Below are 72,089 nucleotides of genomic sequence, written 5' to 3'. Positions count from 1 at the left end.
CGAAGTGTATGAGTGTGTGATGTTTTACTAAGTAGGGAATGACTATTTATGAATTTTGGAAATGAGAGAGTTACAGATCCGCACTTTGACCCAGTTGGTCGTAAAATAGTATACGGCCCGTAAAGTAGTTTACGGACCGTAAACTGCCATCGTCCTTCAACATTCCAAAAACTTCAACTTTCTGCCAAATGACGAAATGGTTAAATACGACTCAGAATACGAACCGTAAAGTGTAATACGGCCCGTAAACTGTAACCGTAAACCACCATGACTCTAGCAAACCTTTCTGTTTCTGATATGCTTAAATACGGTCATGAAGGACAGACCGTAAACCAGAATATGGCCCGTAAATTGGGTTTACGACCACTGTGCATACTGTTCGTAAAAATCAGATTTTGTGATTAATATAAGGGACCCTTTTCATTCATTTTCATTTCATTTCTCATCTACACAACTCAAGAGAACTCTAGAACATTCCAAAAATTTCATCCACAAGAATTTAAGGGAAATTAGTGGTCAACTACATGAAATCCATGGAACCAAGGGTGTGAAGCTCATCAAAGTTCATCTACACCAAGAAATTGCAAAGGAAGTGAAATAGGGTTTTTTGGCATAAAAGAGTGTTGTTGCTCAAGGCTTGTTCCAACACTACCCAAGGTAGGTTTGATGACCTTCTCATGATGATTGAAGCATTAATACATTGAAACACTTGGATTATAGAAGAGTGTAGTAAATGGGTCATAAAATGTGAATAGAGCCATATTTGAATGATAGTTGGATTGCATTATGAATGTTGATGAGTTGGGAGTATAAATATGTTATAAATGACGTGTAGACCATGAAATAGGTGTGATGTATGAGAAAATGTGATGGTGAGCTAAAGCCCATAAATGTGGAGAAATTGGAGAAAATGGTGGAATGTGGTAAATGTAGATAAATGATGATTGTTGAATACAATATTGTGAACGTTGTTGTGAGCGTTTGGGAGTTAATATAGAATATGGGAAAAGTAGTATAACCAAAGGAAGTGCCGCCCAATTTTCCCTAGAAATAGTAGCGCGTTCTTATAGTCGATTAACTAACGTAAATGCGAATTCTCTTTTGAAGGTAGAAACGCGATATCGAAGGAGAACAAGCGAACGATAGCTTAGTTAAACGTCAAAGGTATGTGAGGCTAGTCCCTTCTTTCTAATGGCATGAATCTCATAGCATAATTTTCCTCCTATTCATGAGTCCTTATATTCCGGAAAGCTAAAAGCCTATATCCATGAATGGTAATATAAGATAAGAGATATGATATGATGATCTTAAAATGGCATGATGTTATTTATTGCTCACACTCACCTTATATGTTAGTTCCTTCAAGGTGAGGCAGGATGTCGATAATTGCTCCATAATGAAATCGGGGGATCACGACCTTACGTCACCCCGATAGAGCAAAGTTGGTTATAAACCCCATGCATGTATTATGATAAGTATGTTACGATAAGCTTATTATGATGAGTATGTATGATGATGATATAACACCGCGCCTAGTTGGCCGGGCAGTCACCACTAAGGCGGGCAGCTATACGATACACCATGGCCAAATGGCATGGGCAGACACCACTAGTGGGCGGCATGAGATGATACCCCGGACGCGGGAGGCCTGGACGCAGGCTAATGTTATGATTATCACACCGATCTGATATGGACGGGCAGCTTATACATTACTACACCGCACCTATATGAGCGGGCAGCTTATACATTATGCATACATGATATGATGACGAGTATGAGTGAGACAACATGGCTTAATTCCTTTATACATAACAGTTAGATATGAATGTTCCATATTGATGTTTCCTTTGTGTCATTGTTCTATTTCATTGTTTATGCCTCCCATACTCAGTACAATATTCGTACTGACGTCCGTTTTCTTTGGACGTTGTGATCATACCCACAGGTAGACAGGGAGGAGAGCTCGACCCAGAGCAGCAGTAGCCGTCAGCTGATTGAGAGTAGCACTCCTTTGTTCGGAGGTGCTTATGATGATTCTTTTGTGTATATTCATGTATATGTATTTTTGGGCATGACGGGGTCCTGTCCCGTCCTTATGCTTAGCAGCTCGTAGATGCGCAGTGTGGGTTAGATGGTCTCACGAGATGCTATTATATGTATATATTATTTTGATGGCCGAGAGGCATATGTATTCAAAAAGTATTTATGTTTCCACATAAAATATGATTTTCCTACAATTGAGTATAAAGTTGATAAAAGACCATGAAATGAGCAAGATAAGTAGTAGCATGAGTGGTGCTCGGTGGCTACCCCCGGGTACCCATCATGGCCCCTAACTGGGTCGTGACAGCAGGTCTTTCACAAACTTAGAAAATTCGGGCATCTCTTTGACAGCATCTAGGAATGGGTAATTCATTATTAACTGCTTCAACTGATCATAGAACTTCTGGCACTTAGCATCATCAGTCTTTTTTGCCAACCTTTGAGGAAAGGGAGGATTTGCTTTGTTCATAGGCCTGATAGCGGAACTCATCTATCTCATTGAGTTGAAACATCCTGAGTTTAGTCATTTCTTCGTAATTCATGTTCAATTTCTTCAAGGCTCGCATGGCTTTATGTTCGAGTTCAACTGGCAGATGACATGCTTTGCCAAAAACAAGCTTGAAAGGCGAAGTCCCAATTGGAGTCTTGAAGGCAATCCGGTAAGCCTATAGAGCATCATCGAGCTTGCGGGCCCAATCAGTTCTATTTACATTCACCGTTTTTGCTAAAATACACTTTATCTCCCGATTAGGGACTTCAACTTTCCCGCTTGTGTGAGGATGATACGGGGTTGCAACCCCATGCTTGACTCTATACTTCTCCATCAATTCCGCAAAGGCTTTATTGCAAAAGTGAGAACCACCATCACTGATTATTACCCTTGGTGTACCAAAATGAATAAATATGTTCTTTTTCAAGAATCCCATGACAGTCTTGGCTTCGTTATTAGCTAAAGCCACCGCTTCTACCTATTTAAAGACATAATCAACAGCCACCAAGATGTATTTCATTCCACAAGAGCTTACAAAGGGACCCATAAAATCAATTCCCTAAACATCGAACACTTCAACTTCCATTATAAAGTTCGTAGGCATCTCTTGCCTCCTACCAATATTCCCCTGCCGTTGGCACTGATCACAAGAACGCACAATCAAGTTAGCATAACGAAAGAGAGTAGGCCAATAATAACCACATTTGAGAACCTTGGCTGCCGTCCTAGTACTACTATGATGTCCCCCAACTGGAGAGTAATGGCAAGCCTTCAGAATCTCCAATACCTCACTTTATGGAACACAATGTCAAATAATATTATCAGCGCAAGTTCTGAATAAGTACGGTTCATCCCAATATTACTGACAAACATCCCGCAAAAACTTCTTTTACTGATAAGATTTGATCTCGTCGGGATGATACCAGTTACCAAGTAGTTAGCAAAATAGGCAAACCAAGGTGCCACCTGCATAGAAACCGCCAAAATTTGCTTATCCGGAAATGCATCTTCAATGTCAAGTTCTTCTGCTGGTACCCCAGCTCCTTCAAGCCTAGATAGATGGTCAGCAACCTGATTTTCGGATCCCTTTTGATCTTTTACCTCAAAATCAAACACTTGTAACAAAAGGACTCAACGAATCAGTCGCGGCTTAGCTTCCTTTTTTGCCATCAAATACCTCAATGCAGCATGGTCAGTGTAAACCGCAACCTTAGACCCCAGCAAATAGGACCGAAACTTCTCAAAAGCATATACTATTGCAAGCAGTTCTTGCTCAGTCACCGTGTAGTTCATCTGCAATGCATTAAGTGTCCTACTATCATAGTAGATCGGGTGCATAATTTTATTGTGCCTCTGGCCAAGCACAGCACCTATCGTACAACCACTAGCATCACATATAAACTAAAATGGCAAGGGCCAATCAGGAGTAACAATAGCATGAGTCATAGTGAGGCGCTCCTTTAATTCATCAAACGCCTTTCAGCACTTGTCATCAAACACAAACATAGCCTCTTTTTCTAGAAGCTTGCATATCAAGTTATCAATCTTGGAGAAATCTTTGATGAAGCACCTGTAGAACACAGCATGTCCCAAGAAACTTTGGACACCTTTGACTGAGATGGGGGAGGAAGTTTTGCAATCACATCTATCTTCGCTTGATCGACCTCAATTCCCTTTTCAGATATTTTGCAATCCTTCACTATAAAGTGGAACTTCTCCCAATTTAGCACTAGATTTGTCTCCTCACATCGTTTCAGCACTTGACCAAGATGGCCAAGACAATCATCAAACGAAACGCCTACAATGGAGAAATCATCCATAAATACCTCCAAGAAGTCATCTACCATGTCATAAAAGATCGACATCATTCACCTCTGAAAAGTAACTGGTGCATTACACAGCCCAGAAGACATTCGGCTGAACGCAAACGTCCCATAGGGACAAGTAAAAGTCGTCTTCTCTTGATCTTCTGAGGCAATGTTGATCAGATTATAGCCCAAGTAACCATCTAGGAAGAAATAGTAAGACCTCCTAGCCAATATATCCAGCATCTGATCAATGAACGGCATGCGAAAATGGTCCTTACACGTGGCAGTATTCAGCTTCCCATAGTTCACGCAAACACGCCATCCAGTAACTGTACGAGTGGGAATCAGCTCATTCTTTGCATTAGGCACTACAGTGATACCTCATTTCTTTGGTACACATTAAACAGGACTCACCCATTTGCTGTCTGCAATCGGTTACACTACCCCAGCATCTAACCACTTTGTGATCTCCTTCTTCACGACCTCTTGCATGTTCTGGTTCAATCTCCGCTGATGTTCAACACTCGGCTTGCTATCCTCCTCTAGCTGAATTTTATGCTCACAAATACCAGAAGGAATACCCCGAATGTCTGCCAAGGTCCAACCAATAGCACGTCTGTACTCGCGCATAAGCTCCACTAAACGCTCAATTTGTTCCTCAGTTAGTAATGCTGAAACGAACACTGGCAATGTCTTGTTCGGACCAAGGAACTCATACCTCAAGTGTGATGGGAGCTGCTTAAGCTCAAGCTTTGGTGGCTCAACAATAGAAGTCTTAGTTGGTGGAGTAGTTCTATTTTCATGATCAAGATCAAGCTTTCTTAGGTGGTAAGTGTAGGAACCTAGACCCACACGCGCATTTATTGTTTCCATGTAGCCCTCCATATCACAAGCATCAAAGTTCATCAAAACCGCAGCAAGAGCTTCTCCCACACGTTCTTCTTCCATTTTATGTTCGACAGCATCATCAATCCCATCAAACGAATCAATAACCGAGATACTCTCATATGCACTTGGTAACTTCATCCGCTTGCTTGCTTGGAAAGTCATTTCTTCATCATTCACTCGGAACTTAATTTCATTCCTTTCAGAGTCCATGAGCCTTCTACCCGTAGCAAGTAATGTTCTTCCCAAGATGATTGGAATATCTCTATCCACCGCACAATCCAGAATTACAAAATCAGCAGACAACATGAACTTACCCACTTGTACTAACACATCATCTATAACGCCAACGGGCTTCTTAATAGATCTGTCTACCGTCTGTAATCGCATAGAAGTTGGTCTAGGAATCCCCAATCCAGATTGGTTGAAAATAGTAAGGGGCATCAAGTTGATTCTCGCCCTATTATCACACAGAGCACGAGCGAATGCATGAAGCCCAATATTACACGGAATGGTAAACGCCTCTGGATCTCCCTTCTTCTAAACTGTGGTGGAAGCAATAATTGAACTCACACGATGAGTCAAATTCACTGTCTCATGTTGAACTGACCTTTTCTTCGTACGCAGGTCTTTCACAAACTTAGCAAATCCGGGCATCTCTTTGACAGCATCTAGGAATGGGTAATTCACTGTTAACTGCTTCAACTGATCATAGAACTTCTGGCACTTAGCATCATCAGTCTTTTTTGCCAACCTTTGAGGAAATGGAGGATTTGCTTTGTACATATGAGTCAAAGGACGAAGAGGCCCTTTTATCGTGTGTTTGCTTGTATCAGCAGCAACTTCTGGAATCTCAGCAACTTTTTCTTTAGCACGGACCTTATCATCAATGATAGGCACATCAGAATGCATCTCTTCTTCCTCAATAATTGGATCTAGATCAACTACCTTCTTGTCAGCACCTTGAAGTATTTTACCACTCCTCGTGCTAATAGAAAAAGTACGTTCCACGCCCCCACCATTCTTTGGGTTTGGGATAGTATCAATAGGAAGCCCACCTTTTCTAGTAGGATGTTGTTTTCTAGAAAGATCACGCATCTGCTGTTCAAGATTCTGAATAGCTGCTAAATGAGAAACCACCGTGTCTGATTGCCCAGATAATGTCTTTTCAGTGTTTGTCTGACTCCAACACTTTTTCAAGTATTGACTCCAACCTCGAACTACCTTGATCATTAGACTGCCCTTTTGGTGGAATGTAATGGTTGGAACTTCAGTTCCCGAAGCTACCATTGTTGTTGTTGTATCTACCTTGGATCGGTCCACCATAGTCGTTATTGTAGTTCCCTTGGTTGTTGTTGTAGTTCCCTTGGTTGTATGCACCCTGCCCTTGTTAAGGCCTCCAGTATCTCAGAATTGGCCAAGGAATATGCCCTTTCGCTAAGTAATCTTCATATTGGACGTTCTCAATTGGCGGAGGGAGGCCCTTTTGATATGGACCTTCTTGGCATTGGTCATTCCAGGCGGCATGCCTGAGATATCTTCACACACATTCACCTTCTTCGATTCCCTCTCATCAAGCCTCTTTGTCAGTAAAGATTGACTAGTGGCTAATTATGCCAACGTCTGTTGCGTTTCCTTACTGTCTTTCAAAATGTTTTGAATCAACGGTGTTCCAAGTGATAGCCCATCAATTACTTGAGTGCCAAGCTTCGCTATGTGTAGTCAGTCGATCAAGTATATCAGTAATATTAGCATATGAATTATTCATGAAACACCCGCTGGCAGCATTATTGGCTATCGCTTGGGTTATAGGATCCAAACCTCTGTAAAACTTCTCCTTCAAAATCTGTTCTGGAAAACCATGGTTTGGACTCCTATCCAAATTTTCTTTGTACCTCTCCCAAGCTTCAAAAAGTTGTTCCCCATTACGTTGTTTGAACTCGTAAATCTGATCACGAATTTCAGCTCTTTTACTCGGGAGATACCACTTCCTGAGAAACACTTTAACCATCTCTTCCCATGTAGAAATAGAGTTTCGGGGCATCTTTATGAACCATTTTCTCTCTTCATCGGCTAACGAATATTTGAAGAGTTTTAGCCAGACTGCTTCTTGAGTCACACCCCGTTGGATATGCTGAGAGCACACATCCAGAAAGTTTGTTATATATTGGTGAGGGTCATCAGCGACTGCATTCCGAAAGTATCCCTCTTGCTTGAGCATATGATAGAGGGAATCATCAAACTTAATAGTAGTGGCAGTCGCCTTCGGATGGAGAATTGCATATGCAAAGTCTTCCTCAGCTTTTGACTCATCAGCAAAAACATTGTCGACTGGAAGATCATTGCTAGCCATGATCACCTGGTTTACAAGATAGCAAACTAGGTGTGTTGGAATATGACAAAGACTTTAAGACGAGTAAGCACTATTTAGTAATTTCAAAACTGTATTCCTCGGTAGCGGCGCCAAAATTTGATACGCTCAAATTTACACTTTTAATAGTGTAAAGCGGACGATGTCAAATATAGTAACCCAACGAGGTTGGGGTCGAACCCCACCGAGAGTATGGTGTGAAAAGTTTACTAAACAAGTATTATACTAATCTTGTGGTCCTGGTGTATTCCAGAAAAAGGGTTTTATAGTTTTGTTAATTTGTGCACTAATTTAAAGTGACTGGAAATTTAAAGTTTTAAACATATGGGTAAAAAGAACCAAGGTTGTATCCCCATCAGATAAAGTATCTGATCATGGGTATCGATCTTCATATACTTCTAATGGATCATTTGTATTGATGCACTTAACCTCTATATGAATCTGAACTATTTCCCACTAAGAAAAGATTATTTCTTTCTATGCTTTTTCCAAAGATAGGAAAGTATGTATGAAGAACGGTTAATTATGCCATGTAAATTCCTCTTATTCCTAGGTGAATTTATTAAACAAGGTTTAAAGCCTTGAGTTCTTGTTATTTGTTCTTACCTAACTCTAGCTATTTTCCCAAATAAACTAAAGTTTGCGGCGTTAGCTAATGTTTTCAACTACTAACTATATGAAGAAAACGAAGAACAAATAAACCCTAACAATCCATTATGCGTATGTCATTCACGATCCCCAATCACAACACACCCATCCTTGGGTTCATAACCTTAGCAAAGGTTTGTAGCTACTCATGGCAACAAGAAAACGATAAAAGATTGAAAATTGTACAATTGAAATTGTGCTAAATCTTACGAATAAAACTAGAAATTAACTGAGTGTAATTATCATGAAATCCTTGAAGAGTGGCTAAGAAAAAATTGTCTCCACACAAGTCTCAAAATTCAGAATTTCAAAAGTATGAAAGTGATTAAAAAAAAAATCAAAACCCTATTGGCTATTTATAAGAGTCAAATCCTTCTTCAACATGGAACAAATCATGTCACCATTGTGGAAAGAATACGGGACGTACATTGAAGTACGTCCCATCCTTGTAAAATGTGGCCTCTGACTAGCTTAAGACTTCGGAAGAAATACGGGCGAATGTTCACCCGGTCCTTTGAAGTACGAGACGTACTCTTACGACGTCCTTTTCCTCAATTGCTTTAATGACTTTCTGTTGCTTTAAGACAAGGGACGGGCACCAAGTACGGCCCGTCTGTCTATATACGGGACGTGCTTTCCAAGCCATACTTCCTTTTGTTTTTCCAGAAACTTCAGTGGCTTTCCTCCCAAGTGCGGGGAACAGGTACGTCCTGTCCTTTCAAGTACGGGACATTCTTCTTCATGTTTTGCTCCATTTTGCTAAAACTTCCGTCTTTGGACTCCTATAACGCCAAATACCTGAAACATAATAAAAACACATCAAATTGACCAAGACTTGCTCAAAAACAAGTAAAACTTATAGCCAAAAAGTGTCGAATGTGCCAAAAGCCCCGGCACATCAACGCCCCAAACTTAAAGTCTTTGCTTGTCCTCAAACAAGTCATACAACATAAAGACTCAATTTAACACCTAGATATCCCAGAGTAAGAATGTCTACATTGATTTTGACTCTCAACTACCGGTACGCATGTTTTTCTTCCAAGAACCACCCCATTTTTCGATTTTCAAACCATATACACAACCCAAGAACGCTATGACTAACAATGAAGCTTCAATGCAAGACATCACATTATCGAACATATTATGATGCACACAAATGCTACTTTAGGCGGTCACTTTATTTTGCTCAATTCTCATCCTTATGCCCTCACACAGACCAAAGAATGTCCCAACACACATACATACACAAAAAATGGAACGAAGACGAAAGAGAAGAGAAAAACGCTCACAATCACAAATAAATTCATATCTACACATGCAAATACCATAGGCTTGCCCTCATTTTCTATGTTTTCCTCCTAGGCTCGTTCGGTTGTGATCACATTAGGACTTGTTTTGGCTTGTAATGTAGGCTTAGGGATGGGTAGGATACTTTTTGGAGATTAGTGACTCACCCTCCTTGAACACTACAACATCTCTTCACCTTAATTCACCTCTTTTCTTTCCAACCCCTTTATTTTTTTTCAAGTTTTCGACCTCGATGTGGTTTTATTCCTAATCATTTTGAAAATCTTTTTGTGTTACAATTTTCTGATTTTTCTATTCTTGTATTATATATCTATATATGCAACTACCACATTGAATTTCCACTAGAAAACACCACCACCCCCAACTTATGTTTTTAACATCTACTCCACATTTCATTCACTCCCAACTTAGGCATTTTGCCTCATTTACCTAGTAGCATCAAGGAGGAAACGAGTGCGAAGATGGATTGATTTTACAAAGGGTAAGGTTTCATAATCGGCTAGCCAAGAAAAGGGTCAAAAGGCTCAAAACAAGGAAACTAGGGATATTTGAAATTTTTGGTAAGGCTTATTTAGGCACAGTGACTATTTGCACAAAGCAAGCCTAAGATCATCTAACAACCAAACTAACTTTCAGATTTCAAACAAGACCAACCAGGCAAGTTCTAGATTATACATGCATAAACAGCACCAAACTAACAACTCACACACACATTGGCATAAGGACAATTATTTTTTACTTGTGACCTCTTAAGTAATGATTTATCACACACAATACCCCAATAAGCATAATGTCATATGAAGAATCAATCATGTCAACCAATAACTGTTCTAAGTATGTATATTTCAAATTTTCGAGGGGTCCAAAATTTCCAACAAACCATAACCACATGCCATCAGTTAAAGAGTAACACCAAATAAGTCACAAATACTCTATTCCACCTAAGCAACATCCTAAACATACCAGTTTCAACAAAATAAAACCCCTAAGGAAAAGAACTCTGGCAAAAAAAAGTCAAGGAGGTTCCTAAATAAATATTTACACGACAAAAACGCCAGAAATCCCCACCCCCAACTGAAAATCATGCAATGTCCCCAATGCATCAACTGTAAATACTCTAAGGGTAAGGGATACCTAGCAGCACTAGGTGCTAGTATCAGTCAGAGGCACTGGTTCCCCGGATGTCTAGACTGGGGCTGACGCTGACTCATCCCTCGTGGTGCTACTAGAGGATGCACCAGTACTACTGCTCATCGGTGCTGGAGGGCGATTGGCAAACATAGACCTCATCCTAGCAATCTGAATATGCTCTTTCGCTGTTCGGGCCAACATCTCCAACTCTGGTACCCGAGGAACTTCATCTCCTGCTACCTGTTTCCCTCAATCATCTCGGGATGCGGTATCCTCCACAGGCATCAAATTCATAATGCTTATCAATGATGAGAGGTCCACCTTGCTCGGCTGAGAGGGCTCCTCTACAACACTTTTCTCACGAGTCCGTAAGGACATAACATCGGACTTTAGATGGTCTAACTCAACTCTCATACCCATCAAATCACTACCTAGACCCGCATGCTCCAAAGAAACCAACCGTTCCTCAAATCTATTAAGTCTTGCTTGATATAACTCCTGGGCCTGGTTGGAAGTGGCTGTGCTAGGGAAATGTCGATCTGCCTCTTCACATACCTCTTCATTTGCCGAGCTAAAATTTTTAACTGTTCGTCAGCCTGCAGCCTGAATCACCACTCGTTTAAAATTTTCTTTGTTGAATGCAAATGGTTCTTGGGAGGACTGCTGGGTGGCTGGAGGAATAGTGTGGGCTGCTTGTTCCCCAGCCGGATGCACGGGTGCAGTGCTAGCCTGAGGACCTGCAGAAGTAGTGGTCTCAGTGGCGGTCGGAGGCTGGGACGTTGCTGTGGGAGATGCCTCAGTGGTGGGCACCTCAGTAGTATTAGTACCCATAGCCCCAAAATCTACCTGGTCACCCTCAACTTGCTCCTCAGGCGCTGCTACGGCTGGGCCCTTAAGTAATGATTCAGGTTTCTTCTCTTTGTTATCCTCCTCTTTCGTTTTGTGGATATCATACATGCGAGTAGCGGTGACACAATGACCTATAAAAGGTAGTGGTACCACCGTCGCTTGCCGACATAGAGCAGTGATAAGGCCAGGATATGCCACTGAGGTGGGGTCATGCTATGCTCTATCCTGAATCTCATGTGCAATCATCAGCCCAATGTCTAGTGAGTAGCGGGTCATGAGTGCTGCCACTGCCATAGCTCGGTTGAGGGGGAGTTATCGCTTACTGTAGGAATTATTTGAAACAGCACTACACCCCACCAAAACCTTTCCTCTAGTGACAGAGTGTTCTTGAATATCTTCGACTTTTTTCTGAACCACCGTGGGCTACCCTTGGCTATAACGGAGGCTTACCCCTCTGTTACCGACTGTGTCATCCTCCTCTGAATCTTATCATCGTACTCAACCGTGTGAAGAGGTGGAGCAATGTCAGCCCCAAAATAATACCTATTTATGGCGGCAGGTGATATATTAACTTTCACTTTTCGAACATCAACCTCGTCCGCCAATGGGACATCCTGATTCAGCATTCCTGGCTTCACAACTGTGCTCAATTGTGCACCATAATTTGCATAGAATTCCCGCACGAGCATTGGGTAATAGTCACCCGGTTCGCTGTAGAAAACCTCTAGCTTGTAGTGGGTCAGCAGTGCCCTAATTTGTAGGTAATCCTCCAAGTCCCGAAATCCTATTTGCCTTTCTTTCCAAATAAGTTTCCTAGGAGCACCCCCTTTCTTTATACTTTCAATGCCCTTGACAAACCGCTCTCGTGAACCTTTTACTGAGAATCGAAGGGCATCTTCTACTTCAGCCCTGATCAGGCTTTCCTCTTATCTTCGATAATCTACCACTTCCTGGGGGGAGGGGGGGTGACAGGGGTTACCACTAGATTCTAAGTTATTTCTGATGCTCAGGCTTGTTTCGGCTCGGACCCTATGGTATCTAAGCTAGAGGAATCCTCCTCTTCAGACTGGAGGGAACCTGTACTGGGTTAGCTCCGCCTCGAGTTGAGATCATCAATTGTTTCAATGGTTTGTTGACCTCATTAGACAAATCTTGGTCTGAGGGAACATCTTTAAGACTTGTAGTAACTCTTCCCCTCTTGCCTTGTGTAGAAGTTCCACCTTTGTGTTTGGGCGGCATGCCTATTGAGGAAAACATTTACAATGTTAGAAAGTTGTTACAGGACCCATGAAAGAAGCGTCAAATATTTTCTTCCAAATGCAGTGTTTCAGCAGTGTAGGTCGCACAATCCAAGTACAAGGTGTATTTTGAACTACGGACACAAGGTACGCGACGTACACTGATGTACGGGATATACTTTGTGCACGTACTTAGGAGTTTACAACTTAGAAGTTTCTGCTGCCTTTCACTGATGTACGTGATCAAGGTACGTGATGTACAATAAAGTACGTCCTCAAGTACTTTCTGGTATACAATTAGGCCGGTTCTGTAATCTTCTACCGAGGTACGTGACCGATCTACGCGATGTACAATAAAGTACGATCCGTGCATTCATTACGTACTCTCAAGTACTGCCATTAGACTTTGTGAAATTTTAACGACGGCTTACACAACATCACCAACACGTAAATTATTTCTTTCATGCTTCAATTAAGGGGTTTAGGGGTGTGGGTTACTCAGACTTCACCCGTTGCATAATATTTTTCTTTAAGACAATTTACCGAGCAGTTGGCAAGCATAACAACTTTAGTCTTCAAAACTGAAACCAATCGTTGGAATGCCCTCCAAACCAGTTGGGATATGAAATATTTGTCCCCACGAGTTCTATACATGACAGCATACCAATCCCCGCCCCGAATTACATCCACAAATAATCCCACAACAAGATTTTACTATATGTACTATGTTACAATCTACAAAGCGAATATACAATGAAACAACTAATCAACATAACTGTGAGGAAGATCACAATGAGAATAATATACGCAATTCAAAAGATCCCTACAAGTTCCTTTCCCTCACTATTTGTTCGGGTACAAAAGATGGAATTGGGAGTTTTAGTGATTGGGAGGACTATGGTGAGATTATATGGTGGATTGTAAGTAATGGGTTCCAGTAATGGTGGGTATTTATGGGGTGGTAATGGGGTGAAATTGTGGGTGAAGATGGGGAAGGTGGAAAGAATGTGAAGTGGGGATGGAAAAAATCGTTCATTTCCTTTCTTTTCAACTTCCCCTTTTTATTGTTTTTTTTTTTAGTGTTTGTTATACACGGAAAAGGTACATCCCGTACAACTAAGTACGGGACATACATATAGCACGTACTTTTCTTCCTTGTTCCAGTGAGTGTATTCGACATACCTGATAAAGCACGCGGACAAGGTACAGGACGCACAACGAAGTACGACCCGTTCTTTCCTTACGTACTTCCCAAAAATTTCCAGTGGGTTTGCAATCTTCTCTCTACAAGTACGGTCATGAAGTGCACCCCGTATAATAAAGTACAGGATGTTCTTCTCAGCCCGTACTTCGACCGTTGAAATTCCTTCAAAAACAAAAAAAAAAAAAACGTTACACTATTCTAAGAAAGCTGTAAAACATGGGTTGCCTCCCATGAAGCGTTTGATTTAACATCGCAGCACGACGGTGTTACAAATTTACTCTTGGTCTGGACTTGCCGAGTCGTCATTCGTTCCCAGGTGCTTCAACCGATAACGGTCAACAATCCTATCTCCCGAAATCATACCATGGTAGTGCTTCACCCTCTGCTCATTCACCTTAAATGTCCGAGTTCTATCTTCAGGCTTAAATTAAATAGCTCCATGGGGTGCGACACTTACCACTTCAAAGGGACCTGACCATCGTGATTTCAATTTGCCCGGTAGCTGCTTCAATCTAGAATTAAATAGTAGGACAGGATCACCCTTGTGGAACTCCCGCTTCAGGATATTCTTGTCCTGATATTGCTTCATCCTCTCTTTGTATAACGCTGCACTTTCATAGGCCTGATAGCGGAACTCATGCATCTCACTGAGGTAAAACAGCCTGAGTTTAATCGCTTCTTCCCAATTCATGTTCAATTTCTTCAAGGCCCGCATGGCTTTATGTTCGAGTTCAACTGGCAGATGACATGCTTTGCCAAAAGCTAGCTTGAAAGGCGAAGTCCCAATCGGAGTCTTGAAGGCAGTTCGGTAAGCCCATAGAGCATCATCGAGCTTGTGGGCCCAATCAGTTCTATTTACATTCACCGTTTTTGCTAAAATACTCTTTATCTCCCGATTAAGGACTTCAACTTTCCCACTTGTATGAGGATGATATGGGGTTGCAACCCTATGCTTGACTCTATACTTCTTCATCAATCCTGCAAAGGATTTATTGCAAAAGTGAGAACCACCATCACTGATTATCGCCCTTGGGGTACCAAAACGAATAAATATGTTCTTTTTCAAGAATCCCATGACAGTTTTGGCTTCGTTATTAGGTAAATCCACCGCTTCTACCCATTAAAAGACATAATCAAAAGCCACCAAGGTGTATTTCATTCCACAAGAGCTTACAAAGGGACCCATAAAATCAATTCCCTAAACATCGAACACTTCTTTTACTGATAAGATTTGATCTCGTCGGGATGATACCAGTCACCAAGTAGTTAGCAAAATCGGCAAACCAATGTGCACCTGCATAGACACTGCCAAAATTTTCTTATCCGTAAATGCATCTTCAATGTCGAGTTCTTCTGCTGGTACCCCAGCTCCTTTAAGCCTAGAGAGATGGTCAGCAACCTGATTTTCGGATCCCTTTCGATCTTTTACCTCGAAATCAAACACTTGTAACAAATGGACTCAACGAATAAGTCGCGGCTTAGCTTCCTTTTTTTCCTGTCAAATACCTCAATGCAGCATGGTCAGTGTACACCACAACCTTGGACCCCAGCAAATAGGACCGAAACTTCTCAAAAGCATATACTATTGCAAGCAGTTCTTGCTCAGTCACCGTGTAGTTCATCTGCGCTGCGTTAAGTGTCCTACTATCATAGTAGATCTGGTGCATAATTTTATTGTGCCTCTGACCAAGCACAACACCTATCGTAAAACCACTAGCATCACATATCAACTCAAAAGGCAAGGGCCAATCAGGAGTAACAATAACAGGAGTCGTAGTGAGGCGCTCCTTTAATTCATCAAACGCCTTTCGGCACTTATCATCAAACACAAACTTAGCCTCTTTTTCAAGAAGCTTGCACATCGGGTTATCAATCTGTGAGAAATCGTTGATGAAGCGCCTGTAGAACACTTCATGTCCCAAGAAACTTTGGACACCTTTGACTGAGATGGGGGGAGGAAGTTCTGCAATCACATCTATCTTCGCTTGATCGACCTCAATTCCCTTTTCAGATATTTTGTGACCGAGGACGATCCCTTCCTTCACTATAAAGTGGAACTTCTCCCAATTTAGCACTAGATTTTTCTCCTCACATCGTTTCAGCACTTGACCAAGATGGCCAAGACAATCATTAATCGAATCACCTACAACAAATAAATCATCCATAAATACCTCCCAGAAGTCATCTACCATGTCATAAAAGATCGACATCATTCACCTCTGAAAAGTGGCTGGTGCATTACACAGCCCAAAAGGCATTCGGCTGAACGCAATTGTCCCATATTGACAAGTAAAAGTCGTCTTCTCTTGATCTTCTGAGGCAATGTTGATCTGATTATAGCCCGAGTAACCATCTAGGAAGCAATAGTAAAACCTCCCAGCCAATCTGTCCAGCATTTGATCAATGAACGGCATGGGAAAATGGTCTTTACACGTGGCAGTATTCAGCTTCCTATAGTCCACGCAAACACGCCATCCAGTAACTGTACGAGTGGGAATCAGCTCATTCTTTGGATTAGGCACCACAGTGATACCTCATTTCTTTGGTACACATTGAACAGGACTCACCCATTTGCTGTCTGCAATCGGATACACTGCCCCAGCATCTAACTTAATTTCATTCTTTTCAGAGTCCATGAGCCTTCTACCCGTAGTAAGTAACGGTCTTCCCAAGATGATTGGAATATCTCTATCCACCGCACAATCCAGAATTACAAAATCAGCAGGCAACATGAACTTACCCACTTGTACCAACACATCATCTATAACACCAACTCGCTTCTTCATAGATTTGTCTACTTTCAGTAATCGCATAGAAGTTGGTCTAGGAGTCCCCAATCCAGATTGTTTGAAAATAGCAAGGGGCATCAAGTTGATACTCGCCCTATTATCACACAGAGCACAGGCGAATGCATGCCCCATATTGCACGGAATGGTAAACGCCTCTGGATCTCCCTTCTTCTGAACTACGGTGGAAGCAATAATTGAACTCACACTATGAGTCAAATTCACTGTCTCATGTTGAACAGACCTTTTCTTCGTAAGTAGGTCTTTCAAAAACTTAGCAAATCCGGGCATCTCTTTCACAACATCTTGGAATGGGTAATTCACTGTTAACTGCTTCAACTGATCATAGAACTTCTGGCACTTAGCATCATCAATCTTTTTTGCCAACCTTTGAGGAAAGGGAGGATTTTCTTTGTACATATGAGTCAAAGGATTAAGAGGCCCTTTTATCGTGTGTTTACTTGTATCAGCAGCAACTTCTGGAATCTCAGCAACTTTTTCTTTAGCATGGACCTCATCATCAACGATAGGCACATCAGAATGCACCTCTTCTTCCTCAATAATTGGATCTAGATCAACCACTTTCTTGTCAGCACCTTGATGTATTTTACCACTCCTCGTGCTAATAGAAAAAGTACGTTCCACGCCCACACCATTCTTCGGGTTTAGGATAGTATCACTAGAAAGCCCACATTTTCTAGTAGGATGTTGTTTTCTAGAAAGATCACGCATCTGCTGTTCAAGATTCTAAATAGCTGCTAATTGAGAAACCACCGTGTCTGATAGCCCAGATAATGTCTTTTCAGTATTTGTCTGACTCCAACACTTTTTCAAGCATTGACTCGACCCTCGAACTACCTTGATCATTAGACTGCCCTTTTGGTGGAATGTAATGGTTGGAACTTCTGTTCCCGAAGTTACCATTGTTGTTGTTGTATCTACCTTGGATCGGTCCACCATAGTCGTTATTGTAGTTCCCTTGGTTGTTGTTGTAGTTCCCTTAGTTGTATGCACCCTGCCCTTGTTGAGGCCTCCAATATCTCTGAATTGGCCCAGGAATTTCCCCTTTCGCTAAGTAATCTTCATATTGGACGTTCTCAATTGGCGGAGGGAGGCCCTTTTGATATGGACCTTCTTGGAATTGGTCATTCTAGGCGGCATGCCTGAGATATCTTCACACACATATACCTTCTTCGATTCCCTCTCATCAAGCCTCTTTGTCAGTAAAGATAGACTAGTGGCTAATTATGCCAACGTCTGTTGCGTTTCCTGACTGTCTTTCAAAATGTTTTGAATCAACGGTGTTCCAAGTGATAGCCCATCAGAATTACTTGAGTGCCAAGCTTCGCTATGTGTAGTCAGTCGATCAAGTATATCAGTAATATTAGCATATGAATTATTCATGAAACACCCGCTGGCAGCATTATTGGCTATCGCTTGGGTCATAGGATCCAAACCTCTGTAAAACTTCTCCTTCAAAATCTGTTCTGGAAAACCATGGTTTGGACTCCTATCCAAATTTTCTTTGCACCTCTCCCAAGCTTCAAAAAGTTGTTCCCCATTACGTTGTTTGAACTCGTAAATCTGATCACGAATTTCAGCTTTTACTCGGGAGATACCACTTCCTGAGAAACACTTTAACCATCTCTTCCCATGTAGCAATAGAGTTTCTGGGCAACTTTATGAACCATTTTCTCGCTTCTTCGGCTAACGAATATTTGAAGAGTTTCAGCCGGACTGCTTCTTGAGTCACACCCCGTTGGATATGCTGAGAGCACACATCCAGAAAGTTTATTATATATTGGTGAGGGTCATCATCGACTGCATTCTGTAAGTATCCCGCTTGCTTGAGCATACGATAGAGGGAATTATCAAACTTAATAGTAGTGGCAGTCACCTTCGGATGGAGAATTGCAGATGCAAAGTCTTCCTCACCTTCTGACTCATCAGCAAAAACATTGTCGACTGGAAGATCGTTGCTAGCCAAGATAGCAACGAGGTGTGTTGGAATATGACAAAGACTTTAAGACGAGTAAGAACTATTTAGTAATTTCAAAATCGTATTCCCCGGCAGTGGCGCTAAAATTTGATACGCTCAAATTTACACTTTTAATAGTGTAAAGCGGACGATGTCAAATATAGTAACCCAACGAGGTTGGGGTCGAATCCCACAGAGAATATGGTGTGAAAATTTTGCTAAACAAGTATTATACTAATCTTGTGGTCCTGGTGTATTCTAGAAAAAGGGGTTTATAGTTGTTTTAATTTGTGCACTAATTTAAAGTGACTAGAAATGTAAAGTTGTAAATATATGGGTAAAAAGAACCAAGGTGTATCCCCGTCAGATAAAGTGTCTGATCATGGGTATCGATCTTCATATACTTCTAATGGATCGTTTGTATTGATGCACTTAACCTCTATGTGAATCTGAACTATTTCCCACTATGAAAAGATTATTTCTTTCTATGCTTTTTCCAAAGATAAGAAAGTATGCATGAAGAACGGTTAATTATGCCAAGTAAATTCTTCTTATTCCTAAGTGAATTTATTAAACAAGGTTTAAAGCCTTGAGTTCTTGTTATTTGTTCTTACCTAACCCTAGCTATTTTCCCAAATAAACTAAAGTTTACGGCGTTAGCTAATGTTTGCAACCACTAACTATATGATGAAAACGCAGAACAAATAAACCCTAACAATCCATTATGTGTATATCATTCACGATCCTCAATCATAACACACCTATCCTTGGGTTCAGCACCTTAATAAAGGTGTTTAGCTACTCATGGCAACAAGAAAACAATAAAAGATTGAAAATTGCATAATAGAAATTGTGCTAAATCTTACGAATAAAACTGGAAATTAACTGAGTGTAATTGTCTTGAAATCCTTGAAGAGTAGCTAAGAAAGAAATTGTCTCCACACAAGTTTCAAAATTCAGAATTTCAAAAGTATGAAAGTGATTAAAAAAAACATTCAAAACCCTATTGGCTATTTATAAGAGTCAAATCCTTCTTCAACATGGAACAAATCACGTCACCCTTGTGGAAAGAGTACGGGACGTACATTGAAGTACGTCCCATCCTTGTAAAATGCGGCCTCTAACTAACTTAAGACTTCGGAAGAAATACAGGCAAATGTCCATCTCGTCCTTTGAAGTACGAGACGTACTTTTACGACGTCCTTTTCCTCAATGCTTTAATGACTTTCTGTTGCTTTAAGCTAAGGGATGGGCACCAAGTACAGCCCGTCCTTCTATGTACGGGACGTGCTTTCCAAGCCGTACTTCCCTTTGTTTTTCCAAAAACTTCAGTGGCTTTCCTCTCAAGTGCGGGGAACAGGTACGTCCCATCCTTTGACGTACGAGACGTCCTTCTTCATGTTTTGCTCCATTTTGCTGAAACTTCTGTCTTTGGACTCCTATAACGCCAAATACCTGAAACATAATAAAAACACATCAAATTGACCAAGACTTGCTCAAAAACAAGTAAAACTTATAGCCAAAAAGTGTCGAATGTGCCAAAAACCCCGACACATCAGCGTCCACAAATAAAAGGACGTCAGTATGAATAATGTAATGAGTATGTAAGGCATGAATAACAACATAACAAGAAAAATGGAACATAACATGAGATAAGAATAACTTGTACATTTGATTGCCTCATAAGGCAGATACCATGCATGCTAACTATAACTTTTTAAATCAACATTATAAATAAATGAATATATATATATATATATATATATATATATATATATATATATATATAAATTACCAGACCATATAGGTACGGTGTTATGCTGCCCGGCCATATAGGCACGGTTTTGTCATTATTAGCCCGCGTCTGGGGTAATCATCTCACGCCGCCCACTAGTGGTGTCTGCCCGGCCATGTAGGCACGGTGTTATCTTACCCGGTCATATAGGCACAGTGTTATCTTGCCCGGCCATGTAGTCACGGTGTTATTTATTTATAGTATCTTGTCCGGCCATTAAGGCGCGGTGTGAAGGAAAATACTTACATATCTATAAAGCATGCATGAGAGCCTAATTAAAAGCCATAAATCTATCGGAGTGACGTAAGGTTGGTAGCCTCCGATTATATTATGGAACAATCATCATCGCTATATCTCACCTTGAAGGAACAACTATCATAAGGTGAGATCGACAACAATGAATAAAATTAATGAAATCGTGAAATAAGCTCAATAATCTCATAATAGCATAAAATCCATAAGCTTTGGAATCTCCAAAATGGAATCATCATCATCATCATTTTCATTATGGAAAATATCTATCTTATCATCGTAAGAACTTTGAGAATCATAGACTTCTAGCTTTTTGGGAATAAGGATATTATGGAAAACATGTATGGGTTCATAAGAAAAGAATCATGCCTTTATAAAGAAAGGGTTTAGCCTTAACATACCTTGTCGTTTCCTTAATTACTTAACGGTTATCTTTCCAAACTTGCATATCTACATTCAAGATAATTCATACCAAGGTCAAGCCATTGATACTCTCACAAGATCAAACTAGACTAATAAATGAGCCAACGAAAATCGGACAGCATTTCCCCTATATTATCTACTTCCTCCAAATTCCAAACCATATACAACAACCCACAATAAAAACAACAAACTTACAAAAGTCCTTAAATACTCCTTTTACTGCCCTTACAAGAAGTATACATCAAACAACCCAAAGTATATCAATATACAATAACAATATACACTTCCTTTCTTCCCAATCAAGGAGCATAATCTCATCAATACACCAACAACATTAGATACCATCCATATACATGGAAATTAGATCAACAACACAGCCACAACATGCTCAAAGCAGTCCATAAACTCAGCGACTACAACACAACACTTTATGACCTTTCTTCCATAAATGTCTTTAATTTTAAGACTTGCTAAACCTTCAAATCAACTCAACATAAAAGATAGGATGAAGAACATACCTTATACTTGAAGAAATCTAGCCACACCAACATTCTTCAAGACCAAACTCACCACAACATCAAGTAGAAACAATAACAATCACTTTTCATGAACTAGTTTGGTGTAATCTTGTTGAATTCTTGATTTAAGGGGTTATCAGTGTTTAAGAGAACTGTATCGATGTGTATAGAACTCAAAATAAGTGTAATTGATGAAAAAAGGAGAATACTAGGGTTTTTATACCCCTTGAGAGTCGGTTACACCAACTTTCCAAGTGGGGCCCGTGGGGAGCCATTTGGCAGCTTGGAGGCTTAACTTGAAATGCCCATAACTCCCTACTCCGATGTCGTTTTGACGAACGGTTTGTTGCATTGGAAACTAAACTTCTTGAACTTCAATTTAGCATTTGGTTTCACTTCAAAACTCCTGATATACTAGGAGATATACCTCTCTAAATTTGACCCAAAATTAATGTCCAAAATTCTGTCAATTTTTTTCAAAATTTTGACAAAATTATTTTCTTTGACTTGCCTGATCCTGGAACCTTTAGAGACTTGATTAACACTTGTTAAGAGTATTACTTAACCTTATAAGGGTTCCATGACCTCTTCGAGCTTACGTTAGTTTACTTACAACGCAAACGACGCGAAAATTTTTCGAGTTGTAATAATTCCCACTCAATCTTGATCAGTCTCTCACCATATTCATCCCCTTTTGATAGTAAATCATCTATCTAAAACCCTAAGTTCTTGAAATCTCAAGAAGACGTAGATAGGGCATTAGTCTAAAAGGTAAAGTTTCTAAATTTCTCTAAGTATTAATAAAGTTTGGGGTTAGAGTAGAAAGTTCTATAAGGTTGAAATCCGTTAGTGATTCATGAAAGGGTTCAAGAACCCATTTATAGGCTTAGAAAAGCCTTAGTTTTCGAATAATGGTAGAAATCCCTAGAATTCATTAAAGTACTAAACTTTTTCATTCAAAAATCATTGTAGTGTGATTGTTAAACTTGGAAGAATTTGGTTGTGATTTGTGTGCATGAGGGACCAGCCCCCCTTAAACCCTGTTTGTACTAAATTATATATATGTATTCATGATTGTTTTCCTCTCTAAAGGATGATTGAAAATTGAGATATAAAGATATGGTATTCAAACTTGATTACCCAATAAGGGATGTTTAAACTTGATAATTGAAAAGCTTGACTATCTCACGTGAATGCTCTATAACAGATTGTGTTGAACTTGAAACTTGTTTAAAGAAGTGAAATCGATTTTCTAAAACTGAAATGATTTGATGTGCTCCTATAATGGGATGATGAACATAATCCTTAATGAATAATGTGACTATCATATGACTTCTAATTTTGCTTCAATGCCATAATTTGAGTGATTCGGCTTCTATGCTAGGATTGTGATTCTGCTCTTTTGCCATGATTTATATTGTTTGTGTTTTGCGTAGCTACTCGGGAGAAAGGATAGTCACTATGGATCCTAGTGGGGTTAGCCTAGCCATTCGGGAGGAAGAGTGGTCATCAAGGGTTACATACTGCGATGTGGTATATGCCTAACTATTTGGGAGAAAGGATAGTCATCGTGGGTCAAATTTCCTCAGTGTGGTGGTGCTTCTATGCTATTTTTGGAAACTTGAATGGTCATCCCGTTGTCATTATTGATTTGGGCTTGTATTGGCATTGTGAGATAAGTTTGTTTCGCTGTGAGTGGCTTGTTAATGATATTAAACTTACTTGCCCGTGAGTGGTTGGTTGATAAATATTGAATTCAAAATGGAAAGACTGGAATGGTACACAATGACATAATAAACTGGAACTGGTTTAAATACGGGTTTATGGTTTCTCAATTGACGGATGTGAAGTTGTTGGTTTATCTTACCTATGGATCTGTCAATTGTTTTGCACTTAAACGGTATTATTGACTTTCATTCTTTTATTTTGTTGTATCATTCATTGTCCCCGCGATACTCACTGAGTACCCAATACTCAGGCATACCATTGTTGTTTTTTATGGTATGTTAGGTAACATTGAAAAGCAGGTTCGTAACGCGCAGACGACTTAGGGGAACTTGCTACTTCTCGAGATCTTTCGATGAGCCCACATATTTGTTCGTGGTGCACCTCTCTACATTATTTCATTTACTTATATTGTTGGGCTGCGTCCCGAGACTTCAGACACTCTTTATTTCGTAGAAGCTCCTTAGTTATGGTTGTTTTTCCCTAATTGTTGGGGCATGTTGCCATGTATTATTTAAATATGGATTTAGATTTCTATTGTTTTGTTTTAATGAGCATGACTTTATCTTGGATATTTTCTGAGGGTGTGTCTCTTACTTATGAGATAATTGTTGATTTGAAAGTATAAAATGTTTTCTATATATAATAAGGTTCTTTCGATATTGTTCATGACATCAGATGCCGGTCATGTCTAGGGTTGTTTTTGGGGCGTGACAAGCTTGAAATTAGAGCCTAGGTTTAGATGTGTCCTAGGATTTATCTGTAGAGTTGTGTCTAGTAAAGTCTTCCTTATGCAGTCTGACATGTTCGTTAATTCGTGCTTCGCAGAAATAGCTTTAACTCATACGGAGTTGTTAACCAAGGGAGTAATGGTGCTTTTAATTCATCATCTGGCGGACGAGCCGCTAGGATCACTAAACGCACCATTGCTGCTGGGGTTGAGAACAATAATGGAGACCAAGCACCACCACTAGCACCACCTGCTCCAACTGCCCTTACTGTGAGCTTGGCTGATATTGGATCAATGTAGAATGCGATCCAAATGCTTACTACCCTTGTTGCAGCCCAACAGTAGCATATGAGTGCGGATTTGACACTTAATGGTGGGGGAAGTCTTAAGCACTTTTTGGAGTTGAATCCGCACAAGCTCTTTGGTTCACGAGAAGAAGATAATCCCTAACACTTTATGGATGAGACATTCAAAGCTCTAAGGGCCATGGGTGCTCATGGTTCTGAACCTGTGGACTTTTTGTCCTATCTATTGAAAGGTATTTCTCATGCTTGGTTCGAATTGTGAGAGACTGAGCGGGTTAATAATGCTCCAGCTCCTACTTGGGCTGAATTTGAGGGGGCATTCATGGAGAGATTTATGTCTGATGAGTAACGATTTGCTCTGGTTGCTAAGTTTGAGAAGATTGAGCAGGGCACTATATCCGTTCGTTAGTACAGTATGAAGTTTACTCATCTGGAAAGGTATGCAACGTATATGATATCGACTGAAAAGCACAAGTTGAGCCAATTTGTGCGTGAGTGATTACCACGTATCAATTCTGCTTGTGCTACTGTTGCTATGTCTCCTACTTGTACATTTTCATCCTTGGTTGGGTTCGCTGAGCAACAAGAGAATTGAAAGGGTGAAGAGAGGATAGAAAAGGAACAAAGTAAGAAGGCCCGATCTGTGGTTGGGTTTAGTGGTTCGCAAAATGGTAGGAAAAATGAAGGGTATTCTGCACCTACTTAGACCGGTGCTTACTCTAATGCCAATGCTCTGTCCTGTAGACAAGGTCAGAGAAACAATAATCAGAATAGGTATTCGCAAGGTGGTAATAGACACTCATCTGGATGGGAAGATCGTATTTATCATCATTGTGGTATAAGGGGTCACATCAAGAGGGAGTGTAGGAAGTGGTTACGTGAAATGGCTATTGCTTCAAGCCAGAGAAACAATTTGTCTGCACCTATTGCTGCTAGAAATACGCCTACTGTTACTACTAATAACTCTCCTAATACTCGTGGTAATGGGACAGGTAAAGTGGTTGCTAACACCGGTAATGAAGGTTAAGCCTGACTTTATGGTTTGACTCGTAGGGAGCCAGCTGAAGCCTCAAATGCCATGGTCATAGGTATTCTCACTATTTGCTCTTTTGATGCGTATTCATTGATTGATCCGAGCTCAAATCTCTATGTGACACCATATCTACCTTCGGGTTCCAGAGGCTACATATTTTATTATGATGCTTCCCGAATTGGGTTAGGTTGTGTTTTGATGCAGAATGGTAAGGTGATCACTTATGCTTCCTGCCAGTTAAAGAATCACGAAATTAATTATCCCTCGTGACTTAGAATTGGTTGTTGTGGTGTTCGCATTAAAAATCTGGCGTCATTACTTGTATGGGGAAAATTGTGATGTTTTCACCTATCAGAAAAGCCTACAGTATATTTTCAAGCAGCGAGACTTGAATCTCAGACAGAAAGGATGGTTAGAGTTGTTGAAGGACTACTACTTGAATATCTTGCACCATCCTGGTAAGGAAAATGTTGTTGCTGATGCATTGAGCCAGAAATCTATGGGTACGTTAGCCTATTTGCACGCTCGACAGATGCCAATGGCTAGAGAAATCCAGAGACTCGCTAGCTTTGGAGTCAAATTTGATGAAACTGAATATGGGGAGTTAGTGGGAATCACACCCACGCGATCTGATATTATGGAGAGAATCATGTCCAAGAAATACGAAGATGGACTGCTGGTGAAACTGCGAGATGGAGTGGAAAGGGGCGAGTACACTTCATTCACAGTTGGGGTTGATGACGATGTCCTAAGACTACAGAGACGTCTATGTGTTCCCGATGTTGATGGTTTGTGACAAGAATTGTTGTGTTACACCCCGGAACTTTGGGTTGCTAAGCGATGAAGGGACCAACGTAAATTTTCAGAGAAATTAAAGGCAAGGGAGAAAAGTCCGTTAAATGAAACTTCACCGCAGTCCTGCGAAAAAGGGCGTTCGACGGTACCGTCGAACAAGTCAATGCCCCGTCGATGGCTCCGTAAAACTGAGCTGGAACGGAGACCACTCGATGAATGGGTCGACGCTCCGTCTTCAGTTCGACGGACCGTCCTTCTCACCGTCGAATAAGGAGAAATGACAGATTGTTCACTGGAAATTTAACGATATCGACGGTCAGATCGACGCCCCGTTGATCCAATCGACGCTCCGTCGATCGCACCGTACATCACGGTCGGGACTGATTTCATGAATTAATATAAGACCCCTCCTCCATTTTTATTTCATTTCATCTTCTACTCTCTTCTCTCTAAGAACTCTCTAGAACCTTCTCCACTATTCTTTCACAAGAAATCAAAGGAACTCCATGGTCAACTACACCAAATACATGAAATCAAGTTTATGAAACCCATTAAAAGTTCATCTAAGCCAAGAAAACTCAAGAAGAGTGAGTTAGGGTTTTGGTGCAAGAAGAGAAGTTCCACTCAAAAGCTGTTCATCCATCATTAGGTGAGTTTTATGACCCATTTTATATGGTTTGAGTGGTTGAAAGTTGAAACACTTGAATTGTGGAAAGACATAGAAATTGGGTCATAAATGTGTGAATAGTGATTGATGTGAATTATGGATGTTGGTATGCTGTGATTGTGAATATGTCATAAGTGACATTTAGACCATGAAATAAGTATTATATGTGAGAAAACGCGATAACGAGTTATAATCATAATTGTGGAGAAATTTAAGAGAAATGGTGAATTGCGGTAAAAGTAGATAAATGATGATTGTTAATGCTGTATTGTGGATGTTGTTATTAACGTTGGGAGTTGATATAGAATGTGGGAAAAGTAGTATAAACAAACGAAGTGCTGCCCAATTTTCCCTAGAAATAGTGAAATGTTCTTATAGCCGAGTAACTAATGTTAATGTGATTCCTTTCGAAGGTTAAAACACGAGCATCGAAGGAGGACGAGCAAGCGATAGCTTAGTTAAACGACAAAGGTATGTGAGGCTAGTCCTTTCCTTCTATGGCATGAATCCTATAACGTAACTTTATTTCTTCTCCATGAACCTTTTAAGTTCCTAAAGGATACGAGCTGATGTCCCTAATTTGCTACACAAGGTAATGAGTTAGAGTATAGGAGTTCTAAATGTTCATAATATGATGTCATTATTGCTTACACTCACCTCATATACTATTCCCTTCAAGGTGAGGCAGGATGTTAATGAGCACCAATAACGGAATCGGGGATCACGACCTTACGTCACCCCGATAAAATAAATTTGTTCTTAAACCTTATGCATGTATTATGATAAGTATGTTACGATAAGCATATTATGATGATGATATAACACCGCGCCTATTTGGCCGGGCAGTCACCGCTAAGGCGGGCAGCTATACTATACACCATGGCCAACTAGCATGGGCAGACACCACTAGTGGGCGGCAGGAGATGATACCCCGGACGCGGGAGGCCTTGACGCAGGCTAATGCTAATGATTATCACACCGATCCGATATGGACGGGCAGTTTGTATAATTATGCTTATATGATATGATGATGACTATGAGTAAGCTAGCATGAATCACTCCTTTTCCATTTGACAGTCAAATACGAATGTTCCTTATTTAATCTCCCTTTATTTCATTCATGTAATATTATTTCTTATGCCTCTCATACTCAGTACAATGTTCGTACTGATGTCCCTTTTCTTTGGACGCTGTGTTCATGCCCACAGGTAGACAGGGAGGTGATCTTGCCCCAGACTCGTAGGAGCTGTCAGCTGTTGAGAGCACTCCATTGTCCCGGAGGTGCTTATGGTTTTCCCTTTTGTACATGTATGTTTTGGGTACGACGGGGTCCTGTCCCGTCCATATGTCTAGTACTCTAGTAGAGGCTCGTAGATGCGTAGTGTGGGTTAGATGGTCTCACGATATGCTATTATATGTATATATTATTTTGAGGGCCGAGAGGCATATATATATAAAGGTATTTACGTTTCCATATAAAATATGATTTTCCTATAATTTGAGTATAATATTGATAAAATCATTAGATGAGAGTGATAAGCAGTAGAATAAGGGGTGCTGGGTGGTTAGCCCCGGGTACTCATCGCGGCCCCTGGTCGGGTCGTGACATGTTGGTGGAGGTGCATAGTTCTAAAAACTCTGTGCATCCGGGATCCACCAAGATGTATAAAGATTTAAAGCAACACTATTGGTGGAAGAGTATGAAGGTTGATATTTCTAACTACGTGGCTAAGTGCTTGAACTGTTAACAGGTTAAGGCTGAACATCAAAGGCTTGAAGGCCTGGCTCAGAATATCAAAATTCCGCAAAGGAAGCGAGAGGTGATCAATATGGATTTTGTTGTTGGTTTACCCCGCACTAAGACAAAGTTTGATTCAATTTGGGTGATTGTGGATAGACTCATAAAGTCTGCCCATTTTCTTCCCTCGAAGACGATAGATACCGCGACCCAGTACCGTCACGACCCAAACCGATGAGCCGTGACGGGAGTCTGACCTCTAGCGGCCAAACACCCCTAAACACATAGCTGAAACATACTGAACATCAAAACCCCATAAATGGCATAAACTGATCTCATAAGAAAGAAACATCAGAACTCTGTACAATCTGCATATATATACACGACATGCAGAAGAACAGTGCAAGCCAACTAGGCTGCTACATATACTGTACACAAAAGAATAGATGCCGACAAGGATACATCATCTGACTACTACAAACAACTATCTACAGACCTCTAATGGAATAAAAGTTGTAGAAAGGACGGGACAGGGCCCCGTTATACATATATGCATACACATCTCAAAAGGAGCATACCAAAACTGACTGTAGCTCCTGATCGAATGGAGCGTACTGACCACTCCTATTGAGCTGGACCACCTGTCTGTCTACCTGCGGGCATAAATGCAACCCCCCCTGTAAGTACGGATAATGTACCGAGTAAGTAAGGCATAAGAACAACATATATACATAAAATTCATGGATAAGTCCTGAACTCATAAACTAAAATGACTGACTGCATGTACTTGTATGAACTAGTATCTGCCTAAATCTGCATAAATCTGCGTAACTGACAATGCCTTTGTGGGCACATAATATGCATGTTCATACCTATCAATGATGGTCGTGCATCTATATGAGTGCGTATATAACGCCTGATATGTGTGCGTATATAATAACTGTAAGCCTCTATGGCATCTTACCATATCATATTGGCTCCTCTGTGGCCATAATCAATATCATCATCATAGTAGTAATGCGTATATAACGCCTATATCTGTCACGACCCAGCTAGGGGCCGCGACGGGTACCCGAGGCTGACCACCGAGCACCCCTTATTTCCTCACTTGTCATAGTCATTTACAATTCTTTATCATTCATGATTGTACGAAAATCATTTTTGGGTGGAAAACACAATTAGTCTATATATATATACAAATGCCTCATTAGGCCATCAAAATAATATATATATAATATATACATGTATGCTGTAATAAACTTGTGAGACCATCTAACCCATGCTACGCATCTACGAGCCTCTACTGACATACTATACATGTAGACGGAACAAGACTCCGTCATGCCCAAAATATACATATGTACCAAAAGGATAATCATAAGCACCTCCGGATAATGGAGTGCTTTCAATAAGCTGACAGCTCCTAAGAATCTGGATCGAGCTCGCCTCCCTGTCTACCTATAGGCATGAACAAAGCGTCCCAAGCAAACGGACGTCAGTACGAATGTTGTACTGAGTATGAGAGGCATGAACAAAACAACACATCAAGAAAGTGAAAGAGGCATCAAGTATGGAGCAACTGTACCTGACTGGGAATCATATGAAAAGTAATGCATGCTGACTTACTTTTATGCTTATCATCATCTAATGTATGCATATCATGTGTATATATATCTAAACTGCCCGGCCATATAGGTGCGGTGTGATAATCAGTAACATTAGCCCGCGTCCAGGCCTCCCGCGTCCGGGGTACCATCTCATGCCGCCTACTAGTGGTGTCTGCCCATGCCAACTAGCCATGGTGTATCGTATAACTGCCCGCTTTCGCGGTGACTGCCCGGCCAACTAGGCCCGGTGTGATGCAATCATGACATGCTCATCATAAAATACTTATAATAATTATGCTTATCAAAATATACTTGTCATCGTACATGCATAAAGACTCTAGAACAACTGCACTCTATCGAGGTGACGTAAGGTCGTGAACCCTCGATTTCATTATGAACATATATGAACATTTTGCCTCACCTTGAAGGGATTAGTATATAAGGTGAGTGTATACAAGGAACAACATCATTTACTTTATAAGAACGTCATACCATATCTCTTGACTCATAGAGCTATTCATGATCTTAGGCTCTTGGCTTTCCGGGTTATAGGAGAATCATGGAAAGGAAGAAGAATCATATCATGGGATTCATGCCATAGAAAGAAAAGGACTAGCCTCACATACCTTTGTCGCTTAGTTAAGCTATCGTTCACTTGTTCTCCTTCAATATCACGTTTTTACCTTCACGAGAGAATACACATTATAGTTAGTCAATCGACCATAAGAACGCATCGTTATTTCTAGAGGAAATTGGGCAGCGTTTCCTTTGTTTCTACTACTTTTCTCATGTTCTATTTCAACTCCCAAACATTTACAACAACACTCACAATATCGTATCAACATTCATCACTTATCTATATTTAGCAAAATCCACCATTTTTCTCCAATTTCTCCACATTTAATGGTTTTAGCTCATCATCATAATTTTTCTTACTTCACACCTATTCCATGGTCTATACTCCATTTATAACGTATTCATCATCACAACATATCAACGTTCATGATTCCATTCAACTATCATTCAATTGTGACACTATTCACTCAGTAATGGCCCATTTTCTATGTTCTTCTACATTTCAAGCATCTTAGCTTTACAATACCTTAAATAACATGATAAAGTCATGAAACATACCTTAGATGATGGCGGAACAAGCCTAGAGTGGAACAACTTCTTTAGCACCAAAACCCTTCTTCACCTCTTTTGGAATTTCTTGAAGGAGATGACTTCCAATTAGGTTTCATACCCTTTGTTTCATAGATTTGGTGTTGATGATCATTGATTTCCTTGGTATTCTCGTGGTTGAAGTGTTTGGAGTGTTCTAGAGATTTCTAGGGATGAATTTCATGAAGATGAAATGAGAAAATGAACTTGGGTCCCTCCTTTTTAATAGCTAAAATCCGATTTTTATGAACAGTGGCCGAAATGCACAGTGGTCATAAACCCCACTTTACAGGCCGCATATTGGTTTACGGTCCGTCCTTCGCGACCGTATTTAAGCGTATCAGAAACAGAAAGGTTGGTTGAAGATCATGGCAGTTTATGACTCAGTTTACGGGCCGTATTTCAATTTACGGTCCGTATTCCAAGTCGTTTTTAACCATTTGAAGCATTTGAAAGAAAGTTGAAATTTTTGAAATGTTGAAGGACGATTGCACTTTACGGTCCGTAAATCACTTTACGGGTCGTATTCCATTTTACGACCACTGGCTGAAATGAAATTCTACAACTTTCTTAATTCTAAAGTTCATGAATAGTCATCCCCTACTTAATAAAACATCGCACACTCATGCCCTTCGTTGGTCAATTCATTGTTGGCTCACGAAAAATTTCCGAGGCGTAACACTCTTCCCCCCTTTTTGGAACATTCGTCCTCGAATGTTAAACACTCGGGATTCTACGAAAATTCCGCCAGAGTTTCCCCTGTAATTTGACACTACCAACCTGTTACAACAACCCATAATATCATCGCCTCACAGGGCTACATCACAATATCAACATATATGTGGCCACACACTACCAAAAGCATAAAAATGAAGCGTACATACCTCATATCGTCGGCGTTTCGTCTTGGATCTCTCCCGGGGGTTGGAATAAGTGTGGGTACTTGGATTTCATGCTCTATTCTGCTTCCCAAGTCATTACTTCCCGATTGTTGGTTCGCCACAATACTTTGACTGACGCTACCTATTTATTTCGAAGTTTGCGCACTTGCCTATCTAGGATGGCAATAGGTACTTCTTCATGGGTTAGCTTTTCCGTTATTTGCACATCGGCTACCAGGACAATGTTTGTGGGGTTTCCAACACACTTGCGAAGCATCGAAACGTGGAAGACTGGATGGACTGATTCAAGCTCCGAAGGCAAATCCAATTCATAGGCTACCTGACCCACCTTGCGGATGATTTTGTAGGGTCCAATGTATCTGGGACTTAGCTTCCCTTTCTTACCAAATCTCATCACCCCTTTCATTGGCGACACTCTCAAGAACACCTAATCACCGGCTTGAAATTCCAAGTCTCGTCGGCGATTGTCCGCATAGGACTTTTGGCGACTTTGAGCTGTCAACAACCGATCTTGGATCACCTTGACTTTTTCTATTGCTTGTTGGATCAATTCAGGGCCCACTAGTTGTGCTTCTCCTATTTCGAACCATCCGATTGGAGATCTACATATCCTTCCATATAAAGCTTCATATGGAGCCATATGCAAATTCAATTAGCGGCAAATGATCGTCCCAACTTCCACCAAAATCCAGCACACATGCTCGTAACATATCCTCCAAGGTCTGAATAGTACGCTCGGCTTGTCCGTCAGTCTGTGGATGAAATGCCGTGCTAAGCTTCACTTGAGTGCCTAGACCTTCTTGAAAGGATTTCCAGAATTTGGCTGTAAATTGTGCCCCTCTGTCTATGATGATAGATAATGGGATTCCATGGAGTCGCACAATTTCTTTGAGATACAACCTTGCATAGTCTTCTACTGAGTACGTGGTCTTGACTGGAAGGAAATGGGCTGCATTCGTCAGCCTATCCACGATCACCCATATAGAGTCATACCTGCCACGGGAACGGGGTAATCCCACGATGAAATCCATGTTTATCACTTCCCATTTCCAAGTAGGGATTTCTATTGCCTGTAACAAGCCCCCTGGCTTCTGATGTTCAGCTTTTACCTGTTGGCAATTCGGACATTGTGCTACAAAATCTGTTATGTCCCTCTTCATGCCATCCCACCAGTATATCAATTTGAGGTCATGATACATTTTAGTTGCACTGGGGTGAATAGAATACCGAGAATAGTGTGCTTCCTCTAAAATCCGTTGGCGCAATTTTGCCACATCCGGTACACATAGCCTGCCTCGATATCTAAGGATCCCATCTATGGAAACTTCAAATGGAGACTTTTCCTTTTCACGAGATAGATCTCGGTATCGGCTTAATTGAGAATCTTTATATTGTCGTTCCTTCACTTCTATATTCAAGGATGAAACTGTGGGGTCATTAATGCTGATGCATGTACTACCTGAATCAATTGCACGTATTCCAAGACTTGTTAATCGATGGAGCTCCCGAACCATCTCCTTCTTTTCTGAAGGAACTTCATATAAGCTACCCATTGATCGACGGCTAAGCTCATCGGCTACTACGTTAGCTTTTTTGGGGTGGTACAAAATGTCCACATCATAGTCTTTCAACAATTCTAACCACCGCCTCTGCCGCAGGTTCAACTCCTTCTGTTTGAAGATATGCTGGAGACTCTTGTGATCTGTATAGATATCGACGTGCACACCATACAAATAATGCCTCCATATCTTTAAGGCATGAATAACCGCGGCCAATTCAAGATCATGAGTTGAATAATTCTTCTCATGTTTTCGTAACTGTCTCGAAGCGTATGCAATCACCTTCCCATGCTGCATCAATACACATCCTAGTCCCACACCAGAAGCATCACAATACACAACATAGCCATCTGGCCCTTCTGGAAGTGTTAGTACTGGAGCTGAGGTCAACCGGTCTTTCAACTCTTGGAAACTACGCTCGCATGCATCGTTCCACTGAAATTTCGCCGACTTCTGGGTTAGCTTCGTCAATGGAGCTGAAATAGATGAAAGGCCCTCTACAAACCTTCTATAATAACCTGCCAAACCCAGAAAACTACGAACTTCCGTAGGCGTTGAAGGTCTTGGCCAAGTCTTCACAACTTCTATTTTTTGAGTGTCAACTAGGATGCCATCATCTGAAATAACATGACCTAGGAATGCCACAGAATTTAGCCATAACTCGCACTTTGAGAATTTTGCATATAATTCCCGAGCTCGAAGAATGCCAAGAACAATTCTTAGATGATCTGCATGTTCTGTTTCTGTGCGAGAATACACTAGAATATCATCAATAAATACTATCACGAAGAGATCCAAAAATGGCCTGAACACATTATTCATTAGATTCATGAGCACTGCCGGGGCATTTGTCAACCCAAACGACATCACTTGGAACTCATAGTGGCCATACCTCGTTCTGAAAGCTGTTTTGGGAATATTTTCTTCTCCAATTCTCACTTGATGATAACCAGATATCAGATCTATCTTAGAGAACCACTTAGCACCCTGTAATTGGTCAAACAAATCATCAATTCTGGGGAGGGGATACTTGTTCTTTATTGTTACCTTGTTCAACTGTCTATAATCGATGCACATCCGTAGAGATCCGTCCTTCTTTCTCACGAACAAGACTGGTGCTCCCCACGGCGATGAACTGGGCCTTATAAACCCTTTTTCGAGCAAGTCCTTCAACTGTGCCTTCAGCTCTTTCAATTCTGCCGGAGCCATTCGATAAGGAGGAATAGAAATGGGCTCAGTGTCCGGCAATACATCAATAGTGAAGTCAATTTCCCTCTCAGGAGGAAGACCTGGTAGTTCGTCTGGAAATACATCTGGGAATTCATTCACTACCGGAACAGATTGGAAAGCTGGCGACTTTGCCTCGGTGTCATGAACCCGAACTAGATGATAAATATAGCCTTTAGCTATTATCTTTCTTGCTTTAAGGTAGGAAATAAACCTACCCTTTAGGGATGCCGTATTACCCTTCCATTCAAGTACGGGCTCTCCCAGAAATTGAAATCGAACCATTTTCATTCGGCAATCGACATTAGCATAACATGAGGCCAACCAATCCATACCCATAATTACATCGAAATCTATCATTTCAAGCTCAATCAAATCGGCTTTAGTCTGGCGATCACATATCACAAATACACAATTTTTATATACTTTCCTCGCTATTACCGGATCACCAACCAGAGTGAATACCTCAAAAGGTTTAATGGGCTCGGATTTCACCCAATACAATCTGCGACATACGGAGTAACGTAAGAGAAAGTAGAACCCGGATCGATCAAAGCAGATATATACATCACGGCAAAATATAGTCAATGTACCTGTGACAACATCTGGGGAAGACCCAAGATCCTGTCGCCCAGCTAAAGCATATACGTGGGGATGAATGGCACCTGAGGTAGATGCTCCCTCTCTGCCTCTGCCTCTGCCTCTACCTGCTATAGTCTGAGGAGTCTGTGCTATCGGGCGTACTAAAGAAGACCCAGTTGCTGATCCCGTAGGCTGAGTCCCAACTCTACCCCTTGCTGAAGGGCAATCTCTAATCATATGACCAACCTGCCCGCAGGCGTAGCAAGCATCCGAACCCTGACGGCACTAACCGGAATGCAGTCTACCGCACTGGCTGCACCGCGGTACTGAGGGTCTCCTCTGACTAGAATCTCCCCTAAATTGAGAATCTGAGGCCCTCGAACTCTGGCCCTTTCCTGTCTGAAAATAACGATCAAACCTCCTATCTGAGAATCTGGGAGGCGCACTAGTCGTTGACTGACCTGAGTGCCTAGAATGCATCTGTCTCGGTCCCCCTCTATATTCACTGCTCGCTCCAATAGATCTAGCTCTCTTACCTTGCCTTCTGTCATTATCACGATCGCTTCTCTGCAGCTGTTGTCGTTCCTCAAGATTCTGAGCATGTGCCTGTATTCGGGAAATATCCATCCCGTCTTGCAAAGAGGCCGTCAGACAATCTCTAAACAAATGTGGCCCCAAACCACTCACAAATCTGTGTACACGATCGCCCATATCGGCCACCATAGTTGGGGCATACCTGGCCAGAGAATTAAACTGCATGCTATACTCCCGAGCACTCATTCTTCCTTGCTTCAGATTCAAGAACATGTCCGCTCTAACTCGACGGACCTCGGGCTTCAAATAATGGCGAATGAAAGCATCAACAAACTCTTGCCAAACGGGGGGAGGTGCATTTTTTGTCCTCGATGCTATCTAGTTGTTATACCATAATACCGCCACATCGCGGAGTCTATAAGAAGCCAACTCTACCGATTCGGTCTCAGAAGCATGCATAAGTTTCAACGTCCTCAGCATCTCTTCAATGAAGCCTTGTGGGTCATCATTCGGCTTCGACCCGAAAATTTCCGGAGGATTTAGAGTCAGGAAATCACAGGCTCTCGTACTAGCGGAACGATCACGCGGGCCCGCACTCTGTCGCTGTGCCTGGGCGGCAACCAATTGCGTCAATAGATGAATAGCTTCGATCACTTGTTGACCCGAAGCAACCGGTGGACGAACTGGGACTGAGGCTCCTCCTTGCTCTTCTACATTGGGCGAGGCCTCATTTTGTGATTCGCCCTCCTTTATATTCGCCGAGGCTCTCTTTCTGCCCGCCTCTTCGTCGTAGCTTTGCCCTTCTGGGCAACTGTAGCTTTTCCCTTTGGCGGCATTCTGAAATCACAACACACTTTTAGGAAGAATAAAATCTTATGCATGGCTCTATCGCATGATCTCATAGGAAGAAAGATGGTCATCTTCCTAAATGCCCTATAGCCTCTTGTTTTTAGCGTGGCGTGCAACAAACCATAAACAAGACTCTACTAGACACGGCTCGTAGACACTTCCTATGATTGAACTGCTCTGATACCACTTCTGTCACAACCCAACTAGGGGCCGCGACGGGTACCCGAGGCTGACCACCGAGCACCCCTTATTTCCTCACTTGTCATAGTCATTTACGCTTCTTTATCATTCATGATTGTACGAAAATCATTTTTGGGTGGAAAACACAATTAGTCTATATATATATATACAAATGCCTCATTAGGCCATCAAAATAATATATATAATATATACATGCATGCTGTAATAAACTTGTGAGACCATCTAACCCACACTACGCATCTACGAGCCTCTACTGACATACTATACATGTAGACGGAACAAGACTCCGTCATGCCCAAAACATACATATGTACCAAAAGGGTAATCATAAGCACCTCCGGACAATGAAGTGCTTTCAATCAGCTGACAGCTCCTAAGAATCCAAATCGAGATAGCCTCCCTGTCAACCTCTGGGCATGAACAAAGCGTCCCAAGAAAACGGACATCAGTACGAATGTTGTACTGAGTATGAGAGGCATGAACAAAACAACACATCAAGAAAGTAAAGGAGGCATCAAGTATGGAGCAACTGTACCTGACTGGGAATCATATGAAAAGTAATGCATACTGACTTACTTTTATGCTTATCATCATCTCATGTTTGCATATCATGTGTATATATATCTAAACTGCCCGACCATATAGGTGCGGTGTGATAATCAGTAACATTAGCCCGCGTCCAGGCCGCCCGCGTCCGGGGTACCATCTCATGCCGCCCACTAGTGGTGTCTGCCCATGCCAACTGGCCATGGTGTATCGTATAGCTGCCCACTTTCACGGTGACTGCCCGGTCAACTAGGCTCGGTGTGATGCAATCCTGACATGCTCATCATAAAATACTTATAATAATTATGCTTATCAAAATATACTTGTCATCGTACATGCATAAAGACTCTAGAACAACTGCACTCTATCGAGGTGACGTAAGGTCGTGAACCCTCGATTTTATTATGAACATATATGAACATTTTGCCTCACCTTGAAGGGATTAGTATATAAGGTGAGTGTATACAAGGAACAACATCATTTACTTTATAAGAACGTCATACCATATCTCTTGACTCATAGAGCTATTCATGATCTTAGGCTCTTGGCTTTCCGGGTTATAGGAGAATCATGGAAAGGAAGAAGAATCATATCATGGGATTCATGCCATAGAAAGAAAAGGACTAGCCTCACATACCTTTGTCGCTTAGTTAAGCTATCGTTCACTTGTTCTCCTTCAATATCACGTTGTTACCTTCACGAGAGAATACGCATTATAGTTAGTCAATCGACCATAAGAACGCATCGTTATTTCTAGAAAAAATTGGGCAGCGTTTCCTTTGTTTCTACTACTTTTCTCATGTTCTATTTCAACTCCCAAACATTTACAACAACACTCACAATATCGTATCAACATTCATCACTTATCTATATTTAGCAAAATCCACCATTTTTCTCCAATTTCTCCACATTTAATGGTTTTAGCTCATCATCATAATTTTTCTTACTTCACACCTATTCCATGGTCTATACTCCATTTATAACGTATTCATTATCACAACATATCAACGTTCATGATTCCATTCAACTATCATTCAATTGTGACACTATTCACTCAGTAATGGCCCATTTTCTATGTTCTTCTACATTTCAAGCATCTTAGCTTTCCAATACCTTAAATAACATGATAAAGTCATGAAACATACCTTAGATGATGGTGGAACAAGCCTAGAGTGGAATCACTTCTTTAGCACCAAAACCCTTCTTCACCTCTTTTGGAATTTCTTGAAGGAGATGACTTCCACTTAGGTTTCATACACTTTGTTTCATAGATTTGGTGTTTATGATCATTTATTTCCTTGGTATTCTTGTGGTTGAAGTGTTTGGAGTGTTCTAGAGATTTCTAGGGAGGAATTTCGTGAAGATGAAATGAGAAAATGAACTTGGGTCCCTCCTTTTTAATAGCTAAAATCTGATTTTTATGAACAGTGGTCGAAATGCACAGTGGTCGTAAACCCTACTTTACGGGCCGTATACTAGTTTACGGTCCGTCCTTCGCGACCATATTTAAGCATATCAGAAACAGAAAGGTTGGTTGAAGATCATGGCAATTTACGACTCATTTTACGGGCCGTATTTCAATTTACTATCCGTATTCCAAGTCGTTTTTAACCATTTGAAGCATTTGACAGAAAGTTGAAATTTTTGAAATGTTAAAGGACGATGGCACTTTACGATCCATAAATCACTTTACGGGCCGTATTCCATTTTACGACCACTGGCTGAAATGAAATTCTACAACTTTCTTAATTCCAAAGTTCATGAATAGTCATCCCCTACTTAATAAAACATCACACACTCATGCCCTTTGTTGGTCTATTCATTGTTGGCTCACGAAAAATTTCCGAGGCGTAACAATATGTTTCCTCATACTTTACATATATATAATATTCGCATATATAATGCCTTCTAGTCACGGGTCAATGTACATAAATATATAATGAATGTAATGCATGACTAAACTATATGCACAGAACTGGCTACATAAGACTGGACCCATGAATAGAAGGATTACTCATAAATGGGATACTTGAACATCAAAGACTGAAGTATTTCTAATGCTTCTAAGAGTAGAGTACTATGGAAGCTCGCTTACTCACTTGTTGTATCATATCATACGATCATGCCAAAAGAAGGAAAGAATAGCCTTAACATACCTGGAAGTATACTCAATCTTCCAACTTCTACCTCTTGAACTTGTAAATCTACAATTAAGGTAACATAGGGCTTAAATAGGTTATTTACTTCGCTTATTAACCATCCTCAAATACGTATAAAGCTCAACGAACTATAGACAATAATTTCCTTTGTAAGCTTACAACTCTCCAACTTCCCATTCGATCCCACATCAACTACAATACTCACATCAACAATGACAACACACACACACACACACACACACACACACACATATATATATATATATCAAAATATACGTAAACCCGTTTCCAATCATCTCTTAAAATAACCCTATATCACTACATTGCCCTTCATCAACTTCACACTTCTACAATTACCTTCTCTTCACTTAACATCACTAAAACTCTTGACACTCAACTTAAATATAAGGGTAGAAATTATTTACATACCTTGAGGGGTCAAGAATGCCAATAATCACTTCAACTTCAACTCCCTAAACTTCACAACTTTCAAGAAACCCTAGAAGCAACCTTCTTCTTCACAATCTCGGGTTTACGGGGTCCGGATCTTGTCAAATCTTCACTAATATGATGAAAATTATTGGGAGAGAATATCTTAGGGCTTTTCTGATTTGGAAAGGAGGAAAATGTGAAATAAGGTCGTGCACCACTTAATTATACTTGGAAGCCAAAAAGGCTACAGCGGTCCGGTTCGATGGTCCGTTGACTTGCTCCGTCGACCTGCCCCTGCATATGCAAGGCTGCGGGACCCTGTTGACGCCGCACGTCGACGGTCTGTCGAACATGTCGACGACTCGTCGACGATGACTGGTGTCCTGCAGATTTTTCTTATTCAGTTCAGAGCACGTCGATTCGATTCGTTCAACTTCTAACTCTATAAATTGCCAGGAATATCTGTTGGTACCCTCGTACACAGGGTAAGGCACTTTCTACTCCAAACTCGGGCTCGGGTCTCTATTCCACGGGCATACCCGACTAGAAAATCATAGGTTCTACTACTACGAACACGAGGGGTGTAACAAGTACGCCAAGTTATATCTAAAGGAGATAGTTAGATTGCATGGGATTCCGACATCCATCATATCTGACAGAGGTACGCAATTTACTGCTCATTTCTAGAAATCGTTCCAAGAGGGTTTGGGAACTCACATGAACTTGAGTACTGCCTTTCATCCTTAGATGGACGGGCAGGCAGAGAGAACTATTCAGACTCTGAAAGACATGGTGAGGGTGTGTGCCATTGACTTTGGGCGTAATTGGGATGAGTATCTGCCTCTTGTCGAGTTTGCTTACAACAACAGTTATCAAACAAGTATTCAAATGGCTCCTTATGAAGCTCTTTATGGGAGGCATTTTAGATCACTAATTGGATGGTTTGAACTGACTGAAGTAGAGCTACTGGGTCCTGACTCAGTTCATGAATCAATCGAGAAGGTGGACCTTATTATGCAATGACTTAAGACAGCTCAGAGTCGACAGAAGTCGTATAGAGACATACGACGTCGCGAGCTAGAGTTTGCAGTAGGTGACAAGGTGTTCCTAAATGTGTCACCAATGAAAGGAGTTATGTGGTTTGGTTGAAAGGGTAATCTTAGCCCTTGTTTTATTAGCCCATACAAGATTAGAAGAATTGGGAAAGTGGCTTACAAGTTAAAGTTACCATCTGAGATGGCTATGGTGCACCCTGTGTTTCACATTTTGATGTTGAGGTTGTACAAGCCTAACCCTTTTCATGTATTGAATCATGACGAGGTTGAAATCAATGAAGGGTTATCTTATGAAGAGAAACTTGTACAAGTCATGGATTGTCAAGTTAGGAGGTTAAGAACGAAAGATGTGGCTTCGGTTAAAGTCATGTGGCATAATCATAATACTGAAGAAGCTACTTGGGAAGCCGAGGAGGACATGAAGAGGAGCTATCATTATTTGTTCTCTGCTACAGGTATGTGTTGAACCTTTCGGTTGTGTTCTCTTGTGAAAGTTTAGAGTGGAATGTGAATTTGCCACTATTGTGTTTAGGCTTGAATGATGCATTCATGATGTGGTTAATCGTATGTTATCTCTGAGGATATTTTACCTTGCTAATGGAACTCTTGAAATTCTGGAAATTTAAGGTTTAGTAAAGAATCTCAGACTATGACTTTTATTCGGGGACGAATGATCCTTGGGGGGGGAGGGGGTGGCAAGGTGTGAATATGAAATAATTGGGGTTTAGATGTCATCTTAGCTAGCTATATGGATCCCTTCGGTATGGATAAAGGTGTTAAATGATTTTTTCAGGGTCAAACAAGGTAAGGAAGTTCGTTAGAAATCCTGAAATTGGTCAAAGTCTGAGACAGTTTTCATTTATGTCCAGTTTTTGGGTACTTACGTTGGGAAATTGGAAAACTCAAAACATGAAATTTTAGGTCCCTGAAATACCTTTCCAACCATATAACGTGGGTCTCAACCCAAGCTATGTAAAAGGAGTAATGATCAATTTACTGAGCAAATATCGATTATCAGCAATGTGTGTTAAGTGTGCGTCGTGGGCCCATCGCGCAAAATCCACCTAAAGACAAAAATATGATCAGGCGTTGGATCCCTGTCGTGTGGAAAATGCATAGCCCATTCCTTGCATTGCACCCGCGACACAGGATAAAAACAGATCGAGATATTATTCTGGTTCCGAATTTTCTTTAAGTCCTACCTCGTTATGTTATTTCCCACTTCGTTCCAAATTAATATTTCGTAGGAAAATAACCCCAGAAAAGTCTCTCTAACCCTAAGGTGAGTTCTCACTCAATCTCGATCATTCCCACACCATATCCATCCCCTCTTGATAGTAATTCATCTCTTTAAAACTCTAAGTTCTTGAAATCTCAAGAAGACGAAGATAGGGGCGTGTGGATATCGTTTAAGATGTAAAGTTTCTAAATTTTCTCTAAGTATTAATAAGGTTTGGGGTTAGAGTAGAAAGTTCTACAAGGTTAGAATCCATTAGTGATTCATGAAAGGGTTCAAGAACCCATTTATAGGCTTAGAAAAGCCCTAATTTTCGAATGAGGGTAGAAATCCCTAGAATTCGTTAAAGTTCTAAACTGTGTCATTTGAAAACCATTGTAGTGTGAATATTGCACTTGGAAGAATCCGGTTGCTAGCTTATGACGGGATTAGAGGTATGTCTCTTTTTTAACATACTCTTTCGAACGTTTTTTATGAACTCTTTGGTTGTGGTTTGTGTGCATGAGGGACTAGCCCACATTAAACCTTGTTTGTACTATATTATATATACGTATTCATGATTGTTTTCCTCTCTAAAGGATGATTGAAAATTGATATATAAATTTGTGGTATTCAAACTTGAATTACCCCATAAGAGATGTTTAAACTTGATAATTAAAAAGCTTAACTATCTCACATGAATGCTCTATAATGGATTGTGTTGAGCTTGAAACTTGTTAAAGAAGTGAACCCGATTTTCTAAAACTGAAATGATTTGATGTACCCCTATAATGGGATGATAAACATAATCCTTAATGAATAATGTGACTATCATGATATGACTTGTGATTCGGCTTCCATGCCATGATTTAAGTGATTCGACTTCCATTATAGGATTGTGATTCGGCTCCTTTGCCATGATTTATATTGTTTGTGTTTGGACTAACTACTCGGGAGGAAGGATAGTCACTATGGATCCTAGTGGGTTTAGCCTAGCCATTCAGGAGAAAGATTGGTCATAGAGGGTTACACACTCCGATGTTGTATTTGCCTAACTATTCGGGAGGAAGGATCATCATCGTGGGTCAAATTGCCACGGTATGGTGCTTCTACGCTGTTTTGGGAACCTTGAATGGTCATCCTATTGCCATTATTGATTTGGGCCTGTATTGGCATTGTGAGATGAGTTTTTTTGCCTGTGACTGGCTTATTGATGATATTACACTCGCTTGCTTGTGAGTGGCTGGTTGATAAATATTGAATTCGAAATGGAAAGACTGGAATGATACTCAATGACATAATAAACTAGAACTGGTTTTAAAAAGGTTATGGTTTCTCGATTGATGGTTGTGAAGTTGTTGGTTTATCTTACCTTTGGATTTGTCAACTATTTTGCACTTAAACGGTATTATTGATTTTGATTCTTTTATTTTGCTATATTATTCATTGTCCCCGAGACACTCACTGAGTACCCAGTACTCAGGCATAACGTTTTTGTTTTTTATGGTATGTTAGGAAACATTGAAGAGCTGGTTCGTGATGCGCCGACAATTTAGGGGAACTTGCTACTTCTCGAGATCTTTCGGTGAGCGCACATGTTTGTTCGTGGGGCACCTCTTTACATTATTTCATTTACTTAGATTGTTGGGCTGCGTTCCGAGACTTTAGACGCTCTTTATTTCGTAGAAGCTCCTTAGATGGTTGTTGAACTATGGGTAGTGTTATGGATGTTTTTCTATAATTGTTGGGGCATGTTGCTACGTATTATTTAAGTATGGATTTAGATTTCCGCTATTTTGTTTTAATGACCATGACTTTATCTTGGATATTTGCTAAGGGTGTGTTTTTTACATATTAGATAATTGCTGATTTGAAAGTATCAAACCTTTTCCATATATAATAAGGTTCTTCAGATGTAGTTCATGACATTAAATGCCAGTCACATCTAGGGTGGGTTTTGGGGCAGGACATGTCTGGAAATAACATAGACTCAAATATGAGGGATCTCCAAGCGGCATAGGATGGATAGGAGCTCATCCTCGGATCTGGTCAGGAAGTAGCTTCAGACTATATGTGAGGTCTAGAAGACGACTCCGGAACACAATTTGCACTAAAAAAGGGTACATCAAGGTAGTATCAGTACAAACACTATGTACTAGTAGATATCACAGGACGACTAAGATTAGTATCATGCATACATTTGTAAAACCAGCAAGATAGACCATTCAACAACAAACCACAGGAAAGGATGATGTCCAATGCAATGCAACCAATGATAAGTATCTCAACCGTACAGACATGCTAAAGGCCTTGTTCGAACGATAGTCATGACCCGCAGAGGACCCATGTTGTCCATGTACCACTCTCTCCAAAATTGACCTCGGGGCACGAGCCCATAACTAGGCCACATCCTCACCCGCTGTCAAATGTGCCTTTTATATATATATATATACGTACACAAGATGAGTCTCAAGATGTGGTTCAAGTCTAGAATCCAATATGAAGCACCACACCAATATAAGCAGGATCAAGCAATAATATCAATGCCAATGAAGTACAAGTCACAATGCCATAAGTCACAACAAGACTCAGATAAATCAACTCAACAATAGCATGAATCATACAAGCTATCTCAATCAACACAAAGAGTACATATCAGCCCTTTCCTTCCAAAACACAACAAGTACACCTCATGATTCAATACATAAAGTAATGGATACAAGCCCACATAATCAGAAGTCATACCTACCTAGGTAATACCTAATCATACGTCGTGTTCGAAGACCTAATTATGCTTTCTCCCGTCAATACTACTATATATAAAATCTACTAATCAAAGTCTTAACTCAAGTAAACCGTAACCTACCTCGAATATAGAACTGGAACGCAAGCTACTCCACTTGAGCTTTCCCTTTACGCAATGCCTCGAAATGCTTAAAGTCTAGCAATAGCAACATAAGGAAGTAATAAACCATCTAATTGAAAGAAGAATCGATTTACAGAAGAATACCCAAAATACACCTAACAAATCATATGGGTAAAGCCAAAATTAAGGATGAAATTACCCTACCTTTAGTCCCAACAATCATAATCCTCAATTTCATGGGTTTCTAATCACTTTAGATCCTTCAATTCCATAAATTAGTCAAACCTCAAAATTTGGGTGAAACCCTGAGTCTCTTAGTTAGCTGCTTGAACTATAGAACAATTGTCACGACCCGACTAGGGGCCGTGACGGGTACCCGATACTTGTACCGAGCACTCTTTATCTATCATATTACCTTTACCTCTTAGCAAGCCGTGTAAGCAGAGCCATATTTTTTTTGAACATTAACATTAGCAGTGTCATTCTGAACATAGGCTAATAAACTTCGTTAGCACTTTATACAACAACATTAACATGCCAAAACACCATATATCTAACTATACTTGACTGACTGTACATATCTGCCTACGAGCCTCTAGACATAGTACACTTATACATAGAAAGGGCCGAGTACTATCGTGCCCGAGATTATACATACACAAAATAGTACCACGGAAATAAGGCTCCGGAACGACTGGAGCGCTGTAGAGTACTGCTGGCAGAGCTCCTAAGGATCAAGTCCACCTGTCTGCTGACCTGCGCGGCATGGAACGCAGCGTCCACAAGAAGGGACGTCAGTACAAATAGTGTACCGAGTATGTAAGGCATAGAAAATAATACAAGCAGTAACATAGAGTACGATTAATAATATCATGGAGTCACAGGGCATATAACGAGGCGAGAAAGTAACCTGTGCATAGGAAGGCCCCTTTTTAGGCCGGCTGTCATGTAGGCTTGTCCTTTCGTCTTTGAAACGTTTCTTTTCATAAGCATAGGAATTAACATTTATATATATTACTTATTCTCGTGTACAAAAAACAGTACATTTCAGCAACGGTACCTTTTGCTCACATTTACAGACGCCGAATACATCGACTCTCCCAAGCCCCCTCCCCAACGGTGTCCTAACACATTACATCATATATAGGTAGCATACATTATATATATATACAGACGCCGCGTACGGCTCTCCCATATCCCGCGTCCGGGCATCCCGCGTCCAGGATGGAATCCAGCTGAATCAGGTGGTGATATAACAGTGACCCTTCCCCTTTCCCCATACACATATACATATACATTTGCTTATCTTTTATACATATACACGTCTCATATACAATTACTTATCTTATTTATATATACATATCCATACACATATACCTGTTTTATATACATATATCGTATAAGCACACAAGAGCCAAGGAAAATCATGTATCCATCGGAGTGACGTAAGGTCGGTGACCTCCGATTACGTTATGGAATGCTAGTTATAGCTTTGTCTCACCTTGAAGGAACAAGTATTTTAAGGCGAGACTATCAACGGAGAATAGTATTACAGTAACCGTAGAATGAAATCGTGGGCATGATAGATGACCGTCATAGGCTTTGGAGTCAGAGAAAATAAAGATATAGCTAGGAAATATAAATACGATTCAAAAATTAATGTATCACTTTCATGTTTACATAAGATACTTAGCTTAGTCATCTTAGTCATAGAGTCGTTCCGGTCGTACTTATCAAAGGTACAGTCTCTTGTCTAACATTATAATTATCATTATCCTCATAGAAACATTCTCGTTAGAGTAATCATAGTACTTATCATTCGGTAACGAGATTGGGATCAAAAGTCCCCTTTGGATTTACTTCAAGTAAGTCAACCACGACTATAGGAAAATCTGAGAGTAACGGGCCCACCTCGGGCCGGATGAGGTAGCGTATACGATTTATGTATGTTACGTGTCATAGCGTTACTTGTGAGGGTCTTAGGGTAATCGGGTCCCATTTATACAAGTTCTAAGGGTGTAGGAGGTTTCTCCCACAATTGGCACACTTTCTAGTTCAATTCTATTGAACAAAAAGTGGAAAACTTTAGGTGCGGATTCCGGGGAATAGGGTTGTCCCCGAGGCTCGTAACCGACTTATTACATCTAGGACATGCCATAGAAAGAAGGGTGAAGCCTTACATACCTCTTCCGCTCCTTTTTGCTATTCCAAATTCACGTCGCAATCTCGTCAAAATCTGCAATTTGGTCATAGTTACCAAAACTCTTATTAGGATACTTAGAATTAGAATCTTAAGGAAACACTTGGCTACCGAAATTTCGGCAGCATTTCCTCTGTAAATACACCATCCTCAACATTTACCTAGCAAGTTTTCAATCAACAACAACCCGGGAATTCAAACCCGTCCAAACCATCAATATAAATTCAACAATCACACTAGCAATTCACACGTTCAATTCAAGGTACATTCCGACACCTCAATTAGCATTCTACTTTCTTCAAAACTTTCCAAACTCCAATAGAACAACAACAACCTTATAATACATGTGTTCCAACAACATCATAGCAATGTCATTACATGTCTTCCATACAAGAACATTATTTTCAATTTACACAATGTTCAAACAACCCACTTTATACACACTTCCGCCCGAATTTCACAATACAATCAAAGACAACCACACATTACTTTCTTCCACATTTATGAACTTCACTATCATTCTACACATTCACAACATCATTCATGCAATTATAAGAATTTAAGCTAATGTCAAATTAACTTCTTCGACGCTTCCACAACGATTACAACTTCGTTTTCATTATGGGATGCATAACAATAACAATCAAAACACTACATAAAAATCAATCTGATTGTCCTACATAACATCACCACATTCGGCCACCATTATCAACAACACAACAACCAAAATACTAACTACCAATTGCTCACCATTTCTTCATGCTTCAACACATATACACGACTATACATACAATATACACCACACGGCTACAACACAACATCAATATTTTCCTTGAACTTCATCCACTTTCTCATACTATATCATATACAAACATCAAAAACATATAAAGAAAGATCAAAACTCACCTTTCTTCTTCAACTTCTCACTTGACTACAACTTGGCATCTTGTATGATTTTGAATCTTTCTTGCTCCAACAACAATTCCACCTTGTTAAGCACCCTTTACTTGGTAGAAAATAATTTTTGAAGAAATTTTATCAATTTTTCTCATGGACTTTCTCTATGGCCGAAATGGCCTTAAGCTTTTCTCTCTTCTTTCTCTTGTTCTTCTTTTCTTGAAACCTCTAGAACTTATTGTGATAAGGATGACTTAGTCATCCTTTTATTGACCAAATCTTATTTAATATGGGATTGGGCCATAACCATGGCCGGTTGGGACTCACAAATTTGGGCCTTATTATTTTTTTTTGTTTTTTTTTTGGGCCAACTCGGTTTGGTCCCGTTTTGGGCCTAGCCCACTGACCTTTCGACCTTAAAACGTCCATATCTCCTGGTACCGACGTCACCTGGGGACCCACGACCTATGGTTGGAAATCTAATTCAATTATCTACAACTTCTATTTCTTGGTACTTTTCCAAATTCCAAACTTATAATACCGTTTTTTCCCCTCGAAGTCAGATCACCCGAAAACGTTTTCTTAAAAATATTCGTTTGGAGGACTTCCACTTTGATTTGGCCCAAGGGTCCTTCTTGAGTTGTGTTTAACTTCTCATATGTGATTCATATGAATTTTCAGATGTCCCAAAAAAAAAATCTCGATGTGTGGGCCCCACCTCAGCAAATAATCTGACATTCAAAAATACGGGATATAACATTCTCCCCCCCTTTAGAACATTCGTCCTCGAATGTTAAACTGGCCTCATAGTGTATTATAATACTTTGGGGAGGTCTCCTTTGTAATTATCTCACACGTCGCTTAACATATCCATTTTAGGGACTTAGGTTGCCTTCAAGTCATAGGCCAATTGATTTAACTCCAAACGCTGGCTCTGCGTTAACAAGTCCCTTTTGTTGGTTCTTGAATCGTCATAGTCCATTTTAGGTCCAACATGTCCGCCTCTTCTGCTAGCCTAGTCCGTCTCCGCCTACATGACTTTTATAGGGTTTCTAACCACTCCACACACTCTAATTTACATTGGGCTACCTAATTTCACATTCGTTTCTTGTTCCCAAATTTATGGAATTTTCAGCATATTTCCCAGGGGGTCACCCATCATGAAATTGCTCCCACCTGAGCACGCTTAACCTTGAAACTCTGGTGCATTTTAATATGCGAACGCTGGTGTAATTTTACCGACTGCTCCGTACGGCCTTTGTCACATTATTTAAAGTAAGTCGGGGTTCTAACAGCTCCCAGAACATCCTCACGGCGGGTCCCGCTCATATATTCACTTTCCTAACCATACAACCACCATACTGCCTCTACTTAAATCTTCGCTATTTACTCCTATCCATACATATAACTATCTTTTACCGGGGTTTCTAAACTCACACTGGTAGCGGGGACATCTCTATCTCAGTCGCCATTACTTATAACCGCTAAACCTTTGACCCCTTTTTGAATTTCTACCTGCCGTTATTAATTAGAATTCCTGCAGAGATTACATATACATAGAAAGTTTCAAGAAAATCTCATATACCTGTAGCCGATCCATCTTGAACCTGGCCCGGGGAGCTACCGTGTGAAGTATGTTTTTCATTCTCGTCGGCCTGCTCATCGCTCGTTCGACCCTCGTCATTTCTCGCGTCTGAATCCGAAAAGAATAGCGGTGATTCCGGGTTCACTGATGGCAAGAACAAGGGACAGGAGAAATCCGTAGCGCTCTCCGAGGTGGCCGGACTGGCACGGTCCTCCATCACGGGAGTAACTAGCGTACCCCCGGAAGCCTCCTCATCCGTCATCCCAAAAGAGTGCTCTGACGGGTCTGTGCCATCACTATCCTCCTCCCTGGAGGTAAGAAGCTCTGGGGGAGTCATCACCGAATCCTCTGAGGGATCTGTATCATAGCCACTGTCTGCGGAGTCCCCTGCTCTGGGGGTCAGAATCTCTGGAGGAATTGTCGCTGGGTCCTCCGACGGATCCGTGTCATAGCTGTCCTCCGCAGGATCCTCCGCCCTGGGAGTCAGGAAATCTGGAGGAGTTGTGGCTGGATCCTCTGACGGGTCTGACTCAATCGAATAGCCGAGGCTCCCCCTACTTGGCTCTAGAGATACTCTAGGGGCCTTACTGGTGCCCCCATCAACTGAAGCTGATCTCTTCATTGACAGTACTGAAACCATAGCATAGGATTAGGAAAGGAATATGGAAGCCTGGTAGCATAGCTCTATCGCACGATCTTGAGTACAAAGAAGGTCATATTTCCTAAATGCCCTGTAGCCTCCTGTTTATAAGTGTGGCGCGCTACACACCCATAAACAAGACTCTACTGGACACGGCTCGTAGACAAACTCCTAGGACCGAACTGCTCTGATACCACTTCTGTCACGACCCGACTAGGGGCCGTGACGGGTACCCGATACTTGTACCGAGCACTCTTTATCCATCATATTACCTTTACCTCTTAGCAAGCCGTGTAAGCAGAGCCATATTTTTTTTGAACATTAACATTAGCAGCGTCATTCTGAACATAGGCTAATAAACTTCGTTAGCACTTTATACAACAACATTAACATGCCAAAACACCATATATCTAACTATACTTGACTGACTGTACATATCTGCCTACGAGCCTCTAGACATAGTACACTTATACATAGAAAGGGCCGAGTACTATCGTGCCCGAGATTATATATACACAAAATAGTACCACGGAAATAAGGCTCCGGAACGACTGGAGCGCTGTAGAGTACTGCTGGCAGAGCTCCTAAGGATCAAGTCCACCTGTCTGCTGACCTGCGCGGCATGGAACGCAGCGTCCACAAGAAGGGACGTCAGTACAAATAGTGTACCGAGTATGTAAGGCATAGAACATAATACAAGCAGTAACATAGAGTACGATTAATAATATCATGGAGTCACAGGGCATATAACGAGGCGAGAAAGTAACCTGTGCATAGGAAGGCCCCTTTTTAGGCCGGCTGTCATGTAGGCTTGTCCTTTCGTCTTTGAAACGTTTCTTTTCATAAGCATAGTAATTAACATTTATATATATTACTTATTCTCGTGTACAGAAAACAGTACATTTCAGTAACGGTACCTTTTGCTCACATTTACAGACGCCGAATACATCGGCTCTCCCAAGCCCCCTCCCCAACGGTTTCCCAACACATTACATCATATATAGGTAGCATACATTATATATATATATATATACAGACGCCGCGTACGGCTCTCCCATATCCCGCGTCCGGGCATCCCGCGTCCAGGATGGAATCCAGCTGAATCAGGTGGTGATATAACAGTGACCCTTCCCCTTTCCCCATACACATATACATATACATTTGCTTATCTTTTATACATATACACGTCTCATATACAATTACTTATCTTTTTTATATATACATATCCATACACATATACCTGTTTTATATACATATATCGTATAAGCACACAAGAGCCAAGGAAAATCATGTATCCATCGGAGTGACGTAAGGTCGGTGACCTCCGATTACGTTATGGAATGCTAGTTATAGCTCTGTCTCACCTTGAAGGAACAAGTATTTTAAGGCGAGACTATCAACGGAGAATAGTATTACAGTAACCGTAGAATGAAATCGTGGGCATGATAGATGACCATCATAGGCTTTGGAGTCAGAGAAAATAAAGATATAGCTAGGAAATATAAATACGATTCAAAAATTAGTGTATCACTTTCATGTTTACATAAGATACTTAGCTTAGTCATCTTAGTCATAGAGTCGTTCCGGCCGTACTTATCAAAGGTACAGTCTCTTGTCTAACATTATAATTATCATTATCCTCATAGAAACATTCTCGTTAGAGTAGTCATAGTACTTATCATTCGGTAACGAGATTGGGATCAAAAGTCCCCTTTGGATTTACTTCAAGTAAGTCAACCACGACTATAGGAAAATCCGAGAGTAACGGGCCCACCTCGGGCCGGATGAGGTAGCGTATACGATTTACGTATGTTATGTGTCATAGCGTTACTTGTGAGGGTCTTAGGGTAATCGGGTCCCATTTATACAAGTTCTAAGGGTGTAGGAGGTTTCTCCCACAATTGGCACACTTTCTAGTTCAATTCTATTGAACAAAAAGTGGAAAACTTTAGGTGCGGATTCTTACTTGACTACAACTTGGCATCTTGTAGAAAATAATTTTTGAAGAATTTTTATCAATTTTTCTCATGGACTTTCTCTATGGCCGAAATGGCCTTAAGCTTTTCTCTCTTCTTTCTCTTGTTCTTCTTTTCTTGAAACCTCTAGAACTTATTGTGATAAGGATGACTTAGTCATCCTTTTATTGACCAAATTTTATTTAATATGGGCTTGGGCCATAACCATGGCCGGTTGGGCCTCACAAATTTGGGCCTTATTATTATTTTTTGATTTTTTTTGGGCCAACTCGGTTTGGTCCCGTTTTGGGCCTAGCCCACTGACCTTTCGACCTTAAAACGTCCATATCTCCTTGTACCGCCGTCACCTGGGGACCCACGACCTATGGTTGGAAATCTAATTCAATTATCTACAACTTCTATTTCTTGATACTTTTCCAAATTCCAAACTTATAATACCGTTTTTGCCCCTCGAAGTCAGATCACCCGAAAACGTTTTCTTAAAAATATTCGTTTGGAGGACTTCCACTTTGATTTGGCCCAAGGGTCCTTCTTGAGTTGTGTTTAACTTCTCATATGTGATTCATATGAATTTTCAGATGTCCCAAAAAAACAATCTCGATGTGTGGGCCCCACCTCAGCAAATAATATGGCATTCAAAAATACGGGATATAACAACAATTCCATCCTAGAATGTGTTAATCTACACTTATAGATGATATAAACAGTAAGTTAATCAATATTAAACAATTTATTGTCACGACCCAAATCGATGAGTCGTGACGAGTGTCTGACCTCTAGCGACCAAACACCCCTATACTCATATCTGAATCTTACTGGACATCTAGGGCCCATACATGACTTAAACTGATCTCATAAATAGGCTACATCATGAACACCGAACAATTTGTATATACATAAACATGCTGAAAGAACAGTGCAAGCCAGCTAGGCCGCTACATATACTGTACACAAAAGAATAGGAGCCTACAAAGCTGCATCATCTGACTAATACATACAACTGTCTACAGACCTCTACTTTAATAAAAGTTGTGGAAAGGACGGGACAGGGCCCCGTCATACCCATCTATATATATCTCAAAAGAATGGCATACCAAAATAGACTGCAACTCCGGATCAAATGGAGTGCACTGATCGCTGCTGGATAAAAGTCCTACTAAGCTGGACCACCTGTCTGTCTACCTGTACCTGCGGGCATGAACGCAGCCCCCCGAGCAACGGGGAGTCAGTACGGATAATGTACTGAGTATGCAAGGCATAAGAACAATATATATGTATATACAAGAATCATGAATAAGATCTGAACTCATAAGCTGAAGTGACTATCTGCATGTACTTGTATGAACTAGTATCAGTATGTATCTGCATAAATCTGTGTAACTGACAATGCCACTGTGGGCGCATAATATGCATGCTCATGCCTATCAATGAAGGTCATACATCTATATATATATATATATATATATATATATATATATGTGTGTGTGTGTGTGTGTGTGTGTGTGTGTGTGTGTGTGTGTGTGTGTGCGTGTATAACACCTGTGTCTCTTCTCATATCATATCGGCCTCTCTGCGGCCATCATTATATACATTGCTGCGATACGTGCAGCCTGATTCGCATATCATCATCATGGTGGTAATGCGTGTATAAAGCCTATCTCTCTTCTCATACTCCACATATATCTAATATTCGCGTATATAACGTCTTCTGGTCACGGGTCAATGTACGTAAATATATAATGAATGTAATGCATGAGTAAACTATATACATAGAACTGGCTACATAAGACTGGACCCATGAACAGGAGGAACACTCATAAACGGGGTACATGAACATCAAAGACTGGAGTACTTCAAATACTTCAAAGAGTAGAGTAATATGAAAGCTCGCTTACTCACTTGTTGGCTCATATCATAGGATCATGTCAAAGGAAAGAAAGGATAACCTTAACATACCTTGAAATATATCCAATCGTCCAACTTCTACCTCCCGAACTTGCAAGTCTACAATTAAGATAACATAGGCCTTAATTAGACTATTTGTCTCGCTTACTAACCATCTTTAAATACATATAAAGCTTAACGAATTATGGACAACATTTCCCTTGTAAGCTCAACATTTCCCTTAGACTTCCCATTCAATCTAACATCAACCACAATACCCACAACACAATGACCACACCTATATATATCAAAATATACTTACATCCATTTCCAATCATCTCTTAAAATAACCCCAAATCATTATATTACCCTTCATCAACTTACCACTTCCATAAGTATCCTCTCTCTACTTCAAATCACTAAAACTCTTGATAATAAACTCAAATACAAGGGTAGAAATCATTTACATACCTTGAGGGGTCTAAGATTCCGAGAATCACTTCAACTCTAACTTCCTAAGCTTCACAACCTTGAAGAAACCCTAGAAACAACCTTCTTCTTGACAAGCACGGGCTCACGGGCTCGAATCTTACCAAGTATTCACTAATAATGATGAAAAAATGTTGGGAGAGAAAATATTAGGGTTCCTCTGATTTGGAATGGAGGAAAATGAGAAATAAGTTCGTGGCTCCTATATTTATACTTTGAAGCCAAAAAGTTACAGCAGTCCGGTTCGACAAGCGGGTCGACGTGTCTACGATCCGTCGACTTGCTCCGTCGACCTGCACCTGCAGATGCAAGGCTGTGGAACCCTGTCGATGCCGCACAACGACGGTCCATCGACGATGACTGGTGTCTGCAGATTTTCTCAGATTCAGCTCAGATCGCGTTTGATTCCATTCGTTCAACTTCTAATCCTGTAAATTGCCAGGAACACCTGCTGGTACCCTTGTACATGGGGCAAGACACTTTCTACTTCCAACTCGGGCTCGGGTCTCTATTCCAAAGGCATACTTGACTAGGAAACCACAAGTTCTACTACGATTAAAACAAGAGGCGAAACATTTATGCTAAAGATTTCATGATTAGGAGTCTAAGTCTCAACACCTAATATTCTAGGACTTTAAACCACTATGGAAACTCAAGAAAGGAAGGTATATGAGCAAGATAAAGGTTTAGAACTTACTCTCAAAGATGATTCCGCCAAGTCTCTTCAATATTCACCCCCTCAAGCTCTTAGGGGTCGTTTGGTTCAAAAATAAATTACGTTGGGATAAGTTATACTTGGATTAATTACCTTGGGATAAGTTATGCTGGGATTAGTTATTCTAGAGTTATTTTTATTGACTATTTGGTATGTTGGACTAAAAGTATTATACATTGGATAATTTCTAAAAAAAAAAAAAAAGGTTTCTTCCTTATCCCGAGATAACTTATCCTGGGATAACTTATTCCACTCTGTGGCAGGTATAAGTTATCCCATCACTATTTTTACTCCTGGGATAACTTATCCCATGATTACTATCCAAACAAGGGATAAGGAATTGTTAAATTCTTATCCCAGGACTATTTATGTTTATCCTTCATACCAAACAACCCCTTAGAATTAGGTTTTAGAAGTGTTGGACTAATGGTTCGAACTTAGGAATATAAAATGAGTTTCTGGTCCCATCGATTGCTATAGCGGTCACCAGGATCGACATGGAGATCCCGCCGTAGCAGTCATGCCTTCCGCTATAGCGAAAATCATTAAAAGTCATCCCTCGTCGTGGAGGCCAGGACTGCGCCATAGCGGTCCCGCTATGGCGGTCATACCAGAACCAGCAAAATCTATTTTTTCACAAGTCTTTCCAGAAATCCCGACATCAATCTGAGGCCTCCCGTACACGACCAGATATGCACACACATATAAAAACACTCAATGAACTCACCCGTGGCCTAGGAATTCCCAACGAAGGTCTAATTTACCAAGTCAACCCCCAAACGAATAAAATCAAGTTTCCAACTAAGTACCCAAAACGCAACCAAACGCCTCGGGAACGGAACCAACCACCCCCACCACGTCATAATCGACCCTCCGGACCTCCCGAAATTGACGAAATTCCGAAAACGGTCCATTTACCCAAAAGTCAACTATTGGTCAAACGCTCTCACTTGAGGATTCCAGATCCTTCAGTTTTCACTAGAATCGCTTTATATTCTCGGGAATTGGTTAATAGGGATAAAATGGTCAAAGGCACATAACGACGTCGTTACATATAGATCACTTGAACAACACACAGAACCGAATCCAGAATTTCAAGACGATGAGTTCACCATTGCTTCATCTGAGTATATTTATTTTGCCTTTTGGGACTTGGGTAATTAGAAATAAAGAAAAAAAGTAATTAGATGTAATATAAGTAAGGAAAACGTTTTTTCCTTTTGGGTAATTAGATCTAAAGAAGAAAATGGGTTTAGAAATAATATAAAAAGGGAAAGTTAAAGGCTACTTTAGACACAAAACAAAAAATTTAAAAATGTGCAGCAGGTTGGGTTTGATCCCGCCAACCTTGAGGAATAAAACCTAGTTCCTAACCAGTGCTCCACTCAGCATGATTTGACCGGTGTTCCTTAAGCTAATATTAGATATATTTTCAAAATTATATACATAATATATCGAGTTTAGTCGAGTGACTATGAGTTCATGTGACCCAATTTTTGTACCTAAATTTGCCTCTGACAATACATACAGTCAAATACTCTACTTTGCGAAAATACAATCAGCCAAACACATATGTATATTGACCAGTCAAACAACACATACCGTCAATTACAAGTAGTTCACCGAATAGACGTGAAACAAGCAAAATATAACTAAGAATTGTAATTACAAATACCTTATAGCTACGGTTTATAATAAAACTAAAGTGAAGTTATTATACTTAAATAACTCTTATGTTAACTACCCCAAGTGAAAATTCCTAAAATTTACCTAATATTTTACGGCTCAAGTTTGCTGGCCTGTTACACATATAACATCGTGAAGTAGACAAAAAAGTGGTTTTCCACCTTTAATTAAATACATTGGTTAAGACAGCAAAAATACGCATCGAACAAGGAAACAAGAAAGACAACTCCTTCAAAATACCAAAGCTAAAAAGGATCCATGTCATCATACTCTCTATAAATAGAAGCTAGCTTGGAAGTATTGGCACCAAGCAAAGAAAAAAAAAAAAAAAAAGGTGCTTCATTGATATTGAGCGATGAATCCAATCTCCATAGTTGCAACATTTCCTTCTATTTGTCTATCTTTTCTCATACTCATAGTTTACTTCATCAACAAATTAGGAGAAAAGAAAAAAGGAAAAAAGAGATACCATCCAATTGCTGATTCTACAACGAAGCAACTCATAAACTTTCATCGGATCCATGATCACATGGCTGATCTTGCTGCAATATACAAGACTTATCGACTTGAGAGCCCATTTCGGAGAGAGATTTATACTTCGGATCCAGCTAATATTGAGTACATTCTAAAGACCAACTTCGACAACTATGGAAAGGTTACGTATCCTCATAAATTATACTTCTAGCGTGAACATGGAATATACTCACTTCACGTGAAAGGAAGTACTTGTGTGTCTTAGTTTGACTGAACATAGAGTTTAAAAAAATAACAGGAGACTTTTGAATCTCGTGACCTAAAATTAAAGATGTGTGTACGCAGTGTTTTAAATCTTATGGTCTTAAACTTGTCATGTAAAATGTTGGAATTAAAAAACTTAACTCTTTTTTAGATTGGACAAACAAAAAAAAAAAGTAAGACATTTAATTAAATTGGGATTGAGGGAGATCTTAATTTTGGTACCATTTGACTAGGGAGGAAATGAAATCTCTTGCCTTTTTACAATTTGAATAGAAGAAAATAACATTTTTAGATTTATTTTGTGTTTTTTTTTTCTTTCAGATCTCTTATAAAAATGTTATAAAACTAAAAAAAAATTGTAAAGGGATAAAAATCATTTCTCCCCTAGATGAGGCACAAAATTTAAGAAAGAAAGATACTTTTAAAATTTATGATATAAAACAAACCTTAGATATTTATATGACTATAAATCATTTCATTAAGGGTTAAAAAGAGAATTTTAAAGTTAGGTTATTTTCAATTAAATGTAACATTCTTTTTTAGACTGACTAAAAAAAGTGTGCTACATATAATTGGGATGGAGGGAGTATGATAATTGGATTGACTTATTAATTTCCTTAAAAATGTGCAGGGAGATTATCATCATGATATTCTAAAAGACTTCTATGGAGATGGTATGTTTACTGTGGACGGTGAGAAATGGAAGGAGCAGAGAAAAGTTTCGAGCCCTGAATTCTCAAAAAGGGTTATAAGGGAAGTTAACAGTCTTATCTTCACCAACAATGCACTTAAGCTTGCTAACATCTTAGATCAATCTGCAAATTCAAAAGATACAGTAGATATTCAAGTGAGCTCTTTAAACAAATCAACCCCCCACCCCTCTTCAACTTTTTATTTTTATTTTTTTGCTTATGAATCAGAGATGAATCTAGAGTTGAAGTTTATGAGTTCTAACAATCTCAGGTTAAAAAAGAAAATTAATAATATGTGCTAAAGAGGAATCGAACCCTCATCCAGGAAGCCAACAAAGCTTAAGAAAGTTTTATTTCTTGGCTGGACCAAGACCCTACTTTGTTAATGATTCCCAGCAAATATTTCTTATATATTTAAATTTTTTAATACAAATACAGGGTCAGCGTAAAAGTTATTGGTTCCCTAAAAGCCACAACCGATTACCTAGATCCTCCCCTGTACTTACAATTAATTTCACGGTTTTCCTTTCAAGATCCTCCCCTGTACTTACATTTAATTGCACGGTTTTCCTTTCAAACATGCTGGTCTTTAACTTTTACCTTTAAAAATTGAAGTTATGTGGGACTTAAGTTTTTTAAGGGCGCAGGCCATAACTTTTGAAATGTCATGATGAGGAAATATAAACTTATGTCCTGCGAAAAAATTAGTACTCCCTCCGTCCCAATTTACGGCACCTTTCGGACTTCGAGATTCAAACAAGTCTTTTTTTGACTGTAATGTTTTTTTTTATATCTTTTAGATATTCTAAATTAGCAATTATTGTGACTTATATTACTTTTTACGTAGTTTACAAATATGTAAATTTTATTTCAAAAAACTTAACGATTCCATGTCTGAATTCACTGTCAAAATTAAACTGTTTGACTCTCAAAACCGAACTGTGCCACATAAATTGGGACATAGAGAATATTTGTTATGAGAGATAAAAATTAATGACCAGCACAAAGTAGGGACAGAAGTGCAAATGACCCCTGTACTGAACCTATATATAGTAATGCTTAACCATCAGATATGTCCTTTTTTATAGGATTTGCTTCTGAAGTCAAGTTTGGATTCTGTATTTCAAGTTGCTTTTGGCATTGAACTGGATAGTGTATGTGGTCCATGTCAGGAAGGTGCTAACAAATTCATCAAAGCACTTGATGATGCAAGTGAAATGAGTCTTTTGAGATACATTGATCTTTTCTGGAAGATTAAAAAGGCAATAAATATCGGATCAGAAGCAAAGTTGAAGAAAAGTCTGGAAATCATAGACGAGTACATGTATAAGCTTATCAGCAGCAAAGCTGAGCAGCTTTCACAAGATCTTGATTCCTCAGTAAGTCAGTTATTTTGCTCTTTCTAAATATCTATTGGACAAAATATTCTCACAAGGGTCAAAATGAAAACGTTGAAGAAAATAAAAGCACTTCCTTCTTCTGATTTTATATGGTTTATTGTTTGATTGGTTTTTCTTACACAGCATCTAGAAATTGTGGTCTTAAATTTGCATGGATATTTCTATGACTATAAAAATATTTCTTTAAAGTTAAAATGAGAAATTAAAGTTTAAAATTATTCAAACATATAAAAAATATCATTCTTTTCTGAGATAATGGTCAAAAACACATCTTAAGTATCATTTTTTTTTAAGTTTCCTACCTGAACTATCAGGTGTGCAAGTTTCCTGCCTAAACTATTGTTGGAAATCTTACGGAAAATACTCTATTACTAATACTGTAGAGAACTCTTCAAAGCTTAAGGCATGTCAATTGAGACACTGTCCTTAAGGATGTTTAATTAGGAGCCAGAATCTAACAAAGATTGAATAAACAGAAAACCAACACAATATATAATATAGGAAGAAGGAATTTCTATAGATGTTATAGCTTCCAAAAGAGAAGATCTCAATATACTCCCTCCGTTTCAATTTATGTGAACTCATATGACTGGACACGACATTTAAGAAAAAGTGAAGACTTTTGAAACTTGTGGCTCAAAATAAGTCTTGAATATTTGTGTCGCTGTAAATCATTTCATAAAGTGAATTTGTTTCCAAATTAGGAAAGAGGTCATTTATTTTGGCACGGACTAAAAAGGAAATAGGTTCACATAGATTGAAACATATGAAGTGTATAGATAAGAACACCATCTCATCAGATGGTTGAAATATAATGCTCCAACGATTGGTAGTAAATAGGTTGCTAAGGTTATTAAGAGGATTAATAGCATATAATGGAGATTAATAGCTCATTATGATAAGGATTAATCACAATGGGCAAATGGTACGTACTTATATATGAGGAAAAACCCGTCTTATGAAATGGAGGATAATAAAGAAGAAGTCCAACGTTCACTGGAAATTGATTACAATATTAACAAGAATAAAGGCAATAAGAGGTCTCTTAAATTTGTGAAGATGAACGTTAGAGAACAAAATAATTGTCTCCATTAATTACCCATTCAAGAATGAAAATTGAATGGCTTGGCCATTTAAGAGTCAAATATTACACCACATTAAAAATACCCAAAGATGATAGTATATATTTGAGATATTATATTATTTTTTAACAACTATCACCAACTAGTCAGTGAAATGCACCTGAACGTACTATCAATTGTTCAATTTTCCTACCTAAACTATTGCCAACTAATTTGTAAACATACCTCAACTATCAATTGTTAAGTGTGTTTTGCAAACTAGTTGGTGATAGTTCAGGTAGTAAAAGAGAACAATTGATATTTGACATGTGTTTTGCAAGTTAATTGGTGATAGTTTAGGTAGGAAACTCTCACTAGGTGGGATACTAAAAAAATTGTGATACTTGAGGTATGTTTTTCACCCTTAACCCGTCTTTCTTTAATCCATGAAATGGAACAAGGAGTATACAACTTTGGTTACTCCACAAATGACAAGTCATGCAATATACGCAAGCCAACGCAATAGAGCAACTTGTACATATTCACTAATTCACATACAAGAATTAGAAAACGTTTCACACACCTTCTTTTTTGTCCTTTTCTTTAATTTAGGTATCGTTTTTGCTAAACGTTTATTATTTCATGAAATACGTACTCCCATGCATCACGAGTTATATATTTTGTTGATCCAGATATATATAGATCTATATAATTGTGGACATTTTTTCATTTTACAGCAGAAAGGAGAAAACATTTTGTCAAGGTTCTGGCATTACTCATCGACAAATCCAAAGTACTTAAGAGATATATTGATAAATTTCATGGGTGGTGGTAAAGACACAACAGGAACCACACTTTCCTGGTTTATTTTGATGCTCTGCAGATATCCAGTTGTGCAGGAAAAACTGGCAGAAGAGATCAAAGAAGCAACCAATATGAAAGGCAGTACAACAATTTCAGATTTTGCTGCAAATCTGAAAGAGGAAGCAATTGATAAGATGCCTTATCTCCATGCCGTGCTTTCCGAGACTATAAGACTTTATCCAGCCATTCCAGTGGTAAACATATACTCTCATATAAACTTGCTTCAGTTACGTATAATATTTGTTAATGTGTGTGATATCTTATTTAAAAATTTAATTTGTTAGATGAGATAGTCACACTCTTTAACATGATACTAGTGCACGTATTAGAATGTCCTATGATCTAATTTTACTGCAACACATTATCAAAAATACTTTCTCCGTCCGAATTTATGTGACATTTTTCGAATTTCAAGATTTAAATAAGTTTTTCTTTGACCATCATTTTTTCATATATCTTTTAAATATTTTGAATTGTCAATTACTCTGTATTGTAGTACTTTTTACGTAGCTTTCAAATATGTAAATTTCATCTAAAAACGCTTAAAGATTTTTTATCCGAAGACGGTCAAAATTAACAAGGTTTGATGCTCTCGAAATCCAAATTGTGCCACGTAATCGGGACAGAGGGAATAATTATCATAGGTGTGGCCTATAAAAAAGGAATTAGGCCCGCAGGCGAAAAGTGTGTTGAGAATATAATTAAGAATATAAAAGTGTACTCAGTATACGCACTCTAATAACTTAAACTTTTAAATGAGATGATCGCGCTTGGTAATAAGATTTGTCTTAAAGTTGTTGAGGCGTATTTACACAAACATGTTATAAATAAAGTAATTATAATAGAGAAGTAATTAAATTTAATCTTTTACATATAGTCAAACTTCTCTATAATGGCAGTATTTGTCTGAAATTTCATAGCTGCTGGGGTGTTGTTATGTATGTATATTGACATTTGATTTTTAGATATCATTTAGCTGTTATAAACAAATGTAAGCAAAAAATTATTTTTCTATACTTGTTAATTTTAAAATCTTAATTGATTTTCATATTTCATAAATTAAAAATTCAAATGATTAATAAATTACTAATAAATTCATAATTAGTTGCACCGTACAAATAAAGAATCAAAATATAAGGAACAGATGCATTTACAATAAATTGAAAATTTAAATATTTCAAGTTTGACGTAAAATTTCTACAATTGTAGGTTGTTTCATAAATTCTAGTCTCTTAGTGATAAAAGAGACTAAATTGAGACTAATAAAGGAAAAAGAGCACAAAATTTCAAACTTAAAATAGACTAATTACAGCTACCAAAATCAGGAAAATAAATATCAAATTTATACAAAATTGGTAGATTGAAAATAGGTGATTCTGAAATTTTGCAAGACTAAATCAGACTATTATGAGAAACATAATTTTTTTCCTTTTAGATATTCGTATTTGAAATTTACGTGTGCATGACACTAATGATAATTACCATCAATATTTTATTTTTATACATAATATATTTCTTACAAAATATCATTACACAAAATTTGAGTTTGATTGTTATAGAGAGGTAATTTAATAAAGAGCCTATCACAATAATGAATGTCACTGTTAGCTTGTTAAAAGAAAAAAAATGAATGTCACTGTCGTTATAGGTAGAATGATGTTATAAAGAAGTAAAATATAACATGAAAAATCGGTTCTGGAGAAAATCAGTTGTTATTGTGAAATGTTGTTATAACAAATGGTAATTACAGAGAGGTTTGACTGTATATATAAGTAATCTGTAAATAAATACGGTATATAGTTTGGATTAATTTATACTGACTTTATATTGTCAATGGATATTCCTTAAATCTTGTACTTTTTTTTTTCTACCAAAAACAATTCTTGTATTTTTCTTAATTGCCTCATTTAGCCAATATATTTAGGTAGCTATGTCAACATTAACGATATTAGTTTACCCAATGGAAGCTGACACGCATCGTCGGTTGGGCTTAACGGTCCAAATATACTCTTAACAAGATGTGATATTGTTCACTTTGGGTCAAGCCCGCACGATTTTCCCCAAAAGGTTTCACATCATTAAGAGTATCCAACTCCTTATAAGTAACTCATTTTTCTTTCCAGCTACCAATGTGGTACTTTGTTTGCACACCCAACAATCTCTCTCTCGAACTAAGTTCCACATGACTCATTACTGGTCAGAGATTCAACGTGTCAATGTGCCACCCACATCGTCAGAGTATTACGGTCACCGAAGCCCAAATGTTGTGTATGCGTCTTCAAAGCTATGGGTAAAAGGTTGTAAACCAGCCCATAAACGGGCAAAGGCACTAAGTCGGGCCTCACGCCACACTCCGTCATCTTCATACTCGTCCCATCAAACCATTGGCTTTGATACCAGTTGTTTAGCTTAACGGTCCAAATATACTCTTAACATGATGTGAATAGTCCGCTTTGGGCCAAGCCTTCACAGTTTTCCCCAAAAGACCTTACATCATTAAGAGTATCCAATTCCTTATAAGTAGCTCTTTTTTTCTTTTCAACTACCAATGTGGTACTTTGTTTGCACACCCAACATCGCCCCGTAGGAAGGAAGGGAAGATGTTAAAATTAGAGGGAACTTTTTAAAATTATACAACTCAAGTGATATAGAGTGTAAATTTCTGAACTAAATCGTGTTTGTTTGATACAATAATCATGAATACTTATTACAAATTTGTTAGTATTTCCTTTTGGAGTCCAATAACGAAAAAGATTTTTTTTTAAATCTTTAGACCCTATTCGTACGTACTTCCTTTTTATATAATACCAAACAGGGGTTGAAACAAAATACTTAAAACTTTTTTCTAGTATTTCCAAGTCCCCTATATATTATTTCTAGCTGATTTGGGGTTTTCATTCCATGCTTGTATGTATCCAGAATGCCAAAGTATGCCTCGAAGATGATGTATTTCCAGATGGATTTAATGTGAAAAAAGGGGATATGGTGGCATACCCACCCTATGCAATGGGTAGGATGAAATACTTATGGGGTAATGATGCTCAAGAATTTAGGCCAGAAAGATGGCTTGATGAGAATGGGTCCTTCAAGCAAGAAAGCCCCTTCAAATTTACTGCCTTCCAGGTCCGTTTTAATTTGTTTGTCCAATTTGACTTGACAAGGAATTTAAAAAAAAGTAAAGAAAACTTTTGAATTTTTTGATTTTAAATTAAAGATATGTAAAATGTAGTATCAAAATACCTTTTAATCTTGTGGTCTTAATTTTCATGCCCGGTAGAAAGTTGAAATTAAAGAGTTGTCAAAAAAAAAATTGTTATACGGACTAAAAAGAAAAGTAAGACAAACAAATTGGAACAAAAGGAGTAGATAGAAACTTATAACCATCATTTTCAAATTGCTGAGGCACAAATATGCTGTGTAACATTTTGGAATTTGGAAACTTGATCAAAGAGAACTACACTTCCAAAATTTCCAAGGTATCTAATATATATTTTTGCCCACACAAGTGGATTTGGTTTGGTTACGTGGGTTTAACTGAATTTAAAATTTTCAGCTTGGTTATGTATGCATTAAAAAAAAAAAAAAAATCTACATTCATGTATAAAATCACACTCATTCTGTTGGAAATATAAGGCGAGTCCTTGATAATATCATAGAGCATAAAAATGATGGAAGACGGAAATAAACATTAAACTCACTTTATATCAGTAGAAAAACTTCACTCTTACATAATAACATTACAAAGGAATTTATATAGGTGCTAAAGGATGATTCTAGACATAAATCTAGTACTAAATAAGTTCACACACATACAAAGAACTACCACAATGAAATCATCAAATCCATACACCTAGATTTCTTATATTCATATGGATAATACCGAACATATGAACCTAGACATTTGAACATTTAAGTTTACTATTTTCAATACATTCCACTTACTGTAGATTTTGGATTCTCCCCTCCTCACCTCGCACACATTCAACCAAACACATAATCTCGTTATCGCTTATAGAGAGATCCACTATGCTCTTCACACACATAACATAATACTAATTGACGTAAAACATTGATTGGATGCACAGGCAGGGCCAAGGATATGTATTGGAAAGGAATTTGCATACAGAAGCATGAAGATCACTGCTGCAGTTTTAATGCGATTCTTTGTATTCAAGTTGAGTGATGAATCAGAGCCTGTGAACTACAAAACCATGCTCCAACTTCATATAGATAGAGGGTTACATGTTCGAGCCTTTCATAGAATCAACCACTACTAGAAGTCAAGGAGAACAAACGGACTTCTATATATATATATATAGTTGCTTGCTGTTTTTTTTTTTTATAAAAATCTTTTTTTGTCTGCTTGTATTATTCTTCCTGTGCACCAACAGAAACTAGTACATCACTCTGCATTACCACAGTGCAGCTGTATCAATAAATAATACTAGAGTTACCACTCTCTCTGTTTCATAATTAAATGATCTTATTTGACTTGGGCGTGGAGTTCAAAAATGAAGGGAAATTTTGAGATTCGCGATCGTAAGTATTCCATAAAATTTGTGTGGCTACAAAAGCTAGTTATTAAAAGTAATTAATGACAAATTTAAGTTAAATTACTTCCAAATTTAGAAAGAGATCCCCAAACCCCTGCTTTTGCCAGCATGACAACAAGCGCGGACTGACAGCAAGGAGTCCATTGAATGATCAAAGCATCAGTTGCTTCCACTGGAAAGACTGGAGTAGAGCCAGAAGGAATTAGTTCCACTAGCATCATTCGAAGAACGAACAAGAAAAGGCTTACTGTTTAGGATAGATGGATGTGGTTCAATGGCTAAAGCTCTACAAGCTTCTTGTGGACTGAACTCTCTTATCTTTAGGCTTTGAGTTCTTTTTGTGGCGGAAGGTCTAATTTACTAGTTGCAATGAAGTTCTTAAATGACTAGATTCTCCCGGAAAGCTAGCGAAGATAATTGTCTTCGTTCTCTAAAATGAAATCAATAATATTTTTGATTGATACGGGGCATCGCTCCCCTTCGAGGAATTAGAACCCATTGAGGAGGGCCTAGGCCCGGGAAGGGGAGAGTGGACGAGTGGTCAAAAGCGACAGACTGATTAGCTCCTCCTTCTTTATGAGCTTCAATTCTAGGCTAGGGCGGACCCATGTTATATTTTTTGGTGCTTGAGCACCCATTAACACCCATTAACCGTGGCGGATACTCTATGTAGACATATAAAAAATATTGGAAGTTTTGGTATAAAATAATAAATAGCACCTAGTAAACAATAAGAATTGTTGGTGCTCTAGTTAAAAGGTTATAGGCTTTAGGCTAAGCCATGCAGGGTCCGCCACTGATTCTAGGGGAGATAGAAAATTCAAACCATCGACTATTTTTTCTTGAATATGAGCTACAATGTCGGGAGACATACTCTGATGATAAGTATCATCCAAAACGTGCAATTCCTTATAAACGTACTCTATATCAGCCTTCCGCTCCTGGGTTGAACTGTTTAGAAAACTCATTTTTCTAGTAAATAAAATAGTAGGAAACGCTGAGTCGATGACCTATTTCAAATAAGAAGAGCATTTTCAGTTTGACCAACAAAGAAAAAAAGCTTTGTTGCCAATTACATATTTTTCAATTTTGTTGGAAGAGTCTTCTGACTATTTTGGTATTACGTTAATTTCAGTATTTTTCTTGGATATATACAGAGAAGAAACAAACTTAAAAGAAAATAGTATCACATAAGCTGAAACAGAAGAAGTATAATTATGTGATGTAATTTTTGCAAAAGTCTAAACAATAATGTTTTTAATACTATTAATTAAGGGGAAATTTCAGAGATCTCCTTTCAAATCTTGTTTCATAACACTAATATCTTTTTTGGTTTGCAATATTATGCTTACTTTCCTTTTCTTCGTTACAAATCTTTTATTCTGTTTTTCATTAATGTAAAAGAATTCAATTGGTGAATGAGTTAAATGGCCTTATACAAATAGCAATAGAAGTCCATGACAAATAGAATTAAAATATTTAGTTGATGGCCCTGTGGGTCCCGCTAACACCAAAATATAATGACATGTCATCATTAAAGGGCGTCCTATTGAAATAAACAAGAAAGTAAGGGGCGTACTACAAAAATCAAAAGTTTTCCCTTTTTGTTTCCTTACGTGGGTATATGCCTCAGTACTCGGCTTTACTGGTTTGCCGCCATTTTTGAGCGAATACTGAAGAAACTGTCCAGCAATTTTTGCTTTCTTGAGTTCTCAGCAATTTGTTCAACAGTTTGAAGCATCGATTATTGTTTCTGAATATCTTCTAGTGTTATACAACAAGCGGGTGAACTAATTCTCAATTGTTACACGAAGTGGGTCAATCGAAATTTCATTCGAACTTGCTATAGGTAAGTGCTCATGACTTGAATACTCATGCCTTTTACTTAAAGTGATTCATTGTTGATGTTTTTGGCTGAATGTGCCTTGGTTAGTAGATTTTTTATCATTCTGATTTTCTGAAACCTCCGGTTAATTACGTGTTTTTGTTGATCGGTTATCAATTATTACCGGAATCTAGATAGTAGAAAAGTACAAACAAAAATTCACTCAATCATGAACGAGGTTTATATGGTGGCAAATGACAGACTAAAATCTATAAGAAACATATTGTCATATTTTTCTATACATGTTCTTTATGCATTTATTGAAAGTGTTGTGAAACTTCAAAACAAGATATTCATTTTGAGGATGGTATATATATTAGAGAGAATTGAACAAGGTATACACTTTGTTATTTGCACCTATATTTGTCAACAGATGCAATGTTGTGCATTATAATGTGCTCAAGTAAAAACCCCTCTCTTAATCAACATGGCTTTACTTGTTATGGACCGCTCAAGTTGTATCCTTTTTTAAAGTGAAAGATTCTGAAGTAGTCATAGATCGCCTATTTATTATTAGAGATCGCTCATGTATTATTTAAGATCGTATAAATTTGTTTATCATAAAATAAACAATCTTACTAATTAATTTTCATTTACATTGCAGGTGTGATAAAGGGAGATAAATTTTTGTGTGTGGACGTTGAAACCACAGGTTCGTCATCCGAGTTAATATTGAAGGTGATTGGTGTTGGGGATGGAATAACGTATCAAGAGTTGGTGAATGAAATTCGTAAACGTTGTGATCTAAATTGTGATCCATCTAAATTGAAGCTAAAGTACAAGCCAAGGATAATTGATAGATCAGTTGATGACATATCATATTTTCCATTGAAAGATGATTATGATTTGCGTGTGTATTTTGGAGTGTTTGATGAGCGTGGAGCAGGACCTATACTTAGAGTATCTTTGGATGATAACAATGATGTGGTTGAAAAAGATAGCACTCTTGATCCGTTGCTCTATGATGTGAGCAACAACTTTGGGGTAGTTAATGATCATAATGATAATGATTTGGAAGAACAAATTTTTATGGCTGATGATACATTTTTTGGGGTTGATACATATTGTGAGGATGATTTGGGTGTTGCAGATGTTGGTGAAAAAAGTGGTGACGAAGAACATGATGTAGGTGGGGAAACTACCGAAGTTGGTGTTTTGGAGTTGGATAAACTTCATTCACAACTATTGGCATTGGATAATTTAGATGATGGGGTGACACATGAGGTTGATAATGAAGCTAATGATGATGAAGTAATCAAATTTAGTGATGGTTCGGATTTGTGTGCAGGAAAAATATTTGATGGCAAGGAAGAAGTCTTGAAGAACCTGAAAATGATTGCGATGAAGGGTAAATTTAAATACAAGACAAATAGGTCTAATCCTTCGTTGGTTGTAGTAGCTTGTGTGGTTGAGGGGTGCACTTGGCGGGTTCGATTCAAGAAGATGAGAACATCCAACCATTTTGAAGTTAGAACTTATGTTGGTTATCATACTTGTGAACTTAAAAGTGCATCAAAGGGACATAGACAAGCTTCATATGATGTAATCGCTGAATTGTGTGTTATATCCCGTATTTTTGAACGTCGGATTATTTGCTGGGGTGGGGCCCACACATCGATATTTTTTTGGAACATGTGACAAGTTATATGAATCACATATGTAAAGTTAAACACAACTCATGAAGGACCCTTGGGCCAAATCAAAGTGGAAGCCCTCCAAACGAATATGTTTAAGAAAATGTTTTTGGGTGACCTGACTTTGAGGGACAAAAACGGTATTATAAGTTTGGAATTTGGAAAATTACCAAGAAATAGAAGTTGTAGATAATTGAATTATCTTTCCAGCCATAGGTCGTGCGTTCCCAGGTGACGTCGGTACAAGGAGATATGGACGTTTTAAGGTCGAAAGGTCAATGGGCTAGGCCCAACTCGGGCCCAACCGGGTTAGGCCCATTACCCACACCCTTTTAAATGAAATTCCAGGTCTTTCTCCTCATTATTCATACAAAGAAGACCAGAAAGTTCTGGAGAGAGAGAGAGAAAAGAGCATTGGAAAGAAGAAAAATCAATTTTGATCAAAATCCGAGCCCCGAATCCCGAAGTCCATGAAGACAAAAGTGTTGTATGTCGCGTTGTCTTCAATTTGAGGTAAAAATCAACCAAGGAGGAGGGTGATAACGTGGTGGCTGAATTATTAAGGTATGGATAAGGCTCCTTTTCATTGCTAACAAGATTATTTAAAGTTTAACGGATTAGAACGGGAAAAATAGCGATATAAATTCGTCCGTTGGTATTGTGAATTATGGAATGAGATTTGAAGAGAATTTTGGATGAAAATAAATGTAGTTAACTTGTAGAATGTGGAGGATGTTGCTATTGATGTTGTTAGTATTAATTTCGACTTCATTACGGAAATAAAAATTATGAAATAGCTATATGTGAATTGTTATGTTGGTTGGTGAATTTAGAAGGATGCTAGTCCATATTAGCATGAAAGATTGGTTGTTAAGTTGTTATGGGAAGTTTTGTGATTTTATGGTAAATTTATGTAATTATGAAAAATGAAATTGTTAAGGCACGAATTATGACTATTGTTAATGAAATTGGAGGATGAAAATGTGTTATGGATATTTATGTCGAAAATTAGAGGTTTCGGATGAATTATGGTTTTGGTGGAAAGTTTGTGTATTTTGTATATCTTGTGAATATATTGTAGAAATGATATGAAATGTTTCCGAATTATATTGTAGTGATCTTGATTAGTAATGAATATGAGCAAGTTGGTATTGATTTGAAAATGCGAAGTCGGAATGAAAGCTATTGCATTATGTTGGAAAGAAGTCTAATTGTGACATATTGTGATTTGTAGTGATTGTTGTTGTTGTTGGTGTTGTTGTTGGGTTGTTGTTGAATTATTTTGGCCGAGTTGAATTCTCGGGGTGTCGTATTTATAGGGGAGGTGCTGCCGAAATTTCGGTAGACAAGTATTAATTCAAGATTGGATGCCAAAAGCCTTATAGTAACATTTGGTAGATGTGACCATTTGTAGGTTTCGGACGAAACGGGATTTGAGGTTTGGCGAGCGTAAAAGGCAAGAAAGGTATGTAAAGTTCCACCTTTCCTTCTCTTGGCATGTCCTAGATGTATTAGGTTTGAATTTGGACCTCGGGGACTACTCTACTCTTCGGAACCTGCGTCTAAACGTG

The 72,089-nt window shown here is 39.1% G+C and overlaps 1 protein-coding gene across 4 annotated transcripts; it reads left to right on the top strand.

Moving 5' to 3' along the window:
- The first annotated feature begins 57,655 nt into the window (after window positions 1–57,655).
- On the top strand, window positions 57,656–66,939 carry LOC132636044 (cytochrome P450 704C1-like). 4 transcript variants are annotated; one of them, XM_060352704.1, is made up of 6 exons: window positions 57,854–58,346; window positions 59,061–59,276; window positions 60,210–60,500; window positions 62,323–62,640; window positions 65,366–65,569; window positions 66,532–66,939. In XM_060352704.1, the coding sequence occupies exons 1-6, from the start codon at window positions 58,047–58,049 to the stop codon at window positions 66,721–66,723; spliced, it is 1,521 nt and encodes a 506-aa protein (XP_060208687.1). In that variant the 5' UTR covers window positions 57,854–58,046; the 3' UTR covers window positions 66,724–66,939. The 4 variants fall into 4 exon arrangements, with proteins under 4 accessions (XP_060208689.1, XP_060208687.1, XP_060208688.1 ...); XM_060352705.1 differs by having other exon boundaries at window positions 57,856–58,346; window positions 60,294–60,500; window positions 62,320–62,640; XM_060352703.1 differs by having other exon boundaries at window positions 57,857–58,346; window positions 62,320–62,640.
- The last annotated feature ends 5,150 nt before the right edge of the window (window positions 66,940–72,089 follow it).

Source organism: Lycium barbarum, chromosome 4, assembly GCF_019175385.1.
Source record: "Lycium barbarum isolate Lr01 chromosome 4, ASM1917538v2, whole genome shotgun sequence".
Classification (NCBI taxonomy): Eukaryota; Viridiplantae; Streptophyta; class Magnoliopsida; order Solanales; family Solanaceae; genus Lycium; species Lycium barbarum.
This window is presented reverse-complemented; position numbering and strand designations above follow the sequence as displayed.

Coding starts and splice junctions, on each gene's coding strand:
- LOC132636044 (XM_060352703.1), top strand. CDS start 58,047: ATGAATCCAATCTCCATAGTTGCAACATTTCCTTCTATTTGTCTATCT. Junction 58,347..59,060: donor ACTTCGACAACTATGGAAAG/GTTACGTATCCT, acceptor AAAAATGTGCAG/GGAGATTATCATCATGATAT. Junction 62,641..65,365: donor TTTATCCAGCCATTCCAGTG/GTAAACATATAC, acceptor GTATGTATCCAG/AATGCCAAAGTATGCCTCGA.